This window comes from Sinohyriopsis cumingii, chromosome 8, assembly GCF_028554795.1.
Source record: "Sinohyriopsis cumingii isolate HCF-2022 chromosome 8, ASM2855479v2, whole genome shotgun sequence".
In the NCBI taxonomy this organism is placed as follows: Eukaryota; Metazoa; Mollusca; class Bivalvia; order Unionida; family Unionidae; genus Sinohyriopsis; species Sinohyriopsis cumingii.
The window spans coordinates 116,044,414-116,095,470 of record NC_142968.1 but is presented as its reverse complement, the minus strand read 5'-3'; the positions used below and the strand labels follow the sequence as shown (position 1 = coordinate 116,095,470).

The 51,057-nt window shown below is 34.9% G+C and overlaps 1 protein-coding gene across 3 annotated transcripts; it reads left to right on the top strand.

The window, feature by feature from the left end:
- The first annotated feature begins 4,700 nt into the window (after positions 1-4,700).
- On the top strand, positions 4,701-43,038 carry LOC149794454 (uncharacterized). Of its 3 annotated transcripts, none has more exons than XR_016423032.1 (10): positions 4,701-4,839; positions 14,791-15,469; positions 16,762-17,071; positions 19,248-19,358; positions 24,635-24,835; positions 25,815-26,102; positions 35,767-35,875; positions 36,726-36,868; positions 37,861-37,921; positions 38,463-38,528. XR_016423032.1 is itself a non-coding variant. In XM_089968702.1 (10 exons), the coding sequence occupies exons 2-10, from the start codon at positions 14,891-14,893 to the stop codon at positions 38,571-38,573; spliced, it is 2,031 nt and encodes a 676-aa protein (XP_089824828.1). In that variant the 5' UTR covers positions 4,701-4,839; positions 14,791-14,890; the 3' UTR covers positions 38,574-43,038. The 3 variants fall into 3 exon arrangements, 2 of the variants coding, with proteins under 2 accessions (XP_089824828.1, XP_089824829.1); XM_089968702.1 differs by having other exon boundaries at positions 35,649-35,875; positions 38,463-43,038; XM_089968703.1 differs by lacking the exon at positions 14,791-15,469 and having other exon boundaries at positions 4,716-4,839; positions 35,649-35,875; positions 38,463-43,038.
- The last annotated feature ends 8,019 nt before the right edge of the window (positions 43,039-51,057 follow it).

The following is a 51,057-nucleotide window of genomic DNA, read 5'->3' as shown; positions in this document are numbered from 1 at the left end:
ATGTTTCTGGGGGCATGTTTGATTGGGTTAGGGTGGGTTTGGTGGTTTGAGCTCGATATGAGAGACATAAGTACAATAGTATAAATCAAAACAATCAATCATTTTTCAAGAATATAGGTCTCCGGCCCTTAATACAAAATTCTGTGTATGATGTACACAACTGAAACGCCGTAATTTCTTTAATGCATGTGATACAAATATATTGATTTACTTCTACACTTATATCCGCACTAATTTCCGAATAGGAAAATTTTCAGATGATGGAGACAAAAGAGCCTCTCTCCTGGCAAATGATCTGTACAAGTAGTGTGATAAATTATACAGTGTTACTACGTCACTTCTAGCCATAAGCGCAACAATTCTTTCAACGCTTGATTGTAGATAATAAGCATTTTTTTTATAGATATTTTCTTCTAATAATATCATATTCTGGGCAAACGCAAACAAAATGAAATTTATCCTCTCAGTGACGTCGCTAGGGGGGTGCGGGGGGTGCGGACCGCACCGGGTGACACCATCTCAGAGGGGTGACACCAAAATGAAAAATTGCAAATTTTACAGAGCACACACTGCTCGGTCTAGTCGGATTTCATAAGAGGATAACCGATCATAGTTAAATACATGACTAGCAGGCACAGCAGTGGCGTTGCTAGGAGGATGCGGGGGGTGCGGACTGCACCGGGTGACACCATCAGAGGGGGTGACACCAAAATGACATTACTAAGGATTCTGTATGGTCTGTTACGGAAGGAGGACCATAGGGGTGACACCATGAGCTACTGCACTGGGTGACACCAACCCGAGTGACGCCACTGCATCCTCTATTGCATAAATATTTCTTCTCCTGCACAGTTCACAAAATCTGAATGATCTATCAACTTTTCCCTTCTTCCTCTTTCAATCATTACTTTATGGCTTGAACATCATTAGTTGCACTAAATGTTTTCTTAAATTAAAAAGATATATTGTATGACAGTTATTTATCACATTTTTTAGGGATTTAAAATTACCATCTTCACAGTCTTGGGAGATAAGAATGCCTTTGCTACATTTTCTTCTTAACTCTTAGATCACTGAAAACGTATAATACATCTTTTGGACATCTTTGATAAATTTGTATGATGCATTCAATCGATAAAGAGATCTCAGTTAATCCGTTATACTTCTGATAAACCATTGTTAGAGACCTCCATACATTTGATCAAAATATTTTGAGAATCAATCTGACTTTTTGCCATTTATATATTAACCACTGAAATAATTCTTAATATAAAATATTCTCAGCTATATATTTATTTGCCAGTACACATTTCATGTTATTGTGGATCAGAACTGATGCTGCCTTGTAATTCATTTTGGGTCTGCAGTACTATCGATCGTTACCGTATGCATGTACATCCAAAACAAGCACCTACACCATTGTAGTGGTAAATTGATGGGTTTTGTCTTCCCCCCCCCCCCCTTTGGGCGCTGAAATACAGGCCACATGATTGGATTAGTAGGCTAATGCTGATCATCCATGGGTTGCGTATGGTATGCAGCTCGTTTGCCAAGGCACGGGAATAGACGCTGTTAATTATATCAACGGGCCCTAACGGATAAGACAGGCAAATCACCCACTCGGCCACTACTTTTTTGCTGGAGAGCTAAGTATCATAACAAAACTCGCTCGCAAATTTCACTGCTAACCGGAGAAAGAAATATCTCCAATGGTAGCATAGTTTTTACATACAGATGGATATTTTCATTATTGCTTCACATAAGCAAAGAAACTTTTTTTTTGTAAAATATGACCACCGTATATGATCGTATATAATTTAACGTTTTTAGTATACTGAAAATTTAATTCATCATGGAAGAGTAGGGGTCGTGTTACACGCGCGACATAAATACGACTTTGTAAAGTATTACTATAAATTCTAAAAGTTTAAGTACGTACAAAAAATAAATATGTAAATGAAAATATTGTTACGTTGTCATGTCACCATTCACACCATAAAAGCACATGCGGTATGCACTCTACATTTATTTCGGTATTCATTTCGATATGCTTGCATCTACGTTTACTTGGATTTTAATAATTTGAAAATATTCCATTAAATATTACTCACCGTAAAGCGAAGTGTCCATCAATATTGTTTATCCTCGATTGTTTACTGGTAAGTAAATTGCTTCCATTTTAATGCAAATCCGAATTTGTTATTGTGCTGTATAAATATAATTTTTTTTAATCCCGTAAACGTATTGATTTTAATTTTCCTTTTTCGTAATCCAGATCTAATTCGCGAGTAATATTTCCGAAGTTATCTCATTTTTCCACACGAATCTATCTATCCGATTGGGCTTTATTTTTCATCCCTTATAGACGAATTTAATTTGTAAATTACACCTCTTAGAGTACGGTGTTGATTTATTACAAATTAAATTATTGAATGTGCTCTGAAAAGGAAACGTCAGCAGTCACATCATTCGCGGTATCTTTTCTATAGTGATCAAACAAAAACAATCTAAAACGATACATGCCTATTCCCAGTTTACTGAGAAGTAGTATTTATTGATATATGGAACTTTCAACTTATAAAAATACAACAGTGAAATGTCAGAACCTCGACGTGTTGTCCTTCTTTTAATTTGGGTATGTTCTGGCTTGAGCACGTATTGACTTGGGTACGCTTTGACAAGCTTCGGTAAGTTGGTACTATTTAGCCAGAACATAGCAGGAAGTTTGAAGAAATTGCCATATTTGCTCTCAACGAAATCGCAATATTGCAAAAAGCATTTAATACATGTAAAAAGTGTCCAAAGGTTAAGACGTTAACTCCGTCTGCGCAGTAAACAAATCCAAAAACGTTCACACAAGAAGCAATATTGTCACACAAGGTGTTGCCCACTTTTCACCGTTGGTTCAACATGAGCATTCCATGTATGAAATTAATGCGTAGTTTTATAATTCATAATTTGAAAAATGGGATATCCAAATTTTTTAATTTTATTAAGACTGTCTGGACAAACATGCGCTCAAATGGTCTTCCTAGTGCCAACGACAACCATCTTGAACTGGTTCTCATGCTTGTTCATTCAAACTTCAGCATCGTGAATATGTTGCGTAATAAATTATGCAACCATTATGAAAAGCTTCTTTGCTCGTGCCTAGCCCTCTTATGGGCATTAGCTACATAGGGGCCGGTAACCAGGCTATGGCATTAATACTGTGAGACCTATTAAAGTGTGTTTGGATCATGGCAACTTCTAGTCCTACAATGTAAGACATAGCACATGTTGTTTTTGTTTTAGTGCTATGTCTTACTATCCAAATAACGGCCTTGTATAGCCTGTTCCGACGTCAGTTGACATCGGAATGAATAGTCAAAGTTTCAGTAATATCTCACACACTTGGCCGCCTATATCGACACTCTTCCACTAATTTATGTGTAATTAATATACTTACTGTGCTGTCTTTATCATGGCGGAATAAAAATAAAACACTAGCAAATGGACGCATTTTCATGTTCTGTTGACATACATTTGAATTTGTTGCAATGCGACGGTAGTCGAGGTATGCCGAAGTATGTTTAAGTAATTTCATGTGGGGGATATGTTTCTTGAACGAAACGAAACGTTGCTTACAGTTCCAATAGGCATAATATATTTTAATTCGTTTGGTTAAAGAATAATATTTCAACTTAACCCGATTTCGGCATTATCGGCTTTCATCGCTTTCCAGCCAAATGAAATGTAGGCCAACAAAACTTGCAAACAGGTCCATTTCTTTTGTGAGAATTTGAATTTATCAGAGAAAAGACATCAGGGTAAGTAAAGTCTGGCTAAACCATTATAACTTTACTTTGTTTAAAAGCGTCGTTATTGGTTGCCAGTTGTGTGTAATATTCCTGAAAATTTGACCTTCGTTACACTGTTATAGTCTGAAAACACAAACCCGTTTGTTTGTACCCCTACCAATTTAAATAATAGAAACTTTAATGTGATAAAAAGTGCAAGGAACTTAGTCAATTCATTCATTGATTTATAATTTCTAAACTTACTCTGAGTAGAATGGCCCTAACAAAGCCATCTTTTGTGCGTTTCTTGCTTAACGGAAGTTTTCAGTGCAATAGACGGACATGCTCGGATCCATTTCCATTCTCTGGACAAGTCCATTTTCAGCAAAGGGGTGTATGACGACTACATATGTGTATACATAAGTAGTCTGCTTCCGATATTTAGAATGTCGAATCAAGCAAATGAAAATGACAACTACGCTTTTCACGTGGATTTAACAAGCGGTTTAATTTCTATGTACATGTATGCAGAGGGATATAATTCCAAACTCTCAACGTTATGTAATTTACACAATTATTTAGCATTTGCCGAACAGGATGAACTACGTCATTATGTTGTCTGTAAGAAATAAACTAGCCTATAGTGTACGCAATATGGCGCCGTGTTAGTATGGAAAGTCTGTTAAGCATGAAATGGTGCAGGGGATGGCAGCATTAGTGCCATTCTGAAATTATAAATCAATGATTCAATTGACTTAGTTCTGTGCACTTTTTATCACATTAAACTTTCTCGTTTTTGAAATCGGTAGTGGGGTACAAACAAACGGGGATGTAGAGTCAGACTATAGTCGACATCAAAACACGCTACACAGTGCCGTTTGTTAGGCTGTAAGACCCATCCCCCCCAAAAAAAAAAAATATCGGGTGATGTGTCTTACGTTGTAGGACTAGGCAACTTCCTTTTGCTGCTTGGATTCTGTACCATGCATATGGATGAAAATTTACTTGCATTGAAAGCGAAACAGGATAACGGACACAACAGGAATTTATTCTGGAATAAGTAAGACTTTCAGTGTAATATCATACCATGATTAAGGCCATAAAATCCTATTTTCAAATCGATCATTTTTAGTATCAAAATGTCGCATATACGGAGTAGTAGCGTCAAAATTGCGCGTGGGTCAATTTTTTAACTGCAGTTTAACTCTCACAGTAGTCCAAAGGGGTTCGTTACAAAGAAAAATTTGGAGTATCCGTCCATGAATCAAGGGATGGGGGTTCTAACCTGTAACAATATAATTGTTACAGGTTAGAACCCCCATCCCTTGATTCATGGTCCTGTGCAGTAGTCCTACAACGTAAGACACATCACTCGATATTTTTGCTGGGGGGTGTGTGTGATAGCATTGAAACAAAAGTAACATGTGCTATGTCTTACATTGTAGGACTACTCTCACAGGGGCTGTGGTTTAACTTGAAGGAACAGTTAACGATACTCGCAAAAATGAGGTGGCAGAATCTGTTTTCATCTTTCGGGTAACGGACTTGTAATGAAGATAAACCTTCACAAGGAAAGAAAGGTGAAAGTTCCTGTTTCACTTGTGTTATTTTGAGTACAATGACCTAAAATGTGTGAATGCTGGCTGATTCCGGTCGTGGCTATTCGGCCCAAATTTACGGACTTATTCGGCGCATAATGCAGGTTTATTCGAACCTAATGCCAGGCTGAATCAGTCCATGTGAAATATTAGAAGATAAAATAATGGAACACACATGCCTGATTTTTTATTTTAGTTATTACTGTTTCCGCATGCATAGTAAAAGAAAGTATAAAAAAAGGTTGATTTTCACCATCAGATATATTATTATAACTTGCCGAAATCAGAGCAGATGTCCATGAGATAACACCTTTAGATTTTTTTTAAGCAAAGTAAGTTTCCAGTGTTTCAATATCATTAAAAGTAAAATCCTCCTCTTTTGACCCATAACATTAAATCCTCAGGACAGTCACTTTTTAGTATTAATTCCAGACAGAAAAGAACACCTGTATATCCATTTGTTGATCTGAATTAGCAATAGGGTTTGTCTTTTTCAGAATTTTAGATCAATAAAAATGGAATGTTTTCTGCAAAATTAGAATGTGAAGAGTTAAAAAATGAATTCATTTCATGATACCTTTTCAAATAAATTCATGGTAAGCATTGAAACACATGAACCATCAGCTGTTTTTACTATTGGTCTTGAGTCGCTTTTGCCAAATCATAACTTCATGTTACTTCAAGCAGAAATTTGCATATTTCTTACATATGGTTATGGCTAAAATAAATATGTGTTTCCTATTGCACCGTTTTTAAAATTAGGATAGGTAGGTTAGTTATATATATATTCGGGCAGGGGAGGTGGAAGGGTCAGCAAAAAAATAAAGATGGTAAACCAACCGGAAACAAATATGCACATTCACAGAGACAGACAGACACACACACACACATATAATAATAATAATGAGGACTTTGTATAGCGCCTAATCTTTAGAAGCTTTAAGCGCTTTACAACATTAGACAACACCTATAAGATAAAAAAACATAATAATATTATTACAAAATCAAACACCATGAAATTAGAAAAACATTAAAAAATAAAAAACATGCTGAGAATATTTCAGGTAGGAAACATTATTAGGTCTTTAAGTTTGTTCTTGCAGCCGAAATAAGTGAGTTTTGAGAGCCCTCTTGAATGTGATCACTGTGTCTTTGTGTGTAAGTTCAGTGAGCAATTCATTCCACATTGCTGGGCCCTGGTATGCAAAAGAACGCTGTCCATATGACTTTGTTTTCGTAGTGGGAATAATGAGTATACGATTGTCAGAAGAGGAGCATGCATATCTTGCTGGTGTGTACACATGGGTGAGATCGGATGGGTATGTTGGACTAGAGTCTGACAGTGAAACGTAGCACAGAGAACAAATTTTGTGTTTGATTCTGGATCGAATGAATAGCCAGTGTAGGGTACAGAGCAGGTGGGAGGTGTGCTCTGATCGTGGTACTCTAAGTATGATCCAAGCAGCTGTGTTTTGAACTTTTTGAAGTTTCTGGAGTAGATATTGAGATGAACCAGACAGAATTGAGTTACAATAGTCCAGTCTTGAAAGTACTAATGAACACACAAGTGTTTTAGTGGCATCAACTGAAAGATATTTGCAAATTGAGCTGATGCATCTCAGCTCAAGATATGCAGCCTTGCATATGTTCATGACATATATATATATAAATAAAAATGTTTTGTGAACATTCAGCTTCAAGAATAAATTAACTTTTTCATTTTTCATGTGCTTCTGAAGCCTTTTTGTGCCCTTTTTTTGTAAATCTGCCCCCCCTTATCATTTTTGCATGAAATACCATGATGAATCATACAAAAGTTGAAATTGTATATTACCCTTAAAATCAATAGTGTATTCATTAGTGTTCTTGTGTATGTGTATTTGTGTGTTTGTGTGTGTATATATATATATATATATATATATATATATATATATATATATATATATATATGTGTGTGTGTGTGTGTGTGTGTGTGTGTGTGTTGATATTACTCTGGCTTTCCACTAATTTGTCATTTCAATAAATCTGTATTTCTTTGTTGTAAATTGTGGATGTTGCAACATTAGATTTTAGATATCCCAATTCTGAGCAGTTTTGAACAGTATTATACAGTTCATGGAGTAGAGTTAAAGATGAAATGAGAGAGAAGGAACTACTGCTAATTTGTTGTTATTGTAGGTTTTAATACCATTTTTCAGCACACGATAGGCTATACATGGCAGCCAGTATAAATGGTGGGGGAAGAACCCTGGAAAACCCCGGGAAGAACCACCGACCCACGAGAAGCTACTGGCACGCTTTCTCACATACGTTATCCAGGTCTGAGACTCGAACCCACGCTGACAGAGGTGAGATGGCAGTGATCCATAACGGTGAGCGCTTAAACCTCTCAGCCAGTTGGGGCCCCCGCTGCATTTGTAGTCATCAAGAAATATTTTTATGTTTTGTTTTGCTTTTATAAATAGAAAAGTGCTTACAGATAAATTTTCTGTTCTTTGTAATATCAATATATGTTGAGATTGATATTCACAAGAAATCACATGATTTGATTTCCTTTTCATAACAATTGTTCAAAATATTTAAATTTGTAAATTTTATTTTAAATAACAATGTCTCTTGATAAGAATCGTACATAGAGCAGATGATCTGACAGTTATAATATCTAGGTGATCACACTCACGTTATAATAAGTTGTCACCTGTCAGTCGTCAAGTCCGAGTTCAACCTGGAAAATACATCACACACCAAACGTTGTACCAAAATTTTGTAATATATTTAGTTTAATGAATGACAACACATTTTTATGATCAGATACATTAGTATAAATGTCCACTTTATCATAAAGGAAGTTCTTGTGTGCTTTGGAACCTAAATTATGTTGTATTGTTGACATTGATTACATTTTTTATGTTCACGTGTTGGAAAGAGTTTCTGTTCTTGCTAGCTTGGTTTATCCTTATACACAGTATCGGAGTTTTGACACAAATATTCTCACAAATTTTAGTATTATTTTCATAAAATGATCTCCAAAGCAAGGGTCATGCTACGAGACAAAGTGGGCTACTAAGTCACTTAAAAAAAGAAAACTTCGCCTACTTATGGTAGGAATGTGAAAACAACTTTGCCCTGTGATATTTTAGATGTACATTTTGAGTGACTGTAACTTTTGAGATGCTCCATTGCTGTAGCCAATTATTTCCAGTGGTGTTTTAGCTCAAGTCATCAAATAGCTGCTGTTAATTTCATTTGTGCCATCAGACAAACTCTAGCACATTCACAGACATGTGCTTTGATAGCTGATTGACCATTAACCCTTTCCTGAGAAAGTTATGGCAGAGATGTTGTGTGGTATTGTAGTTTTGCATGCTATTCTAGTTAATAACTACTCCCCATAGTAATTTCAATATTAGATAGGAACTGCTCCCCAGACAGAAGTTGCCTTGATCCACACTGAAGCTAGTTTGTGTAACAACTTGTATCTCCCTTGTTTTCATGACATGGTCTCATATGTGGCTCTGAAAGACAAATAAACGTTTGTAGTCATTCAAAATGGGGAAATTCCAGGTACCTGAGAGCTTTAACTTTGGGAACACATTGGAGTGGCCGGATTGGTAGATTTCTCCCAGATTTGTTTGCAGTAATGCAACCAATTATGGACCTGCTGAAATCAGACGCTGCCTGCTGTTGGGTTCCAGACCAAGATTCTGCCTTTACAAAAGTCAAGGAAATGTTGACATCTACAACGGTGTTAGCATTCTATGACCCAGGAGAATTTACAGTTATTTAGCACTGATGCCAGCACTTATGGTATTGGTGTGCATTATTCCAACAACATGGAGAGAATCTCAAACCAATTGCCTTTTGTTCTAGAACACTCACTTCTACAGAGGTTAGCTATGCACAGATAGAGAAGGTGTGCTTTGCATGTGTGTTGGCCAGTGAGAAGTTTTCATGATATCTTATTAGACTCAAATTGTTCAGATTGCATACTGACCACAAACCTTTAGTGCCACTGATCAACACATGAGTTAGATAAAGCTCCTTTCACGTGTTGATGACTGTAGATGCACTTGAGATGCTTCATTGCAGAGCCAGAGTATTTGGCTGGGAAGCTTTTGGTGGTTCCATACACCCTTTCATGGAGCCCTCTACAAGGTCATGAATCAACATGCGAAGAGGAAATAGCAGTCTTTATAGAGTCGATGGAGGCATTCAGCACAGTTTCCAACAGGAAATTAGAACAAATAAAAGAAGGTTACATGAATGACCACAGTCTGCAGACTGCAATGAATTTCACCAGAAATGGATGGCCAGATGAGATAAATAGCTTTCCCCTAGATGTATGCCCATATTTTGCTGTACGCAATGAACTCTCGGTCCAGAAGAACCTGTTTCTTCTCAGAGACAGTTATTGCACCTACAGTCTTACAGTCAGAAATTCTTGATAACATCTACAAGGGTCATCATGGATTAGCCTTGTGCCGTGAAAGAGCCCAAAGCTGTATGTGGTGTCGAGGAATCGCAAGACAGATCCATGACAAAATAGAGATCTGTGAGTTTTATCAGATTAGGAAGCCAGCACAGAGCTGAGAACCAATTGGAAGACAACCTATCTACCAGTCATACCATGGCAGAAAACTGCAATCAATATTTGTGAAGTCAAACAAGAAAGATATCTGGTAGCTATTGACTACTTCTCATGCTATTTGGAAATTATGCACCTAGCAAAAACAACTAAATAATTGGAAAACTAAAAAGCACATTTGCATGATAGGGAATCCTAGACATTGTAGGATCAGAAAATGGAACCCAATTCATTTTTTCAGTTTTCAAGGAGTTCACTGAGGAATACAACTTTAAACAAGTATTTACCAATCCCCATTACTCTCAAGGAAATGGTGAAGCCGAAAGTGGCATCAAAATAGCAGTGTCTATACATAAATAGAATGATGCATTTCTTGCCTTGATGGCTTATAGGGTCACACTAACAGATGCAAAGGGGCCAGCCCAGTCCAACTGATGTTGAGACGACAGATGAGGACCACCATGCCCACTGTTGCAAAGAAACTAAATCCCATGTGGCCAAACCTCAAAATCATAAGGCAGAGGGACTTTACAAATTTGTGTTTTGAAACTTAGACAATAGCATGTAAATAGCAATTTGTGCTATAAGAATAGAATCGGTGATCTGAAGATTTTAACTGCTGCATGTGCATTATTTTCTTCATAAAATCAGTTTGAAACCTTAAGTGAACCTGTCAAGGGGGACCGCTCTGGTAGCCTAAGTAGTTAGAGCGTCCACCTTGGAACTGGGAGGTTGCTGGTTCGAACCACAATCGAGTCATTCCAAAGACTTATAAAAATGGTACTAACAGCAGCCTTGCTTGGCATTCTGCATTAGGAAGATAGTGTTAGGACTGGTTGGCCCAGGGTCAGGATAATGTGGCTGGGTGGGATATGTCTGCAGCATGATGTCCCAATGCTAGACATACTATAAACTGCCACTCTGCAGACATCATAGCACCATGACTTGAAAATTGTTAAAGCTATGTTAAAAATCCAAATGACACACACACCGGGGGTGGGTGGGGGTAATGGCAGACATTGCCATATCTGGGAAGTACCACTGAATTAGATTGTCTGTTTTCGTAAACAATTGGGAAAATATATTAAGGAAAATATTCAATTCATAGAAAGCAGAGTTTAAAATTATTTTATTGAAGATTTGGCATCAAAATGCAATTGTGTAGGTCCCAAATGTATGGGATAATGATGTTGTTAAATTCAAGAAGTGCTGCAAGGACAGAGTTCACTAATTTTTGTGAAAATATGGGGGAAAAAGCAGCAAAGCAAATACTATTTAACCAATGCCTGATATTACTACACAAATGTTGTATATGCTCTCTCTCTCTATGTCTCTCTCTCTCACACACACACATATCTGGACTAACATCTGCTCCCCATATGCAATGACTCTATACTCAAGTAGTCTGCATTAAGTAATCAGTCATGTATTGCCTATATTCAGTTACTTGCAATTTAAGTAGATGTACTAAGTAACCAGTCATGTGTTGCCCACACATATGTACACTATATATGTAGTAACTTGCAATCTAAGTAGATGCATTACCTGTGTATAATTTCATTGTTTTTACATGCATCTATTTGCATGTTATGGTTACGTGCACAGACAATTCCGTTCAAATATTGATAAAAGAGTAGTTGAATTTCAACACCTCGCTGTGAATAAGTATGAGAGAGAGAGGGCATGCAGATATTCATTTAAACCCTGATCAGACATTTGCCCTTGATGTGGCTATCATCCCTAGTCTTAGCTAATGGACAAAAGCATCTCCGTCATCTTTAGAATAGTGTTATTCAAGTCTACATGTATTCACCTTATCAATGCAGAAGTGAAAATTTAAATAGCTTTACTATTATTGACCTTGTGGGTGATTAAGTAATGCATCTTCTGAATTGTATTGATCTCTGTATATTACTGTCAGACCCAATCACCCTATATGTTACAATAGATCTGACCAGCAACAGAAATATTGGCACTGTCTTGATTTGTTGAATCTACTATATCATGATCTTGGAGAAGTTCTGTGGAGACTTAGTCTGAATGAAAAAATGCCTATGTAGGGGTTGACGTTGCATAGGAGCAATGGTTGAAGGTCTGGACAAGGTGAGTTTGTTATTCACGTTAAAGTTTTCAGGAACTGCAGGCTTATTTCCATGATGTTATTTCAAAGACCAAGAATAAAGATCATAAATATCATTAGGTGAATTACATGGGTATAAGCAGATACCTCACTGTGGTTGTTTTACCTTCTCCTTTTTTTATCCGTTCAAAGTTGGTTCTAATTTCAGTATTATTATTAGTGTTAGTACATGTATTATCTCTGCACTTGCACAAAAAGTCATGAATAGACCCTCCTTGCACCTGTCTCTCCAAAACCACTTATAGTAAACCAGTGGTTTTAATTTCACAGTACTTTGTTACCACTGTAATATACATCAGCAAGAGGAGTGATGCTCATGACTCCTATCCCCTTGGTACCTAGAAGGAGTGAAAGGTCAAATTTATACACATTTTAATCACAAATGACATTTTCTAACCAAACTTTGTATATGCAATGAAGACAGGATGTCATATGTCAAGTATTTTGCATATAAGTGCATTGTAAGTCATTATCAAGGGTATGGGTGAGTATGAAAGGGGTATGGATGAGTATGAAAGGGGTATGGGTGAGTATGAAAGGGGTAGGGTTTGAGGATGCATTAAAAAGCTTGAAGCATTGTGATTGAGAGCCATTCATTTTTCTCTGGTTACTAGGTTAATTGCCCATCATAGGTTGGGAATGAAAAACAAAGTAAACCAAAAAGGAAACAAAAAGTGAAAATTGGGATGAGCGAGTTTTAAAGAAAGTTTCATCATAAAAATTTTAAAAAATTTTACGAGATTTGGGATGCCACCTTGAGTTTCAAACTTGCAACCTTTTGTTTGGCAGCCAGGACACATACAAAGATAGATGTGAGTGTTTGTATATAGATAACATAAGATTTCAATATAAACAACATTTGCTATTCTTTATACAACATAAACTGGAAATTATTTGTACAATTTAAAATTCCGGTACCATTTATAAAAACAATTCTGCTCTCAGAACATAATCTTTATGCTTTAGTTTTTTAGTAGTGAGGTATGAAATAAATAATAAAAAAAGAAAGTTTCAAAACAAAATTTTAAAGAAACTGAAAACAGTTGATGAGTAAGTTTAAAAAAAGTTTCAACATAAAAGTATAAAAATACAAAATAAGTATTAAAAAAAAGCAAATTTGGATGCTGCCACAAGTTTTGAACTCATGATCTCATTTTTGACAAGCTTTAAACACAGAAAGACAAATTTAGTTTTTTATATAGAAAATTGTTATTATTGCTCTTTTTCTAATCCCCTTGATGTATATATTGACTTTTTCTCAATAGATCTTTCTTTTCACCTTATCCTTATTACTTTAAATGGAATGTGTCTTTCTGTAGCAGTTGTGACTTTAATGTCGTTCCTGGCTCCTTCATATAGTCCCATACCTTGATATCCCACCACAATTCATATTGTCACACAAATGGACCAGGGGAGGGGGTGGATTTGAGAATGGACAAAGGTCAGATATATTTTAAAAAAATTAGTTTCAAAGAAAACAAAGAAAAATGATATAAATTGTACTACATCTTGACTGTTCTATGACACAATCTATACTTTTAATCCAAGTTAATTAACTGCATATTAACAAATTATATTATTAAATTAATCCAAATTTCTCCATCTTAAAGTTAAAATGCATTCATTAAGAAGAAACACATTCTTTGTCAAGACATTTTTGTTTACACACAGTGAGAAGATTATTATTCAAACAGGAAAATAAAGTTTCCTGAAAGGTTGAATAATCATACAAATTAACATTCCCTATTCTGATAATAGATTTTAGAAGGCATGCTATAAATTCTGTGTTGTAAATTGTGTCCTCTTCAAATAGTATGGACCATTCTGGTGGACAAAGTGGTTAGAGCATCCGCCTTGGATGCGGGAAGTCGCTGGCTTCCTATTCAAATAATATGTGACAGTGATTGTCCTTTTCAAAGAATAGGTTTGCAGACAGTGCCAAATTTTGATTACATAAATTAATATATCTTTGTGAGCACCATTTCTTATTGTCACCATCCACGTGAGTACTGAATAAGCCCAAATGTATGCTGATGGACACCTCAGGTACATCTTTCCCATTGGTTAATTGGTATGCAATCATCGAACGATAACGCTGAACTCTCAGGATGGCCTTGAATCTGCTCGGTTCTACATAAGTGCTGCATTGTACCATTTCCGGTCATCTAAAGTGTAATTGACATCTTTTTGTCATTTACAAAAAGCCCAAACAAATCTATGCATGATAAGAATCATTATATGTGATCACCATTAAAATCAATTATTATGTACAAAAATTAATAGTTTATACCAGTTTCCTTGTTTGCAGCATTTACTGGTCATCTAATTGACTGTTTAATCATCATCCTTACTCATTATGCATGTCCTCAATGTTGATGACATTTTCAAGTGCCATATTTTTGCAGTAGTGGTAGTAGTTACTTAGGCTTCAACAGTAGATCAAAAGATGGCTGAATAACATAAACATCACTTAGCAAGATATTATGTCTCTTGAACAAATAGCAGTATTGGTCATTTGGTTTGCTTTTTATTCTAACATTTAGTCGATTAGGTAAATAAAGCTGTCTTAAATATAAAATCATTCTTCTTATTCCATTGAAACAAATTATCATTTCTGTCACTCTATACAAAGACTGCAACTTAATTTTCAGATGCGAGATTTTTAATTGATAAATGTTTCTATTTTAGTATTCTCATGAGAAGCTCGAGTTCAATTCCAGCATCATCAGCCTGCTCAACCTCATCTGTGCTTCTCAAAACACGTTGAAGAAAAGATAAGAATTCATGAATGGAAGAGCATGGGAAAATTGTTAAGGAAGGTGTGACAAGAGAATGGGAGAAAGAAATGTTAATGGAAGAATCTGAAGAAGAGGTAACAAGCCATGGAACAGCAGACGAAGTTAAACTGAAAAAGGATGATATATTTCAACAATTGAATGATGCAGTAGAAAAAATTCATAATCTAAAAAGCTTAAGGGATGCAGAGATGAAATGGAATGAAGGTTTATTACATTCCCTTCAGGTGATAAATAGAGTATTTTTTGACATCGAGACAATTTACACCTTGTCCTATGATGTCGTGCTAAGGTATCGCCTAGAAGCTGGCAGGCGTTTGCTGGAGACCAAAACTCTGAGCGTTATGTGTAACATCATAATTGATGGCTGGCGGATGGGTTTTAAAGATGAAGAGAGAAATGTTGTACCCTCCAATCTTGAAGTAATGAAACGAGCACTGACACCATTATTGAACTACTCTGACAGTCATCCCGATGTTTCAAGCCATCTTGTGTCTGAGAAAGACTTTTTGGAGACACTGAAGAACATATTAATATTGTACCTTCCAGAAAATACCAAGGAAGAGAAAATGGTAAATTGTTCATGTAGCATAGAGTTGTGAATATTTACATTAAATTACAACAAGATAATTATGTTGGTGATACTAACACCATAAAGGTAATAAATGACGAAAACAGACTTTGAATTTGTACAATATTTTTTATTTTAAATAGATAATCTTTGATAACTGCCTCTAAAATATCTTCTCCATATATTCTTGTTTTGTGAGACAATTTTATTGAAATAATACAGATACTTGAGAGTTTGAACTAGAGAGATTATAATATGATCGCCCCATGCTGAGCACCGAAGTGTGTACAAACTGTTCTTTTTGCCAAAATGAAATACTTAGCTATTATGTCATGCAGAAAATGTATTAAGTAACATGCTAGTAGTTTATGTAACCAAGAAAAACACGACATAATTTATATTGCTTATCTTCTATTTTTCCATGGTCCCAATGGATTCTGGAATTTAAAGATTGGATCTTTGGAGGGAGGGGTTGTCTTGTTACAGTTCAACTGCCTCAGAAGAATATAATGTACCAAGACAATTAACAACATGTGACTTTTTTATAACACAATCATTTGATAGTTTTAAAAAATGGCATAACTCACCTGGTAGCAAGTCCAGTTGAAAAAAAAATCAATAAAAACTTGCATTGATTAGCTCACTTTGTGTATTTGAGATAAAGTATGGGGATTTGTGTATTTTGGATAAATCATTGGGTTTTTAAAGAGATTATAATTGTGTTTTTATTCTCTCATTCCTTTTTGTTTTGCAACTGATTTTCAGAGAAAATTATTTTTTACCTGCTTCAATGTGTCCGAAAGGTCTAAAGCCTTTCCAGATCACTGTCATATCACCTCTGTCCAAGTGGGTTCGATTCTCGGGTTCGGTAGGTTCGATTATCGGGTTCAGCCAACACTGCTCCATGCATATGCTTTTCAGTAGCTTCGCGAGGGTCTGTGGTACTACTTGTAGTTTCCAGGGTTCTTCCTCTACCATACTGTCCACCATGTATAGGCTATCATGTGCAAATCAAATGGCGTTCAGCCAATAACTACAAAATCTACTTCAAACCGCCTCCTTCAAATAAAATGTTCATTTTTAAGCATTTAGAATAAATTAAATATATTTCATGGAATGGCATTTTTGCATCCCTCTTATATGCTATTGTTGTTGTTTTGTTTTTACTTGCTTGCAACACGATATATTACTGCATTTACAGTTACGCCATATCACTTAAAGGCAGCAATTCACCAAAAAAGTAGGTTATTCAATGAAATGTATAATTGAAATTCAATTTTATTGCATTTTCAGTCGGACATGGAACAACGCCTGGTAAATAACACGTTGTCTATTTTTTACAACATTTCCCAAGTTGACACAACCGTTCCACGTCTTCGCAGTCTGGGCATTGTCACTACTGTAGGTTTCTACCTGATTTCAAAAGATAATGACAATCGACTGACTGCACTAGCCCTCCTGGCAAACATCATCGATGAGAAAGAAAGCAAAGTTCTACAGGACAAGCATGATCTACTGACGTTTCTGATGAACATTTTGGGATCGGCACTGAAAGACAAATCTCACGACTACGATGGGTGGTCAGCATGCGAATGTGCAATGAGTGAGTTTGTACTTCCTGCATTATATTTATAGCAGTAGTGATGGATAGAGATTGTGTAGTATAAATACCCTGCCCAGACATGCCTACCATCCTGGTCCCTCCAAATTTGTTCTGGAAAATCAGTTAAATGATAACCATGTTCTGGAAATACACATCCCAGAAAAGGCAGCACAGAAAATTAAAGGGAAAAAAATAAAGCGAAAGGTAGTGCATGTGCAGGTAATCTTGTTTAATTTAAGTGATCTCTAGATTACTGCCTGAACACAAACTGATTTTCAAACCAGAATACTTCAGTGTAATGGGTTGTGGGTATTCCTAAAATTTGGGCAGTGTGAAGGTACCTGGATACGGTAGTCGTTATATTCTGCTAAGTTAAGATTCAGCTTCAGAACTAATTTCATTATCTTCAGATACTAAATTATAATCTGAAATAAAGTTTATGTGATTGCAAGTAATAATGTTCAAACCTTCGTTTCCAAGAAGGTGGTTAAAAGAACAGATTTCTTTTATGTTGAATATTCAAAGCATAAAACAAAATTTTTCCATCAAAAGATAAATAGTCTAACTTTCAGATCACCAAAATTAACAAAATCACGTCTTTTGTACGGAAATCAATTTGGAAATTATATGCCTCAAAATAATGTCTATATTTCAGATTTGAAATCTTCCATATTATGTTATCCCTGATACGTTTATTTTCTCTGTACGTATGGGTTTTCTTATTAGCAGATAACTGTATCCTCTATCAAACATAGCACAATTTCCCAAAATCAGAAATCTGCAGCAGAAATCACAGATGAATTGTATACATTCTTTGAAAATTTTAAATCATTTTTACAGACATTGCAATTGTTTCCTCGCGTTAATTATTCTTAAACAAAAAGCAATTCGCAGTCATGGATTGAACATAGATTCAAAATTCCAATAAGGCATTTTAAGGATAAATTATAAAATAAACAACACCAACATGTAGAATATGTGACTGGTTTCGCTTTAATGCTTTATCAGACTCTTTTTAAGGCTCAGAGAGACTTTTTTCAGTTAAAATCTTTTTTTTAAAAATCTGTTTAAACTAATGTATCATTGCAGTAAAATGTTTAAGATAGATAATATATATATATATATATATATATATATATATATATATATATATATATATATATATATATGTCTTAAAACAGGTAATAGAAAAAAGTTTGAAGCAACATTAGCTTTGTTAATTTCAACAAATAATTTATTTCCCTAGAATACAAAGTGAAAATTTTCTTTTAAACAAAGGGAGTTATGGTATTGCAAATTAAATCCCAAATAATCCTAGAATTACAGACACAGGCAGGGCAAAACTCACTTTTGAATAAATTAAATGTCAAATTTGCATCAGTGCTTCAGGTCAAGTAAGAAATGAACTTGATTTGAACAAGGTCAGCTCAAACATACAGTGTTACATTATTAACTGCCTGGTCTCAGAACACTTCTCTTCCCCATGCCACACTTTCAGTGATATAACACTTATTGCAATTGCTCACAACCCCAACTGGAGCTTCCAAACCAGGAAAGGAAAGGAATCGTACTGGATACGCCGCTTTAGAACATTGAAACCAAGCGGTTTAAACCAAAAAGACTAGAAAAAGACAGCCATGCACAAATAACATTATCTTTTGCAGCCGACACATTTTCTTTTAAATAATTCTCTAAATTTGCTTAATAGCCTATACTGACTACTATAACAATGAAATATCCAGGATATAATTTGATCTTATATAAATTTACATAAAATAACAGATGTTGTTATGGCTCATCAATTTCTAGGTCAATAAAAATATTTTCCAGTATCAACAACAAGTTGAAATAAACTAGTTAAAACGTAATAAAGTCAAAGGTTTAATCTCTGTAGAAACAGCCATGTAAAGTTTTGCAAACATCATAACCGTTTTTCTGTTTTATTTGTTTGTCTTGTCTATGTTTTGTATTTGCCTTTGAAAAAGACTCATTAAAGAGTCAAAAGTGCTCAGGCTAGTTAGATACTAGTTTTATACTGTTCATTGTCAGTTTATTGCATTTATCTTAATCAATCCCTGACACACATGATCCCTTGCTGTATCCAGTGCACCTGAAAGGATTGTTATTCGCCATATGATTTGTATTCTTTATATATACATGTATATATATTTTTCAGCTGTGCGCCACTTAGCCAGAAATGATGCCAACAAGAAGATTCTTGTAGAGATGGGCTGCCTGCCTCATTTAGTAGAACTCGCCAAATGTGGGACTATACAGGAACAAAGAGGTAAAGCCACTGAGTAAACAACACTGTATTGACCTTTTTGCATATATCCGAAGGTATTAGACTACATCTTTCTGAAGTTGAAATGTTAGAAAATAAATTTATGAATAAATAAAATATCTTCCTTTGCCTATAAAATTTTCAAACAATATCTAATGTAAACAAATATATTAGGTCTTTTATGTTTACCCGTGAGATATTTACATCCTGTGGTATCCATAAAATATATTGCTTTCATCCTTCTAGCAAGATACTGAAATAATTTACCAAAGTTAGAAAACTGTTGTTTGAAGCAAACTTTATTATTAAATTCATCACTGATGTACTTCTGCTGCCTATAATAAACAGTGTAATATTTTTTAGCGAGACCGATTCACAGATGGGTAGGCAATATTGATAAAATAGTTGCCATGGAAAACAAGGATTGAATCCTATAATATATTGGAATTTTTCAGTCAAATATAAAAGCTATCAGTTTTGTTCAACTTGTTAAAAGTTAAATGGACCCTGTTCATACTGCCTTAAGGCCCTAATTACACTAATAGAATGAACATAAGTAATTAGTGTCTTAATATATCAAGGGGTTTGTTGGGAACATATTTGTCCAAACTAATTTCAAGAGACAAGGTGATATTGCAGAGGCAGGATTTATTAAAAGCTGCCATACTCACACACACACACACACACACACTGGGTGAAATGATTCGATATATTGATGTATCGATACTTTTGCTGAAACGATACACATATCGATACAAGAGACAGAGAATCAATACAAAATGGTACTTACTGTATGTTTGTTATTGTAGTCTTCAGCAGTCAGGAATAATTATCATTAGTGGCCTTGTTATTCTGTAAAATTATAACCCATCTGAAACAGCATTTGCAGTGACAGGCACTCATGTTTATTAGTAAAAACGAAAAAGATATGAGTACACCCACTCGCCGTCTACAAGTTAACACAAAATGACATGATTCGTAATCTGCCCCCTGCCGCCATTTCATGCTAATTATCTTAACCCAGAAGTATTTTTGGCATATACTATACATTCCAGACATGTTCCACATGTATAATGAAGTACTTTACTCATCATTTAATAGCCATTTTTATGCAAAGTTTTTACTTTGAATTGTATTTTGGCTCCTTTTGTCGATTTGAAAGCTACGCTACTGGTGTGTTGTACATTGAAATATGTTATATTACATTCTCATTTGTTGTTAGTGCTTGTTCGGCTCAAGGTTAAACAAAAACCACCAATCAGAAATCAATGTAGCTTATTCTCTGCATGTCAAACAGGAAGTATTCGCAGAGAGAGTGCTGGACATCACTATAACAATTCACAAAGAAAGTTTTACAAATGCTTTTTTTAAAATACGGGCTACCTATAAAACCAGAAATGTTTGATTCCTGGCGTGGTTCATTACAATTTCGTTTGGCAGATACTTGCAGATGATAGTGATGATGACAATAATTTTTTAAGTTATCAAGTATATCAGATTATTGGAGCTGGGAAAGCATTAATGGAGACACCAGTGAGTGATTTTCAGTCTGAAATATTGTTAAATACTAGTCAGATGTACATGCTGGATGGACAAAAAATAGATGGCATGACCCTTGCAGTGATATTTCAAAATTAAATGATCAAAGCGCAGAATACCAAGCCTAATTAAAATTAAGACAATTTAAAAGTATCATGCAATTTTCATTTTTTATATAATCAAATTCGCCCTGTGGATCATATGCTATATAACCATTTATATCAGAGTTGAAAATTGAATAAAATAAGGGTTAAAAAATGCAATTAAGAAGTAAAGATGTTTGTTTTAATATTTCTGTCTGCTCAAACAATAATGGACTAAATACCCGTATACTGCATTATGGAACAGATAAAAAATTTGGGATAGTAGTCAGTAAACTATTCATTTAACAAAGGAAGTTTATGTTAGTGAAAAATCCTATTTTGGAGCAGATGTATCCAAAAGATAATATCTGTGATCTCTGGAAAATTGTACAAAACAGTCACAAAGATCAGTTTCCCGACATATTCAAGCTGACAAAGCTAGCTATTTATATGCCCCTTCAGGAAGAAGCACAGAACAATATTGATACAAAGAAAAGGAGAAGACATCTGTCATAGATATTGATTTCAGTAGAGCTATAAGAAAGTCGAGCAGGAAGTAAGAGAGACAGATATTGAAGTTTAGATAAATATTGACCTATGACCATTTCTTCCTCCCCTCCTTTTTTCTTTGATAAAGGTGGAGGTCTCCCTTAAGATAATATCCTGTCATCATCTCTTCTAAAATTGTACATGAGAAACAAATTTGGAATTTCTCTTTTCTATGCAGAGATATTTAACCAGTGAATGAAGGTGCTGATGGAATAAATGAAATTAGCATAGAATGAGCAATGGGGCAGATTTCAAACTGCTCAAGTTTGTCACCTTGTGTAAGCTAAAAGAAAAAAGATTATAGAATAGGACTGGGTGTAGTCGATAGTTTTCCTTTTCAGTAACAAATACAAGTACCTTCGGCTGCAGCAGTCTTTTGCATCTGCAGAAAATAAAATGTGATATATTTTTTTTGGTATTCAGCCTTATTGCCAATGCCCGGATTTGTTCAAAATGAGATTTTCTTTGCATGAGGAAATTGCATTATTTCTTCTGTTTCGTAGATAACATTGCAATTTCTTCCAAGTGTAACTGAGACATGAAATTAGTAATAATATGTTTTGAAATCATTCATGTTGTACAAAACAAACAGAGTTAAATGGCTTAAAATGGATAAAACTCACTGCAACCAACAGGTAGTCTGATTGAAAGTATTGTTGATATCTTCTTATCAATCAGAATTGCACATAAATATATGATAACTATATGTCTATCTGTAGTCTGCATACTGGAAATACAACCAAGAATGTCAACATTCACGAAAGGGCACCGCCCACCTTCCAAAGATGGAAAGACCATCAAGTTCATATGTGTATCAGTATGTATCGTATCGCAGGCTGTGTATCGTGAATTGTATCGATACGTGGCACAGGTGTATTGTTTCACCCCTAACACACACACACACATGTACACACACCTAACACTTTGTAACTGGTTTAAAAACATTGACTGCACTATAAGCAAGGGTGCAAGTTATTGATGAACCTCCAAAAGGTGATGTTAGTGTTAGGACTGGTTGGCCTGGTGTCAGGATAATGTGACTGGGTGGGACATCACGCTACATGTCTGCGACATGATGCCCCAGTGCTAGACATCACTATAAGCTGCCACACTGCAGACATCATAGCGACATGATGGAAAAATTGTTAAAGCTACATTAAAAATCCAAATCACACACACACATGATGTCATCCTTGCTGTCCATTGAGAAAACCGCAAAAGGGATTGGGGGCAACTGGTCTGTTTAATGGTTGAATACTTGTTTTATTATTACAATGGGAATAATTGTTAATAAAGTGGCTTTTCTAATGTAGTTATTTTCTCTGTTTAACTTGTCTTTATTTTCAATAATTATGTCCAACATTCTTCCAACTGGTTTCAACAACCTTCATGTGTAAGCGAAAACACTGTGTATTACATCACTGCATTTTGCTGTTGTTGATTAGTCTGGTACCCTGCTCCATATACTCCCTGCTTTGCACTCTTATCGTGGAGTGCAACACAAGTAACAAAAGAGCAGTAAATCAGATTTCACAACCAAACAAGTTTCCTTTCTTCAAAAACTAAAGACATTTATTTAATTTTAGTCAAACAACAATCATCATCGAAATTCAGCATTCTAATTGTTCTTTTAAAATATTGATGCCATGATGTTAATGTAGATAGTTCTTTATTTAGGAAATACATTTGAGTGCCAGTTCAGGGATTTTAAGTTAACTACAAACTCTGAAACTCACTTATCCACAATGAACTATATCCTGCGAAACAAAGTTTTTTATTTCACCAAGTATTCATTTCGTTTGGTTGCCTTATTATCTTCGATCACATTTTTCAATGCATACGCTAATTTAAGGTAGTTTAATTATGTTATGGACACAGAAATATTTATAATAGTGTTTGGTTAATCAGTTGAAATGAATTGACCTGACATGCAACTGAGGCTGCTAGCTCTTATGCAGGTTTGATTTGCATGCCTTATTGCACCACCTTACAAAGACCTATTTAACATGATAATTCATAGCAGGGCATCTTTTAATTCAGTACAGTAATACAACAAATACTTCCTCAAGTCAGATATCAAAACACAGTTGGCACTTAATTAAGTTCTCAGAGAAACGTTTGTGGACATAGCTGTTACAGTAGATTGACATTTGAACGCAAGAGGACACATTGCATTTATGATGATTACACTTACACCTAACTAAAAGATGGAACTAAAAAACAAATTTCACTTGATGAAACTTACTTAATTGCTATTTATTTATTAAAGTGCTATATCCAGTAGGCATTTGTGACATTTTCACTGATCAAAACTTTTGCTGAATATTGTTATTTACAGTTTACTAAGAATGTTGCTTGGAAAAAATGTAACAAAACATATGACTTATTAAATGCTGAGAATTTTAAAATGTTGATACAAATTTCCAGGTGCTATTTATCATTTTAATATCAAAACAAGCACTATGTCAAGGTTTGAGTTATCAATTTTGTTTGTGATTTTCTTCATGTTCAATAAATAGAGGTCAATTTTTGGGGTATTTTCTCGAGTTATAAGTGGGTTAGTGAGTTATGGAAGGAGTAGGGTATGTAGAACAAGCTAAAAAGCTTTGCATTTAATTCATATTTGGAATATTATGTGATCTTACATAACAACTGCTTCAGCAGCCTAAGTGGTTAGGGCATCCACCTTAGATGCAGGAGGTTGCTGGTTCAAATTCCAGCCGTGTCATACCAAAGACTTATGAAAATGGTATTAGCAGCCGTCTCGCTTGGTGCTCAGCATTAAGAGGTTAGTGTTAAAATGGGTTGGCCTGGTGTAAGGATAATGTGATTGGGTGTGGACATGATGCTACATGTCTGCGGCACTATGCCCCAGTGCTAGGCATCACTATAAACCGCTACTCTGCAGACATTGTTGTGATATGACTAAATTTAAAACCAAACAATCATATATTTGGTCAGTGACAGAATAAGGGTGTGACAGTGATGCGTTCACATGAACTCAATGATAAAAATTTGTAAATGGCATGCTTGTAAATATAAATGCTTTCATGCAATTTCAATGAAGATGTTCTGAAAGGAATAACTTCCACTTATATCGTGTTTTAGAGGCAGTTGGAGCTATTAGGGTTCTGGCTTTTGACAAAGACAACCAAGTAAAGATTCTTGGAAACATTGACCTGAAGATTGTGGATTTTTTTATTGATCTGAGGGAGACGTCAACAGACCAGGAGATAAGAATGGCTGCTGATGGTACACTGTGGAGTTTACGTACAAAGCTTCAAGAAGATGAGAAGTACAAACAATTCGGTATAGTTTTATTATGAAAGTCGGCGTTTAGAGTCATTGAAATTAAAAATTAATTTATTTGAAGGGCTATTTCATCGGAAGATTTACTTTGAATTGAAGGGCCAGCTCCTTTTGATTACTGAATTCAGTGCAACAAAATATACATATTAAATGTTATCGTTATCGATATATCTTGTCATTATTGGAAATATTATGGTCTGAGAGATCTCCATTAATATTGCCAGATACAATACTGTTGGTGTATCATGTTGACAAAATTGAAATTGTTTTCAACTCTGCTGATGGAGGACATGTTGACAAAACAGTCAACAAGTGTAGGTTACACTGAAGTAATAAGGACAAAGATTTTGATCCCATGCATTGATCACTTATACATTGTATTGCCCCATATTGAATCAATGATAAATGCTTGCATAAAATGCAAGTGATGTCTCATTGAAGTTTTCATTAGCCATGATATGTGGTGAAGAATTTATCCATCACCTTTCATCTAAAAACATTGATTATATTGATTTGTTACACTTTTTTCTGCATCAGAAAAAATGTTTTCATTAAAGTTTCTTATATTTTTTTCTTAACATTTGCTACTTGCAATAGAAATCATATCCAAACACACCCATCACCTTTTATCTAAAAACTTTCAGAAAATCAACAGAATTCTGTCATAAAAGAAAGTCTCATGCTTTATTTATATTTTGTGCTTGTGATTGAAATTAAATCCAAACACACTGGTAAAGAAAACATTAAGGAAACGAATATTCCATTCCAGATTTTCATAGACACCATTTGTTGAGATTGTATAGTAGGGCAAGAAGGAAACATTAATTCATTAAAATATAGTCACTGCTTTGGCAAAAATGTTTTTCACCGAAAATATAAATGCAAGCCTTGTATTCTTTAGCATATTTTACATGAAGTGAGACAAAGCACACACACACATAATGTGATACAACATGATCATTGCCTTCCTATTATTCAGGTGTTCGTTGGAAGGAACGTACCATCAGAAGGAGAAGTAGTGTTAGATCTGGCCAGGCGGACAAGAAAGGTATAAGTGGTCACGTCATGATCAGCTACAACTGGGGTCATCAGAAGGAGTTGATAAAAGTCAGCGACTTGCTTAAAAATCATGGATACACTGTGTGGATGGATATTGAAAATATGTGTGGATCAACAGTTCAAACTATGGCAGAAGCTGTTGAAATGGCACATGTTATTCTGATTTGTGTGTCACAGAAATATAAGGATAGTCCCAACTGTAGGTCAGGTAAGTTTTAATTAATAAAGAATGCACTGTTATGTGATTGTCTCTTAAAGCACTTTGTATCAGTTGAATAAAAGGTATATTGATCCTTAAGTTAGATGAAGAGTGGAAGTTTCAAGCTGTTTTCTACCATGTCTAATAGCATTTCATTAATCCTGTTGTTTATCTTTTGAGTTCAAAGACAACCATGACATCATTAATACAGACCTGCCACTTATACTGATTACTCTGGATCATCCTGAACTTTTGTTTACAAATTGAAAATTCTGATTTTCTGAATTCTTTTGCTCAGAATACCTACTTTTAAAATTGCCCCATAAATACATTTTGATTAACAAAAGACAGCAAAAGTGATTTGAAAATTCCACAAGGAATACACTACAGTCATACAATGAAAATCAATCATTTATCCATTTTGATCTTTTATGCTGATAATTAATGTGTTACTTGAATTAACACTAAATATCTGCATAAAAGATGAAAATGGAAAACTGTTCACCGTATTACTGTAGCATATGTTTTTCACGTTAAGTAAATAGCATAAGACAGTGGAGATATAATTCCTTTGTAAAGTTTTTGTAAATATATGGTCAAAAACAATGATCATGATTGTTTTTTTCTCCAAATCCTGATTTGTTTTTTTTTATTGGCACCCTGATTTTTATTCCAATCAAAGTGGCAAGTCTGCATTAACTGGTTTGTTTCCTATGAGAACTTCAGCTGCATGTCAAGCCAGTTTGTGCACAAAACTGCCTATGGCACACTTGACAGAGATACCACTTGGGGTTGCTTGAGCAATGGAGGACATGCTGCAGCTCTGACATTTACGCTTATCATGCATCTGCAGTTTGCCTCAGTTTAAAGTACATACTTCCATTGTGGATGAGACTGCACCAGATGGAGTGATTATATGCATGCTCTTTCTAAGATTTAGGGTCAGTGTTGAAATATTTCAAGGACAACGTGAGGATCTTTGAAGCGTTTTGGCTAATCACCCTGAGATTGCTTTCCATCATTCAGCTAATCACCCTGAGATTGCTTTCCATCATTCAACTCACCATGGAAAATATTTGTAGTATGGCCTGCCCACCTCACCTGTGATTTCATCAGCAGAGTGTGGATGCTTTGAATGCTTGCCTGCCCATGTGAGATCTATAGTGTCTGTGAGACTGTCCTGCCATCTTATTCTCATCAATTGCCTAAGGCAGCCCATGTCAAAATGGTTCAGCTTTTTGGCATGATGTCTGTACACCATCAAGATTTCCTATGTATGCAACAGGGTCGGTGACACATTGACTTTGTAAACCTTCAGTTTTAATTGCAGACTGATGCCTTTGTGCTCCAACACATTTGCATGCTAGTCTACCAAAGACCAGACTTGCTTTAGCAATTCTTGTGTTGGTTTCAACATTGGCTTGAACTTTAAGTCACAGTGAACTTGTCCACTGCAGTGAGGGTTCGGCCATTTACTGTGATGGTAAGCTCTGTCTAAGGCTTTCCTGGTACATGATGTTGTATGTCAGACTCAGATTTACTATTCAGTGAACAGTCATCAACAAACAGGAGATGATGAACGGTCACTTCCTGTAACTTAGTCTTTGTCTGTAGTTTCCTCATATTGAAAACTTTGCCATCAGTCTGGTATCAATGTTAATCCCAGTGTCATAGTCACAGAAGGCATGAGTAAGCATGACAGAGATCATCATACTGAAGAAGGATGGGATCAACACATCACCTTGCTTGACTCCATTGGTGACAGAGAATGGGTCAGGTGTCTCACTGTCATCCATGGCATAAGCGAGCATGTCATTATGGAATTGCTGAACCAAAATGAGGAATTCCTCTTGGCAACCAAATTTTGCCATCATCTTCCAGAGGTCCTCATGACTGAATGTGTCAAAAGGGATTGTCAGGTCCATGAATGTCATGTACAGATTAGAGATGTGTTCCTGGCATTTCTGTTGCAGTTGACAAGCTACAAACACCATGTGTGTGTTTCCTCATCCTTTCCTGAAGCCACACTGATTCGTAGGCAGTAGCCCATGATCAGTGTCATGCATAAGGCAAATCAGCATAAATCTGGTATGGATTTAGCCAGCAGTTGACAGATGCCCCTATGTTTGGTGCATGTGTGTAAAGAAAAGTTCAGTCAGTTTCTTTGCCATGTGCAAACCTCTGGCTTTGTAGATTTAACTACAGTGGTTATAATTAACTCTGTATACAATATCTTTGCCTACATGCAATATAATGTACTTAACAAATAACCAACATCCCCATGATTGATGCCATAACTGTAATGACATTGTTTTGTAAAACCAGTGAAAAAATAGTATGTGCTTACAAATGTTAAGCAAGAAACTACTACAAAAAAGTGTTATTTATCAACCACAAAAGACAAAAGATAATGTGATTCGACTTGAGATGGAGCATGACAGTCCACATGCCAATGAATGAGTAGCAGATACATAAACATGATCAAACAAAATGGTTATGAAAAAAATGTGACAAAAATTAATGATCAATCAAACATTGCAAAATAAAATAAAGCCTCTGATTTAAATGTCACTATTATCAAAACAAAGAAAGAAAAAAAAACACAAAAAAGGAAATTTTTTATGCTTTACCAAATGAATTAGTGCATAGTTTCAAAACAATTGTTTCTTGTGCTGTAGAAGTTTTGTCATACAGATAAACTGGCTTTCACTAGCAGTAAACTACCTGGCTGTTACACCCTGTGAGTACAGCTAACCCTGTCGTCATGGCTGAATAAGTATACAGCCAGAAAGTCTGATGCATGGTAAAATGAAAGAACAATTAAAAACAATAACAGACGATGTGTCAGAAAATGTATATTTTTCTAATTTCACATTATAAAAAAGTGTATCAGGGAGGGGTTAAGTCTCTAATGAATAGGGACTTAACCCCTAATCCACTTATTTGATGTTAAAATCACATATATGCCACTTGTGTATCAAGGCTGGGCATTTGGCATCCTTACTCATAAGTGGGGTTTGATTTGATTCCTGCAAAAATTAAATTCAAACACTCTAATGTGTTTGATGTTTGATTCTGTTGGTGTCAATCTACATAGATGTATTTCATATATAACCATGTATCTAAACCAGAGGTGGGCAAACTTTCCAGTGCAAGTGCCGCATACACAAATTTACACCTTGTCGCGGGCCGCATAGTTCATTAAGTAATATAATTAATATTTGAAATAGCAAAAACAAAAGGTTTTGCTAAATAACATCTAATTAATTTTCAGTTGTTAGTAGGTTGTTAATATTTGAAAACTTAAACTTAAACTTCAAAAGAAGCACATTTATATGATAAACAGAGTAACATAAACAGAGTCAGTGCGAATGATGACTTGTTCCTAGGCCACATGAAAACCCTTGGCGGGCCACATGAAAGCCCTTGGCGGGCCACATGTGGCCTGCGGGCCGTAGTTTGCCCACCCCTGATCTAAACATATAACATGGTAACCATATATTTGTTATATGCTTGACAATTGGTTGTATATACCTTGCATTTGTAAATAGAAATCCAGTAGGTTTGTGTATATAGCTAAATTAAGTTTTGCTTGTCAACCAGGTGAGTTCTCATGTGCATCAAGTCCTTACTTATGAACTTGTTGCATCTTTTGTCAGTTAGGGCTCTGATCCCTTCTAGTCCTTACTTTTGACCTTGTTGCATCTTTTGTCAGTTAGGGCTCTGATCTCTTTTAGTCCTTACTTTTGACCTTGTTGCATCTTTTGTTAGTTAGGGCTCTGATCTCTTTTAGTCCTTACTTATGAACTTGTTGCATCTTTTGTCAGTTAGGGCTCTGATCTCTTTTAGTCCTTACTTTTGACCTTGTTGCATCTTTTGTTAGTTAGGGCTCTGATCCCTTCAAGTCCTTACTTTTGACCTTGTTGCATCTTTTGTCAGTTAGGGCTCTGATCTGTTTTAGTCCTTACTTATGAACTTGTTGCATCTTTTGTTAGTTAGGGCTCTGATCTCTTTTAGTCCTTACTTTTGACCTTGTTGCATCTTTTGTCAGTTAGGACTCTGATCTCTTTTAGTCCTTACTTTTGACCTTGTTGCATCTTTTGTTAGTTAGGGCTCTGATCTCTTTTAGTCCTTACTTATGAACTTGTTGCAGCTTTTGTCAGTCAGGGCTCTGATCTCTTTTAGTCCTTACTTTTGACCTTGTTGCATCTTTTGTTAGTTAGGGCTCTGATCTCTTTTAGTCCTTACTTTTGACCCTGTTGCATCTTTTGTCAGTTAGGGCTCTGATCTCTTTTAGTCCTTACTTTTGACCTTGTTGCATCTTTTGTCAGTTAGGGCTCTGATCTCTTTTAGTCCTTACTTTTGACCTTGTTGCATCTTTTGTTAGTTAGGGCTCTGATCCCTTCAAGTCCTTACTTTGTTAGTTAGAGCTCTGATCCCATCGAGTCCTTACTTATGAACTTGTTGCATCTTTTGTTAGTTAGGGCTCTGATCCCATCGAGTCCTTACTTTTGACCTTGTTGCATCTTTTGTTAGTTAGGGTTCTGATCCCATCGAGTCCTTACTTTTGACCTTGTTGCATCTTTTGTTAGTTAGGGCTCTGATCCCTTCGAGTCCTAACTTTTGACCTTGTTGCATCTTTTGTTAGTTAGGGCTCTGATCCCTTCAAGTCCTTACTTTGTTAGTTAGAGCTCTGATCCCATCGAGTCCTTACTTTTGACCTTGTTGCATCTTTTGTTAGCTAGGGCTCTGATCCCTTTGAGTCCTAACTTTTGACCTTGTTGCATCTTTTGTCAGTTAGGGCTCTGATCTCTTTTAGTCCTTACTTTTGACCTTGTTGCATCTTTTGTTAGTTAGGGCTCTGATCCCTTCAAGTCCTTACTTTGTTAGTTAGAGCTCTGATCCCATCGAGTCCTTACTTATGAACTTGTTGCATCTTTTGTCAGTTAGGGCTCTGATCCCATCAAGTCCTTACTTTTGACCTTGTTGCATCTTTTGTTAGTTAGGGTTCTGATCCCATCGAGTCCTTACTTTTGACCTTGTTGCATCTTTTGTTAGTTAGGGTTCTGATCCCATCGAGTCCTAACTTTTGACCTTGTTGCATCTTTTGTTAGTTAGGGCTCTGATCCCTTCAAGTCCTTACTTTGTTAGTTAGAGCTCTGATCCCATCGAGTCCTTACTTTTGACCTTGTTGCATCTTTTGTTAGCTAGGGCTCTGATCCCTTTGAGTCCTAACTTTTGACCTTGTTGCATCTTTTGTCAGTTAGGGCTCTGATCTCTTTTAGTCCTTACTTTTGACCTTGTTGCATCTTTTGTCAGTTAGGGCTCTGATCTCTTTTAGTCCTTACTTTTGACCTTGTTGCATATTTTGTTAGTTAGGGCTCTGATCCCTTCAAGTCCTTACTTTGTTAGTTAGAGCTCTGATCCCATCGAGTCCTTACTTATGAACTTGTTGCATCTTTTGTCAGTTAGGGCTCTGATCCCATCGAGTCCTTACTTTTGACCTTGTTGCATCTTTTGTTAGTTAGGGTTCTGATCCCATCGAGTCCTTACTTTTGACCTTGTTGCATCTTTTGTTAGTTAGGGTTCTGATCCCATCGAGTCCTTACTTTTGACCTTGTTGCATCTTTTGTTAGTTAGGGCTCTGATCCCTTCGAGTTCTAACTTTTGACCTTGTTGCATCTTTTGTTAGTTAGGGTTCTGATCCCATCGAGTCCTTACTTTTGACCTTGTTGCATCTTTTGTAAGTTAGGGCTCTGATCCCTTCGAGTCCTAACTTTTGACCTTGTTGCATCTTTTGTTAGTTAGGGCTCTGATCCCTTCAAGTCCTTACTTTGTTAGTTAGAGCTCTGATCCCTTCGAGTCCTAACTTTTGACCTTGTTGCGTCTTTTGTTAGTTAGGGTTCTGATCCCATCGAGTCCTTACTTTTGACCTTGTTGCATCTTTTGTTAGTTAGGGCTCTGATCCCTTTGAGTCCTAACTTTTGACCTTGTTGCATCTTTTGTTAGTTAGGGCTCTGATCCCTTCGAGTTCTAACTTCTGACTTTGTTGCATCTTTAATTAGTTAGGATTCTGATCCCTTAACTTTTGTCCTTGTTGCATCTTTTGTTAGTTAGGGTTCTCATCCCATCGAGTCCTTACTTTTGACCTTGTTGCATCTTTTGTTAGTTAGGGCTCTGATCCCTTCGAGTTCTAACTTTTGACCTTGTTGCGTCTTTTGTTAGTTAGGGTTCTGATCCCATCGAGTCCTTGCTTTTGACCTTGTTGCATCTTTTGCAAGTTAGGGCTCTGATCCCTTTGAGTCCTAATTTTTGACCTTGTTGCATCTTTTGTTAGTTAGGGCTCTGATCCCTTCGAGTTCTAACTTTTGACCTTGTTGCATCTTTTGTTAGTTCGGGTTCTGATCCCATCGAGTCCTTACATTTGACCTTGTTGCATCTTTTGTTAGTTAGGGCTCTGATCCCTTTGAGTCCTAACTTTTGACCTTGTTGCATCTTTTGTTAGTTAGGGCTCTGATCCCTTCGAGTTCTAACTTTTGACCTTGTTGCATCTTTTATTAATTAGGGCTCTGATCCTTTCGAGTCCTTACGTTTGACCTTGTTGCATCTTTTGTTAGTTAGGGCTCTGATCCCTTGAACATGACATACTATATATTTTAATCAAAAACTGCAACATATAAATCCAAACTGTCTGGGGTAAATGTGGAGGAAACCAAACATCGAATGAACTGAGAAGAAATGTGGTATAATTATAGTGTGTGTTGTAAAAAAAATCTTATTAAATAGGTTAACATGACCTTCATTTTTGCTTTCAGCATCGGTTTTAATTCCAGTGTAAGCAGGATCATGACCTAACTTGACATAATCACATCGCAACTCCTGGAATTTGACATCATCTTTCAACATATATTTCTTAATTTCATTCACAAGATTATATTAGATTTGAAATGAAGCAGGACAATTCGACTGGTATATTCTTAAAAATGACTTACAAAAAGTTTTTGGTAATGTCGATCATTGTATATCTTTAAAAATATTGAAGTCATTAGTCTAATTCTGTGTCAGTCAAGTGGTTTAAATCATATTTGACCCCAAAGGCAGCACCTAGTGAATGATGTTGGTACTGTTTCTTACAATGTTAATATTTCATATGGGATTTGATAAGGATCAGCTCTTGCTCCATTGCTCTTTTGCATATATGTAAATATATATAGGGCTGTTAGCATTAAACAACTACCATATACTGATGATGTTTCTATTATGGACAGTGATATTACTCTAATTCTTTAGGTATGGAACTGGCACAATGGTTTATAATAAATTAACTCTCTGTTTAGGTGCAACTGGACCTATCATGTTGGAATGAGAAAAAATCTAAAATAAAAAAGAGAAACACTTTACCTATTATATGTAATGGTTCAGGTCTGTTACAAAACCTCTGGGGCCCGGAGTGGCCGAGTGGTCTAAAGCGCTGTCCGTTATGGATCACTGCCATCTCACCTCTGTCTGCGTGGGTTTGAGTCTTGGATTCAGCCAATGTGGGTATGTAAGAAAGCTTGCCAGTAGCTTCTCGTGGGTCGGTGATTCTTTCCGGGGTTTTCCCGGGTTCTTCCTCCACCATTAATACTGGCCACCATGTTTAGCCTATCGTGTGCTGAAAAATGGCGTTAAACCCTACAACAACAACAACAAAACCTCTGTTCCATATCTTCATCCTGATATTGGTCAGCTTTTAATTGGTAACTGGTGGGAACGGGAATGTTTTCTCTACAATGTAAGTACCTAACATTTAGTACAAAGTAACTATTGGTATGTGTCTGTATTCAATGTCATTTTGATTCGGCGTGCTTGTCCAGGTACTCATGGGCATCACTAAAACTTTTCAGATTTGTTCTAGGCAGAGTACCATGCATGCATATTGGTATTGGTCATCTCTCGCAAATCCAGGACTACCACTTGAACATCTAGTACTTAAAATGAGACTTTGCAATGATATAAATACTGATCACAAGTTTATTCCCAATATCACCAAGACGAAAATGGTTAAAAAGATGCCTTTTTTTCAAATCTGAGGCTGTTAAAAAGAGTGATAGGTTTATATATTACAGAAAACATTATCCATCCTTCTTGCTGGCAGTAAGACTATATAATCTATGTGAAGAATTTTAAGCTGAAATTTAGAATTTTGCCTAAAATGGCATATTGTTGCTTTGCTTGTGATCTTTCATGCCATTGTTTTTAAGATAAGAATTCTATATTTCAGACTATATTGTCCACAGATCTAAATTAAGATATAGATATAAAGTGAAAACATTGTTTTATTGACATTTTCTGATTAAATTAACTTACTGCATTTTAGATCTCCAAAATATGTATTAATGTTTACAATATTTTAAATGCTATGTTGTGACTTCTCTTTAAATTTATATATGTGCAGGAGTTCTACATATTTCTGTTTGCAGGAGTTAAACATATTTCTGTTTGCAGGAGTTCTACATAATTCTATGTGCAGGAGTTCTACATATTTCTGTTTGTGGGAGTTCTACATAATTCTGTGTGCAGGAGTTCTACATAAGTCTGTGTGAAGGAGTTCTACATAATTCTGTTTGCAAGAGTTCTACATAAGTCTATGTACAGGAGTTCTACATATTTCTGTTTGCAGGAGTTCTTCATATTTCTATGTGCAGGAGTTCTACATAATTCTATGTGCAGGACATATTTATGTCAGCAGGAGTTCTACATATTTCTGTTTGTTGGGTATTATGTGATAAGTAATTAATGACTGCAATGGAAATTAATTACATTTCTGTTATTCTTATGATCTTTTATATGAGGTTGTGTTGCACTTTGTGCTGTATTATAATCTATAGAGAATAAATCTTGTCTCCTGATATAGGAATCCAATGCTGAAATGCTTTTGATTTACATTTCTGTATGAAACAGTGACTGCCCACTTCCAAACACTAGCAGTAGGTTACAGTGAAAATATTGTGAGAGAGCCTTTATTTGTACTGGAATCATGTGATTTGCAGAAGTGAACAACTCCAAACTCGCTTATCTGTAGTAAGCCTACTCGGAAGCAACCTTGAACAACTAATACTTGTGTTCACAGGCTATGACAAAATGGACCACTGTTGTCATAGTACGTAAACACAGAAACACCTTTATATATATATATATATATATATATATATATATATATATATATACGTAAACACAGAAACACCTTTATTTATATATATATATATATATATATATATATATATATATATATATATATATATATATATATACACACACACACATCACATAAAAGCAAATACACAGTTGACACTAACTTCTGTTAAAGGCAACAGCCTAACCCCTCCCAAGAAGAGGTGGGACAAAACAGGGTAGTACACAGAGATGTGTTTGTGACAAACATTCTCTTGTTTACTAATAGATCTTTTTACATGGTTTATATATCGGTAATGTTGACTTCATACAACACCAAACAGAAACATAATTCGTCTTATGTTATACAGCATAATACATATCTGAAATTGTAAATTCCAGAGGCAGAATATGCATTTCAGCTGAAAAAGAAAATTATTCCACTGAAGATGGAAAAAGAATACAAACCAGACGGATGGCTTGATTTAGTCATTGGAGCAAATTACTTATATGATTTCAGTGGGATATATCTACTTGACGCAAATTTTAAGGATCTTCTCAAGGGACTTGATGATTGCTATAGCAGTGCAAAATCGGGAAAAAACAACGTTTCATTTGCAAGTCAAATTGTAAGTACAGACTTTCTAACCATCATCACTTGTCTACATGGCTTCTTCAGCTTTATGCTGCTATATATAGAAAGTAATAAATATATGAGCTGTCAAACATTAGACTTTTGGTCAGCTTTATTTTGTAAGAAAATAATATATAATATATTTATAAAGTTCCAAATTGCTGCAGTCCTGAAATATATCCTGTAGTTAACATTATGCCTGGCAAAATATATTTTGAACTTTTAATTTTTACTTTTAATTTTGGTAAGAGTTAAGATTGGATTCATCTTTCAGGCAGATTACTTTTCATGTTTTACATGAATTATGAAATCGATAAACCCTAAATTTTAATGCAATCTATGCCATGCTTTTCGTGGATGTTCTGATTTATTGGACTGCTGAAAGAATATTCATGCTTAAAATATAAGATATAATATTCCTCTATAACTAATTTATGCAATAAACATATATTCATATGTCCACTATGACATTGTTAAGGTCTGTAGTGTTATCATTTCTAGTTCATCTTTGTGTATGCCTATACACCACACCATCGTTAAAGTTTGAGTTTATATCATGTTACTCACGGTAGTGTACAGAAGTGTTCTTTGAAGATATTTATGTTTATATTCATGGTTATTATTTACATTTATTTAACACCGAGCAAAGCAAAGGATATATATACATACTAATTGAAAGTTGTAAGCAAATGATAAATGCACTTAAAGTAAAAAGACCTCTTTGTTCATTTCTTCATTTACTGATCTGTCATTTCCATTAATTACATTTGATAAATAAATCAAAGATTCATCAAAGAATGATACATCTTAACATGTGATTAAAAACAAATCAATCTTTGCTATAGGCTGAAGACAAAGTTAATGCCATGCCTGTATCAGTCACGACTGTGGTTGTTGGACATCCCAGTTACAATACCTCTCGGGCCGCGCTACATAAATGGTCCTCACAAGATGTAGATCAGTGGCTTCAACAACACTGTCTGCCTAGGTACAAACCAAAAGAGTTGTTATTGCTGTGAGCATGCTGATAGACAAAATACCATATCTAATACATTTCAGACACTACAGTAAAGGCCTAATGCATCAAACATGTATTTTTTTTTAAAAAAAAAAAATAAGTTTGAAACTAAGGACCTAAATACAAATCAAAATTTGATAATGAAAATTAGGTCTTAATTTGATAAACTTAATGTCTACCAGCCACCTGTGAGATTGTAAGACTGGTTTCTTCCTATGCATTCCATATCATATAGCAATATAAATGTCTGTGTTTGTGTTCACTCTCCTAAAACATTTATGTTGAGATTGTTTTTTTAAAATAAATTATAATGAGGTATTCCAAACCGTATTGACATATTACATATATTGTTTGTTCTGTAACTGATATATGTTGATCTAGAGTGTTAATGTTTACACTGTAACTGACATATGTTGATCTAGGGTGTTGATGTTTACACTGTAACTGATATATATTGATCTAGAGTGTTAATGTTTACAATGTAACTGATATATGTTGATCTAGGGTGGTAATGTTTACACTGTAGCTGAAATATATTGATCTAGAGTGTTAATACTTTGTAACTGACATGTTGATCTAGGATTTTAATGTTTACACTGTAACTGATATGTGTTGATCTAGAGTGTTAATGTTTACACTGTAACTGACATGTTGATCTAGGGTGTTAATGTTTACACTGTAACTGATATATGTTGATCTAGTGTGTATTGTTTACACTGTAACTGACATGCTTATCAAGAGTGTTAATACTTTGTAACTGACATATGTTGATCTTGGGTGTTAATGTTTACACTGTAACTGATATATGTTGATCTAGAGTGTTAATACTTACTCAGTAACTGACATATGTTGAGCTAGGGTGTTAATGTTTCTCACTTTTAGATTCACCTATCCTTATCATGTTGAGAGACACTCATAAAAATTAATATAGTTTTACACTTTTTTACATTTTGTTTTGCTAGAGAACAGTTGGGACATTTGACAGGAAGAGACGTCGCATCATTAGTCAAAATGAAAACTCAGGTATGCAATCATGTATGGAATCTTTTTCGTTTAACAACTTTTTCCTCCATTAACTCCTCCTCTCAAAGATTGAGAACACCCATGTCTAGGTGAGATAAATCGAGTTACAACTGAGTACTGTTAAAAATGTCATCTACCATTACTTTACAGTTGTGCACCAAGAGCCATCATCAGCTTTGCATAGTAGTATAACATTTAAAGTAGTATAGCATTTATTAAAATTTTTCTAAATCGAGTGTTAGCACTTTGCAGGTAATACAATCCTCATGCTATGATCCTGTACCTACAGTTGATAAAACACTTGAATTTTCACAAGTTATGAAGGTAATGGATTAACAAATGTTCTCTAGACTGTTACATGTCAATATAATCTTTCTAGTATGTGGAGGTCATCCATGGGGTCTTCAGAAAAGAGCTAAACAATTGTCAATTTCAGACAATTAAGTTAGTAAGAATCGCTTCCCTCTCTGCTGCTGTTATATAGATATTTTCAGACAGTTATTACCAAAGAGATCATTTTTTGTTAATATTTGTATTTCAGGCTCCACAGTTTTTCTACTACTATGTGTATAGAGAATTGAAAATAAAAAGTTTGTCAACTATGGACATAGTTGCGGAAGCCCTGGAAAGTCTGCTGTATGATTCCAAATAAACAGTTTTTCAATGATGACATCTGTTTTGATGTTTTGGATGATCTTGCTGTGAGTATTCAAGGTAGCAGCATGTGGAGTATGGATATACTCGCAAAAGCTCTGGAGGGTCTGTTCATATGATTGAAAATAAATGATATATGGATTACGGACATGTGTGCAGAAGTTTTGGTGGGTCTGACTGTATGGTTTAAAATAAACAGTTTGTCAGTTATGGAGATAATCGCTGTGGAAGATCTGGCTGCATGATCCAAACTTTAGAAAAACATCGTAATGATGAGCAATGATAATACAAGCAAAAAATGCAACTCTTTAAGCTGAAACAATGTAAAAATATTAATTCAAAGATAAGGCTTGGATTAAGTTCAGAAACAATGAACAGGTTAATACTTATGCAACTAGAAATGGCATCTTTAAAACAATTTGATTTCAATACAGCTCTGACAGAGTGGAACAGGAAGAAAGAATGACATGTATTCAGGTATTTAGTATATATTGAAATAAGGCTGTTTCCTCCTCCCCCTCATTTTCTTTCTTATATTTGTAACAAAGGGAGAACTTCCCTCCTTTAGATAAGTTCCTGGCGACTCTGAAATTCTTAAAATCACTCACTTATCTTATGAATCTTCCATGAAATGATTTTTATTCTTCTTTCCAGAAGCGCTGTATTTAACTCGTGCAGTACATGACAAATAATCATAAGAACACATTTGCAAATATTCTAAAATATCACAATCTCATTCACATTTGCAAGAATATCTACGATGTCTTGTTTAGGGGTACCAACATTTCACTGCATGAAAAGCTGCCTTTGCAGATATTTAAGTTATACTTAAATACAAGTAAAGATGTAAAATTTATAAATGGTTATGCTTAAATACAAGTAAACATGTAAAATTTATCAGTATCACCTTTGCATTATCTTTACATAGCATAGCAGAAAGATGAAAGTTTTTCTCCACACAGTGTGAAGGGTAAGATCCCAGTTGAGCTGTCTTTAAAAAAAACAAAAGGTCTTGAAAGTTTGTCTTTGCAAATATTAGAACCAAATTAAGGTGCAAACATTTTTGTCACATGCTTGCAGACTTTAAATAGTTTGTCCACTTTGGTTCTTTTTAAGCTAAGAACAGACGGTATTGTTGGATCTACCAGAGATTTGTTTAATGGCCCTTGGCTCTTTCAGTAAAGCTACAATCTTTCCAGATAAAAGTGAAAATGAAAACATAGCAAATTATCAACTCTTTACAACCGTTATTGCAATCATTACATCAAAATGCACAGTAAGCATTAAAATTACAAACAATATTTTAATTGGTTTATATTTATTTGGGATAAAAAAATATTATTTCTTTGAGAAAAAAACAACTGAAGAGATTCAATAACTAATAAGGTAAAACAAACTTATTTTAGTAGATAAATTTTATCAGTCCTTATATTTACAAAAATGTCTAACAACTGGTCAATGAAACTTTAATTAATTCCATCAACTAGCCAATGAAACTTTAATTCCATCACTTGAAATCAATAAATTGTTGTCAGTAAGTTCTGAATGAGTAATTTGTTTGGTGAAAACTTTATTGAGAGCGAATTTCAGTGAATCTTGGTGTTGATATTCCATCATAAACACTACCTATCATAACTATGATGGAATACAAATTATATGAACTTGATTGTAATTGTTAACATTCAAAGTATAGTGCTGCAAACATAAAGAGTCATAAGATGCATAAACCAATTTAATAAACTCCTATATAGCCCCCTTGTTTAAACATCAGTAATGGTTCTTCCATATCCAAGTTTATAGACGTGTATAGTTTCACTCAGTTTTTCGTGTCAGCACCTTTATTCAGATTTTGCATGCACATAAATTGGGGCCGTGGTATTTGTTTTTTTGGCATACAGCTATTTTATCGTTAGGTTGTATTGTCATGTCATGGTATTGTCATGTGTTTGCCATGTGACTGGTAAGACCTTTGCCCACTTTCTTCTGCTGGCGATTGCTTTTTCTTTTTTCCTTTTCTTTTGCATTACTTGCAACCCTTTTAAATGTATTACCTTTATTATTATTACTAAATTAGTACTGTATATTGTTTGCGTACCGTGTGCTTTGTGTAATTTTTTTCCTTTCTGTCTTTGCTGCAAGGTGTTTATGACAGATTGTCTTTTTTGTTGCAAATGTATTTAAAGTATTCTTGCTGTGTGATTTGAATAATCTTCTGCTTGTTTCTTTGATGTGAAAGTATTTAATGTAATTGTGGAATTGTTTGTGGAAAATGTAAATATATTAGAAATGTTTAAATTTCTAATGTATCAATAGGCTTTCTTATACCGAGAGGAAACATTTTATGCATTGGTGCTTCTTTCTTCTGTCTCTATGTTTTTTTCTCCCTTCCTAATGATGTCCTTTCCTGTGTGAAAGGCAAAGGAACAAATAAATTGTATTTGCATCTTAGGTTTTTGTGTACAGTTATATTAATATTTGATGTACATCTCTACCCAGAGCATTTTTTCAAAATTGATGTAACTTTGTTACCTGATGGCCGATAAAATTACTATTGCATCTTTGAATTGTCAGGGTTTAGGTGACAAAATCCAAGAGGAGAGATGTCCTTCATTTTTTAAACAAAAACAGTTTTCAGTTTATTTTCTACAAGATACACATTTCCTACAAAAAGAAGAGAATTATATATGCAGTCATTGGGGATATGAGTGCCGTTTTATAATTTTTTGAAGTTGATCTAGAGGAGTAGCAGTTTTTTTAACTACAACTTTGAATTTAAAATAAAGCAAATATGAAAAGACAGAGGGAAATAAGATTATTATTGATATGCAAATAGAAAATAACAACACAACGTTATTAAATATTAATGGTCCAAATAAAGACTCTCCTATTTTTATGAACAGTTAAAAACTGCCTTAAATTGCTATCATGATAACTTGATAATCATAGGAGGAGATTTTAATTTAGTTATGAATCAACAACAAGATTAAGACAGAACCTGATAGAGATCACAAATGAAATTGGACTTATTGATATATGGAGAGAAATTAATGGACAAAAGAAAAAATACTTGGAGGGGTAGAAACAAAAGAGCAAGGCTTGATTTTGTTTCGGAGAACTTGCTTATAAATATTGAAGCAGCAGATATTGTGCCAGGATACAGTACAAACCACTCTTTCAGCATTAATGTGTAAAGTTTCCTCAGCATGTATTACAAATTGGATTAAAAAATAATATTACCATAGTTAATTAACGATGATCAAACTGGTTTTATGGCTGGTAGATCTATTCGTGAAAATATATTTGGACTGCTCCAGTAGCCTAGTGGTTAGAGCAGATGTGGGTTTGAAACCTGGCGAAGTCATACCAAAGGCTTATAAAAATGGTACTAACAGCTGCCTCGCTAGTTGCTCAGCATTAAGAGTTTAGTGTTGAGACTAGTTGGCCTGGTGTCTGGATAATGTGGCTGGGTGGGACATCATGCTACATGTCTGCAGCATAATGCCCCAATGCTAGACATCACTATAAACTGCCCAACTGTAGACATTGTAGCAATATGATTGAATTTTTTTTAATGCCACATTAAAAATCCAAAACACACACACACACATAAGAGCGGTATAAGATGTGAATTTTTACACTGAAAAGCATAACATACCAGGCATGTTACTACAGATTGACTTTGGAAATGCAGTTGATTCTGTGGAATGGGAATTTTTATTTAAAGTACTACATTTTTTCAACTTCCTCTATCCCTACCTTTATTTAATTTTTTTTTAAAACCAATACTATACTTGTGAGATGGAATTAGCCAAATGAAATAATGAATTGGAACATTTTGAAACTTATTTGGACACATTAGGAACTAGTTTAAATTTATAAGATGCATAGGTATACTTATTATATACATGTACCCTTATGATACTCTTGTTTATTGATTTTGTTTTGCTGCACACTTTTTTCTCGTTTCTTTCTTACATCTTATTGTGTTTTTCTTTCTTCGTGCTATCCTCTTTTCTTATCATAGTGACACCCCATTTTAATAGCTCAAAATATAGCTGTTTGAAGCCTTTAATTATGGAAGACTAGACTTATGTAGAAAACGAATCGTAAGGTAGTCCATGGGATGGCTTCCTATGGGGAATATTTAAAAAAAATAATAAAATAGTTATGCATGACATTGTTTCACACATTTTCTGTGTTCCAGCATCATTTAAGTTGTATAAGTACATGGTTTCATGCAGGCTTTTTGTGTACCAGTGTTGTTCGTGATGGGAATCAATCAGAGTTTCATAAGAGATAATCAATTTCACACAATCTATAATTTATTATAATTAGTTATTGAGAGCATTTCATTTTTGCTTGTTGTACAGTGATGTTTGTGTATTTGTGGAAAATATTAATAACACATATGAATAATCTCTTTTCATATACATACTATTAACCTAATAAAAATGTAACATTCATATTGTTTTATGTTATTTGTGTTGCACAACTTTGTTAAATGAAATCAACTATCAATGCCTGATTGGCTTTATGAAACTGATATGCTGTTGCAAACCCATAAAACACATTTTTTTATTCATTCGTATGTGATTTGTCCAACGTTTTATCCAAATAGATATATGTTTCCGTTGGAAAAAAAACATACAAAAATGTTTAAATGTATTAACTTGACAGCTTAACTGCAGAATCATAAATACCTAAATAGTCATTTGAGCCTTTGATTACACACAAGTATGACACTGACATACTTGTTTTAGAGCTAAAATTTAAAGTAATGTATGGACATAAAAGCTTATTTTATTTAGATATTACCCAAGTTACATGCTCATACTAAACAAATGATTTCATGAACATAAAGCATAGGATTTAAAGTTCTATATATTGAAATTTCAAAGAAAATTTATATTATCCGAAACAACAGTCACAATTCTGAATGCAGTTCTACTATAGTGGGCTTCTGATCCACACAAAATGTATTTAAAAAAAGATAATATCTCTACTCAACATGGATAACAATATCTCTACTCAACATGGATAACAATATATCTACTCAACATGGATAACAATATATCTACTCAACATGGATAACAATATCTCTACTCAACATGGATAACAATATATCTACTCATCATGGATAAAAATATCTCTACTCAACATGGATAACAATATATCTACTCATCATGGATAACAATATACTCAACATGGATAACAATATATCTACTCAACATGGATAACAATATATCTACTTATCATGCAGGACATTCTTCAGATTGAGAGAATTTTGTCACTGATTTCATTTCCTTTTATTTTAAATATAGTGATTTTGTGGTAGGTATCTTGCATGATGTGAACAGTATATTTATTAAAGTTTGATTGTGGGCAGTTTAGTTGTACTCCAACTCATCCAGTGGGCAGATGGAATCATGCCTGCTAAGAAACTTCTTGCCACATATATTGATAAAATAAATGCATATACCCTCTCCTGAATCTTAAATCTTAAGCAAACATCTAGATCGGAATTGATTGCCTTCTTCCTATTTATTTATGCTTTCTTTGGCATTGAATTGAATAACATAATTTGAGTTCCCTCAGATTGTGTGCTAATATACCTTGCACTGTGATATTTCAAGCTGGCTACCCTAAATCATGTAAGGGATCTCAACTGCCCAGAAAGCAGGTTGGAGGATGAATAATCTGCATACAAGTTGCCTACAACCACCAAATTATATATATATATATATATATATATATATATATATATATATATATATATATATATATATATATATATATATTTATTACATGTATATAAGAAGTATTTAGCAATTATAATTCTTAACATAATTTATATTGAGCGTGTTGTGATCCATCTTTACTGATTTTGAGCCAGTGCTGGCCCTAAACTTTGCATTGTTAACTTGAATACCAAGAGAATTATGGCTGTCATTAGAAATACAAGTATTGCCGCTTATTTAAATCCAATTTCAATCTTTCTATCACTCGAGTACAAACTATATGTCACAGCATTTTCCTCTTTCACTCTGCCAGTAATTTTATTTAATACATTAACAAAATGGTAGGTTTACTCAGAACACTGTTTATGGTATCATGGAGTCCTCGGTTTTGACGCACTAAAGTATTTACTTGCATCACTTCAGAAATATAATGTTTTTATACTGATACCCCTCATTATATTAGAAATGTTCGTTATTTTAGTATGGAAAATAAAATAATCCCTTTTACTCTTTTGGGCATGCTTTCAACCAGAAAACCCATTCATGGAAAGTTCAAACATTATGTCAGCCATTTTGATGTACTTCACAGAGGTCTGTTTCTTCCTGTGACACAGTTGTATATATGCTTTGGTAAGAAATATATTGTAGAGCAACATCAATAGAACTGAAAGCTCTTTTAATGGAAAATTTACATAAAGAAAACTTGGCATTCCTAAAGATTTTATTATATCAGAATTTTGGTTTTGGAATAGATTTTGTTGGAAAAGCTGAAAGAATTGAATTAGGAAAATCATAAAATTATTTACTTATAATAAAAGGAAAGATTAGATTTAGTGTACCGTTTTTCCAATACTTAATTGGCAATATGAATATGCAAAACTCTAATCTTGGAATGAACTGCTTTTTGAACTTCAAAACTGTTTTGCATCCTTCGTGACTTATTTCTCTACAAGTGGAAATTACCAGAGACAGAAGATATAATATTACAGGAGTAGGTTTTATTTTCATTTAAATTATAGTTCTTACCATTGTCAAACAAATTTGACGGATAAATTTGTCAAAATAAATATCAAAGAGTCCCATAAAGGATGATTGAAAAATTTGCTATTAAAGTGTGTGTGTGTGATTTGGATTTTTAAAGTAGCTTTAGCAATTTTTCAGTCATATCCCTACGATGTCTGCAGTGTGGCAGTTTATAGTGATGTCTAGCACTGGGGCATCATGCCGCAGACATGTAGAATGATGTCCCACCCAGTCACTTGAACCTGACACAAGGCCGACCAGTCCTAACATTAACCTCTTAATGTTGAGCGCCTAGTGAGGCAGCTGTTTGTACCATTTTTATAAGTCTTTGGTATGACTCGGCCGGGGCTTGAACCCATGACCTGCCACATCCGAGGCGGACGCTCTAACCACTAGGCCACCATAGCGGAACTATTAAAGTAAAATTGCCATTGCATGCATGTCAACATGAATTGTAATATAGTTTTATTTAAGTCCAAGAGTGATTATGTTTTTTATACTTTTATTTTCGATACCAAAGTAATTTTTCCAGATTTTTCTATCTGGAAACATGCAGAAAATATGGCATATAGGTTAAGCCCTACAACTAGCTTTTATGAGTGAGCAAACTGAGAGTGTGTTTCTAAGAGACCAACCGTTGGGTGTGTGATGACATTGGATTTTATTGTTTCTTTAATATTCAGTCCTTTGGACCCCTCTTGCAAAGAGTTCTTGTATAATAATGTGTGTTACACACACACGCACTCACATACTTGATCCCATCGTCTATGCGGTCCTATATGAAATCGTGCAGCTTGAGCATCCATTATCTTGTTATCACTACACTTCCTGAATATTAACCTGGGGTGTTCACTGAAAGACTTCTTATATTGTCTAGTTGGTCCTAAATGAAAATTATGCCAATCTGATGTCCAGTATAGCCGCAAGAGCGACCATCTTGAAAATACTGCTATCGCTTTTTCTGAACAGAAAGTTATATTGACATGGGATTTTCACTTGTGTGATGTCTAATTGGGCCTAAATGGGAATGTGCTGACCTGGTGGCCAATAGGTCGCTAGATTGGTCATCTTGAGAATCTTGTTATTGCTCTTCTTTCTACAACATAGATGATCATATCAACCTAAGGTTTTCAGGAAAAGACTTTTAATGATGTCTGATTGTTCCTAAATGAAATTGGTGCATTTTTAGTATTCATTATGGCTGAAAGAGTGGTCATCTTTAAATTCTTATTGTCGCCACTCCTCCAGAATGAAATACAATATTAGCATGGCATGTTCACCAGAAATTTTCTTATGGTGTGTGTCTAGTTGGACCCAAATGAAAATAGTGCTGATATATGTCAAATATAGCCACCACAGTGGCCAGCTTGAAAATCGTCTTGTCACTGAATGGATGGTCATATCTGCGGTTTTCCGTACATTACTTCTTATGCGGTCTGGTTGGTCTTCAATGCAGATGGGTTAAATATGATGTCTAACATGATTGCAGCAGTGGACGTTTTGAAAATATTGTTATCGCTACTCCTGAATGGGGTTTTTACTGAAAAACTTGTTATGATGTCTTGTTGGTCTAAAGTGAAGATTTCTTACGACCATAACATGATATTTAAGATTTTTCGATAAATATATTTCAAAAAGCACCCTTTTATATGACACGTCTGTCTTTCTAGTTGCGAACGAATAGTCTGTACTAAACATAATCAAACTAAACAACTTACAACTATCACAATACTATTCAAACATCCCACCGCTGCCACCGACAATTTTCTTGTAACAATCCAGGGGTTTTACTTGACCGAGCGATGTCAAACCCTGGCGCGATTCGGCTAGAAGTCGTACGTTTCCCTTTAATTCCAAAGATCTCTATACAACTGCTGTTGTAAACTAGAAGATCCAACGTGTCCATTCTATAATAATTTTAGTCTAATTAATACAATATCTCAGATTTCACGACTTCCCAATTGTCTATCAAATGCACATCTGCGTTGTTTCCTTTCATTGACTCTCCGTGACGTACCGTCAGCATTCCACGCCGTAAAACTATACAACTCCCCTTAACAAAGATAACTATTTTTACTTCGCCACCTTAGGCCAGTCAAATCATGGTTTTAAGCCACATTTCGCCTGTAAAATTGCATCACATATGTCACCGTGGTAACATTAACGGTACCTGCCGACGACGGAACAGTCCCTTCTCGTTTATTCCAATACGTAATATACCAGTCTCCAGTCTTAAAATCTGCACCTGGAGTCACACGATCAATGTACACGACTAGATTTTAATATAGACTATTGAACGACAGGGACACTCATGCGGCTCTGACACGAATTCACCAAAAGTAAACCATGGCATCGTGGAAACTCACTAATACTTCACTCCGTCACGTGTGCTTCTAATAATTGGCTAATTATTTCGGGCTGAGGAATATATTCCCAGCACCGACTTCCCATAAACAAATAATCACAAAAATCTAAGAATTCCTTAAAACGAATTGCTATAAACAAATTCGCATACTCCAAATTTATCACAATACAGTGTTTCAATTTTACTAAAACAGTATTATATGAACCGTGTGACACATAATAGAAGTCACTTTTTAAATATAATTTTTCTTTTTAAAAGTTTACAATTGAAATTCTTTCTTGAAGACATCTACATGTTAAATTCTTTTAAACCAATAATTGTAATTGAAGAAATGGTCAGATGTCAATGAATCTTGTGCTTGTAAATGAGGAAACCCAAATGTCAGAACTGTTAGACAATATATTTTAAAGAGAGAACCTAACCAAGCAAGGGTTTGTGTTTCTGTATTCTTGATACATACCAATAACACCGACTCTTCCATTTTATAATAATGTAATGTGTGCAGATCAAAAAGCTGTGGTGTGTAATCTATAATCATAGCCACATCAGCTGTGTGATTGAAAGTAGGTCATAAAAGTATGTAAACACTAAATCTACATCGCTTCAAGCAGACAGCTTTACGGTAGAATGATTGACATGTCAAGCCAACATAGAATACCTCTGTGCGTTAGTTTTAAAATTCAACTTCTTTGTTTGTTTTTTAAATTAGGCATGTCATCATTTTTAATGTTGTACTTTTTTTTGCAAACGGAAGGATGTGCGCATACTATAATAAAACTTGCAACATATGAAAATCACATTCAAGTAATTTGTGAGATCTATACTTAATAACGTATAGAACTGATGAAGTGATTTTGCATCTGATTGGCTCGTCTTATTACTATTCTGGAAGCCGTATTTCTTGTCCTGTATTTGGAATAAGGGCTTATATCATGCAGTCGTTGGATGTGTTCAGTACTGAGTGGAATTTCTGCATATAAATGAGGCAATCTTGTATTCATTTGGCTGATCTTCTTACCACCCTGTAAGCCATGTTTCTGCAAAGATGTTGATAAAACCGAGAATATAGTCTTTAATTATCAAGACTTTGCATACATTTGGGTGATCGTTGCATTTGATTGGCTACCATACTAAAGATTTTGAGTAAACATGGTAAACGTATTGAAATCATCAAGATATCCTATGAGTTTTATTAGCTCACCTGGCAGAAAGGCGAAGTGAGGATATGGGAAGGCTCTGCATCCATTTGGCAACAATTGCTTGTTACCACTGTGGAGTCCATATTCTGATCCAATTTCAGCAATTCAGTAATGAGCAAGATCCGTGCATACTAATAATGTGATCTTGCACCTGATTGGATAACCTGTTTACCACACTGGAGGCCATATTTCCGATCTGATTTTAGTCAGTTAAATTTGGTTGTGTTATTTTTATCATTTAGATCTCGGATGTTTTTGATAATGACCAATATGTTTGCATATTAATGAGGTGAACGTGCTTCTGAGCCTGTTACTCCCCTGGAAATCATGTTTTAATCTGATTTTGTTCAGACTTGTAATATGGGCTTATATGATCAAGGTCATGAATGGATAAAAAAAAGAGCAAGATACACAATGAGATAGTTTTGTATCCATTTGTCTTAGACTGCTACCATCCTGGAGGCCATACTTCTGATCTTAATTTGATAAGCTTGGAAAAACATATGCTTTAGTGATTCAGATCTTAGTCAACAGGGGCAGATCTAGAAATATGAAATATTGTTGGGGGGGGGGGGGCTTATAAGGGTAGGTATGGAGGTCTGTAGGATGGAAATAATGGTGGGGTCCCAGGTTGTGAGGCTTCTTAATTATAAGCATTTCTAATGCATACTTTAAACCATCTAATTGCAAAAGAAAACTTACTCTGGGAAACAGTGGTTGTTTTCATGCTAACGTTTGTCAAGGATCTACCGCGTGTTAAGTCAAGTTCAGCAATGAGTTAGATCAAGGCTTATTGATGAGGTGATCTTGGCTGATTGGATGAACTTGCTACAGCTTTGGATTTTGATCCAATTTTGATCACACTTGGAGTATACGCTGATATCTTTAGGATCATTGTATGGTTCAATAATGAATGAGATGAACGCATTTTACAATAGAAGGGTAAATTACTTCAAGATAAAGTTGCATGGGTGACATTTCACTGAGCATATCAAATCTGGAGGGACAAAAACGAAATCAGTGGACTGGTGACAAAATGAACCAAACCAAACTAGCACCATAGTCATTCAATATCAACTCTGGATAGTTTTGAACAGAATTGATTATAAAAATGGCCTTTTACTCAAAGGTTGTACGATATAAATCACTCAACAGTAGTGCAATCACTTACCCTACAATCCTTTCATACGAGTTTGTATCAAATTCCCCGTGTCAGCATAGGGCCATGCGAATGTAAAACGTATGGACTGATATTCAGTTCCCCCTGTATATAAATAGTCTGCAATATCCTTTAGAAACACGGCCTAAGTCGACAAATAGCATAACCCATTATTATATTTTCGAATTAATTTACTCCAGATATTTGTTACTGTGAGTATCAGTAATCTAAGGTCGTGATGTTAGAACTAAAATGTTGGAACCGCGTTGGATTGGATGTTTGATCAACACCTTTTTTGCAGATCAACTAAATAAATAAATGTCCTGTTATTGCAGCCGTAAAATGAGAAGCAATCGTAAGCTTTTTATGATGGTAGCATGATTAGTGTCAGAACAGAGCCATTTCCATTTAGGAACAATTCCACAATTTAAAATGTATTTTAGTAACAAAATATCTCAAAGATTTATTAAAAAGTAGCAATATAGAACTATTCAGTATGGAGGCCATGGTGTCCCAAGGATCAACAACCAGACTGAGATCTAAGATGCATTTGATAAGTATGGAGATCTATGCATATTGATGAACGTGCATCTGATCAGATCACATTTTGTCTTCAAAATAGATCACTTTAATTTAGGAATTGTTGAATTGAGAACTATTTGCAGGCAATAATTAACTTTGAAAGGAAGAAGCTTGACATCTTGCAAGATTTATTTATCTCCCAAATTGACGAGTTTGACAACGGAAATGCTACAGTGAGTACTGGCAATTTTAACTTTTTTTGTAAACTTCTCATGTTAGCTCATTTTTGCGAAGAAATTTATTTTCCTTATAATTTCAACGAAGATATCAGCATGAATCGAGTCACGACAACAAAGTAATGGAGTAAAATGTGTGGAACTATTTTGCTGGGATCGTTACATACACGTGCTGGCGGAGTTGTTTCCGTTTATCCGGCCTGAATTGGCAATCCAACAACATGGGCTCCTAATTATCAA

Excerpts from the sequence above, each read along its gene's own strand:
- LOC149794454 (XM_089968702.1), top strand. The coding sequence starts at position 14,891 with ATGGAAGAGCATGGGAAAATTGTTAAGGAAGGTGTGACAAGAGAATGG. Across the intron at positions 15,470-16,761 it reads ATACCAAGGAAGAGAAAATG|TCGGACATGGAACAACGCCT; the intron begins GTAAATTGTTCA and ends TTGCATTTTCAG. Across the intron at positions 24,836-25,814 it reads TGAGAAGTACAAACAATTCG|GTGTTCGTTGGAAGGAACGT; the intron begins GTATAGTTTTAT and ends CCTATTATTCAG.